The sequence below is a fragment of the Colossoma macropomum genome, unplaced genomic scaffold, assembly GCF_904425465.1.
Source record: "Colossoma macropomum unplaced genomic scaffold, Colossoma_macropomum, whole genome shotgun sequence".
In the NCBI taxonomy this organism is placed as follows: domain Eukaryota; kingdom Metazoa; phylum Chordata; class Actinopteri; order Characiformes; family Serrasalmidae; genus Colossoma; species Colossoma macropomum.
In genome coordinates, this window is record NW_023494792.1 from 2,857,177 (window position 1) to 2,916,607 (window position 59,431).

The 59,431-nt window shown below is 40.0% G+C and overlaps 2 protein-coding genes across 2 annotated transcripts in view; both read left to right on the plus strand.

Annotated features, from left to right (window-relative positions):
- Nucleotides 1–500, plus strand: part of trappc11 (trafficking protein particle complex 11) — a 27,814-nt gene extending 27,314 nt beyond the window's left edge. Inside the window, exon 30 of the mRNA XM_036575578.1 lies at nucleotides 1–500. This exon is cut by the window's left edge and continues 356 nt beyond it. The gene's annotated coding sequence lies outside the window, so the exon portion shown is untranslated.
- Nucleotides 501–9,618: 9,118 nt separating this feature from the next.
- On the plus strand, nucleotides 9,619–25,631 carry LOC118811406 (solute carrier family 22 member 4-like). Its single transcript, XM_036575579.1, has 10 exons — nucleotides 9,619–10,079; nucleotides 12,014–12,117; nucleotides 12,366–12,520; nucleotides 13,385–13,556; nucleotides 14,853–14,994; nucleotides 15,091–15,188; nucleotides 17,133–17,347; nucleotides 17,721–17,903; nucleotides 21,918–22,053; nucleotides 24,967–25,631. Exons 1-10 carry the CDS (start codon nucleotides 9,753–9,755, stop codon nucleotides 25,046–25,048), a joined length of 1,614 nt encoding a protein of 537 aa, XP_036431472.1. The 5' UTR covers nucleotides 9,619–9,752; the 3' UTR covers nucleotides 25,049–25,631.
- The last annotated feature ends 33,800 nt before the right edge of the window (nucleotides 25,632–59,431 follow it).

A 59,431-nucleotide genomic window follows, 5' to 3' on the forward strand; every position in this document is an offset into this window, starting at 1 on the left:
GGAAATTCAATATGTGAGTGTGAGGAAAAAAATCAGTTCATAGTGTAATGATTTAATTCATGATACATGTCCTTATCATGACTTAGTACATGGTGTAACATGGCATTACTGATGCTGTTGAACTGGACTGTCCTAGACTGATGTACATTGTTGCTGTGATTTAAAACATCATGCCTTTATTGTTTGTTTTTTTATTTAACACTTTGCTTTAATTGTTCTGCAACTGCTGCTGTTACTAATAAATCTCTATTAATTCTGTAACTAATGCAACACTTTATTAATGTGAAGATTCACTATTAATGAAATAAATGATTATCGCCAGTCAGCATAAACGTCTTGAATGTTCCTGATGCGCAGAAATCGTTGCTGAATTTGAAAGCCACGCTGAATTAGAAAAAAAATGCATGTAGTGTGCAAGATATCATCAGGTTTATTTGCATTAAAATAAATGTATAGTTGTCTGAAAAAATCGCATGAATAAATCATGCTTGTGAAGTCTTTGACAGCTGTGTTTTCCACTATGTACAGTTTTAGTTAGTAAACCGTATTCTAAATATTTCATATTTCTGCAGCACTTTTATGTGTGTAATGGTCTTAAAGGGGAATTTCACAGATTTTTCAAAATTCCTGTATAATTGAATGGTTAAGATGGTTGGCAGACTCATGTAGGTTTCTATAGAGTGTTTCTATGTAATGTTGATGGTAAAAGAGTAGCAAATAAATAATAAACTTAAAACAAAATACAAAAAAAAACAATAAAAATAAAACAATACATGTAAAATAAAGTTACTTGTTAGCAATTTAATTCATACATTACCAGTTGATACCAACAGGTTTCCCAGATACAGGTGAGTGTGCAAGTAATGGTGAAATCTCAAAAGATACCATTCCTATTCCCACACATGCTATAAGGGGGCGGAGTGATCAATGTTACAGTCTTCTTAATGCCACAGAGAAACTGTTAAAACCTATATAGCCACAGATCCAGTGTTACCTTTTAGAGCCTCGTCCTGAGCCCTGTGCTTGTTTTCCATACAAACTGTGCTTGTTTACAGTTACTTAACCAGCAGACCAGGCAGTGATTGGCTCCACTAGATCTGTCAGTGTCTGTCTGATGAGTTTTAGACTGTACTCTGAATTAAAGGTCAAAACATGTTGGAGTTTTGTGGAAATGAAACAGCACGAGTCTTTCTTCACATCCTGATAAGTGGTGGTGTTGTGTGTGTATTTGTAAGTGATTCAAGTCATGTTCCTTCTCACCTATGAGTTTTTAATAAGCTTTCTGGAACAAACCCAAATTTCACACACAGTGGAATGTTCATTAAGATTTGCTTTAGGGCTCCAGTGAGTCAAGTCAAGTCAAGTCAAAAGTCAAATTTATTTGTATAGCGCTTCTTACAACTGATGCTGTCACAAAGCAGCTTCACAGAAATCCATTAAGGACAAAGTTTTAACATGAAATGTACATCCTCCAAGTGAGCAAGCCAGGGGCGACAGTGGTAAGGAAGAGCTCCCTCAGAGCTGAGGAAGAAACCTTGGGAGGAACCAAGGCTCACATGGGGGGACCCATCCTCCTCTGGTCAAACTACCTACAAAATTATTATACTACTAATATTAATAGTAGTAGTAGTAGTAATAGTAGTAGTAGTTAGGAGTCCATGAAAACTTCAGTGTAGAGTGGGAGTGGGCAGCTAGTCCAAGTCAAGTGGCGGTAGCTGGGCAAGTGGCGGCGACTGGGGCATGGGCAACTGGTCTGAAGCGGATAGCAGGAGAGCTCCGCAGACAATCATCCATCAGTGTCCGTCCAGCAGGTGGGCAGTCGTTTACTCGGAAAAAGGTAGGGAGATGGAAATAGTTTTATTTTGTTTGAGTGTATGTAAAACAGAGAATGTGAACATTTCCAGAGTGTGGCTAATGACTCCGGCAAATCTGACTATAACAGCTTAGTGAGGACTTGTATAAGTTCTAACTAGTCCTGTATTAGGTTCTCAATGAACCTAATAAACTAATGGCGCATAGGTAGCGCTTTTGCCTCGCGGTAAGGGTTCGATTTTCCCGGCCAGGTGAACAGAGTCCTTTCTGTGTGGAGTTTGCCTGTTCTCCCTGCGTCTGCGTGGGTTTCCTTCCACAGTCCAAAGACATGCAGTCAGGCCACTTGAACATACTAAATTGCCCCTAGGTGTGAGTGACTGTGTATGTCTGTGTGTGTGCCCAGTGATTGATGACCTGTCCAGAGTGTTTCCTGCCTTCCGCCCAATGAACGCTGGGATGGGCTCCAGCCCTCCGCCCCCACCCCCCCGACTCAGAAGATTGAGTGGTTTAGATGATGATGAATGAATGTCTTCTTTACATTGTTCTTGTCTGATTAATCTCTGTCCATCTATTTCCTACCTCTGTCTTTCTCTCTCCCCTACCTGTCTATTTTTTTTTATTTTTTTTCTGTCTACCTCTCTTACCCTCTCTAACTATCTATCTCCTACCTCTCTCCCTCTCTCTCCCTCTCCCTCTCTCTCTCTCTCTCTCTCTCTCTCCCCTACTTGGCGCTCTATCTTTTTCTTTCTCTGTCCTATCTCTCTCTCTCTCTCATGTACTCTTTTGCCCCTACCTGACACTCTCTTTTTCTTTATTCTCCACCCCCCCCCACACACACATACTCCTATTCACATTTCTAAACGTATAATTGGTAATTCTAGACTATAGACTCAAATGACAGACTCCAGTGTCCTGTAAAAATAGGTCACTTGTAGGTTAGAGGAAAAATACCTGAGGTATTTGGCATGAGGTCATCATGCTTATATTAGGTTTTGTCACCTCTACACAGTCACGGTCTGTGAAATCAAACTGACTGACCACCTCTGATGATGTTCTTTGAAAACAAGAACGGAGAGATAAAACACGTACAGTATTGCATTAAGTTTGGACAGTCACAGTCTATATACATCGTTGTTGTCGGAACAAAACCTCTTATCTCCATTTTCGTTTTTCAGTTTTTGACATAATTTGAAAATGCCTGTTACTCTTCACATTGTGTATAAATTGCATGAAAAAACTGACCAAAGGAAATGGCCAGAAATTACTTGGAAAAAAGTCTGGTTCCACTGACTTACATTAAAAGTAAAGTATGTATTTTTTTCTTGTCCTGTAAAATTACCATTTTGGAGATATGAGGTTTTGTTCCAACAACCAACAACAGCAATGTGTATATATATATATATATATATATATATATATATATATATATATATACACCGCGACCCAGAAGGATAAGCGGTTTAGCTGATGGATGATGTTTCAGTTTTCTGTAATTCAGGCCCTTTAAGAGACTTTACATTGTCCTAGTCTTCCAGTAATGACCTGTGTGTGAACGTCACTGTTTGCATGTGTGCTGTGTATATATTTATTGTAATGCAATTCAAATTGACTCCACAAACATGTGTAGTCATTTTGCTCTGGAATAAAACTCGTCAGTTCCTTTGAGGAACACAATAAAGTTGGTCTTATCGGGTTGAGTTTTGGGCTCAGGTGTTTTTTTTCACCAGGCAACAACCACCACCTTATCAAGTCATTTACCCTCAAAAAGTATTTCCTTGTTGCGATTTACATGTTGACCTACACAAGAGTGGGTTATCAGTTACATACTGGCAGTCAACCTGCAGAAGAAATACTGGAAGAGAGTGGATCATCACAATGATGAATGACTCATTGTTAGTGTCATTATGCCTTTGATTATTTTATAACATTTTTATTTCCTTCCTTATTCCATGTTTTACTTCTTTGTTTTCTGTGTTTTTCTTATAATTGCATTGTAATGTATAAAGGGTTCTATATAAATATATATTTTTGCCATTAGTATTATTAGAATCTTCATATAATCACTGAGGGCAGTCTGAAGGCAGACAGTTGGTACAAACAATAAAATACAATGGCAGTCAGTGCATATAAGATTTGTCCTTGGTGAGTAAAGGGGTGATTATTAAAAGAACAAGAGAATTGTTTTCTATTTTCTCAATGATAAAGAATGTTCTTAGAGAGTCTCCAATCAAGCCTTCTTGAGTTCTCAGTTTTACTGTAGAACTGACCACAGCCAGTCTGTCTGCCTCTGGATGCTTAAAAAAGACTTGAATAGACGTCGTAAGGAAACTATGCTTGTAAATCTAAAATCTTCTCTCTATAATGGCAAGTTCAGTGCTGGAGTACAGAGGCAAAAGTTTGGGCGCCCTGGTCAAATTACATGTTTGTTGATTTTTTGTGAAAATAAGTTGACACAGTTTAACATATTGAAAAAACGAATAACTGTGACTGTGGCCTGTGCACAGGTTACGGAACCTTTTACTACAAATAAATGGAAATTTGTTGTCTTATTTTCATAATTTTTTCATGTTTCGAGCAGAGGAGCCCAAACTTTTGCATACAACCATATAATATATAAGTTTTATAGTAGAGATGCCCAAACAAATGGCTAGCCAGCATTTTAGGCTGTACATGAGAAAATATGTGGAGCTTTCATGTTGCTGAAAGTTGTATTCCTTGAATACTAGTTGCTGTTACATCTCTACATCACTGTTATGGTTAATGATAACTGTGCCGTGTTACTGGTCATATATATATAGACTGTGGGCCATTTTCCCATATTCAGATTAAGCCTAAGCCTAGACTGGAAATTATTTCCAATGGTAGTCCTCCCTTGACAATGAAATGTAGTACTGTCCTCAATCCATGTCCAGAAAGTCAGCACTTTATGATTTGTTATGAAAAAGAAACAAGTCATGAAGTGCCTCACTGGGTGAAGGGGTGGGGAAGTTTGAGCAACCTTCAGGATGGCCCAATCAAATGTTCTTGTGGGCCAACTTTAGCCTGCAGGCCTAAAGGCAGCCCTGGTATGTTAAATGTATACTGTTAAAGGTATACCAGAAGGTAACCAGGATTTTCAGTGCTTTATTGGAGTCTACTGTTTTCATTAAAAGTGATCACCCATTTTCTTGCTAAGAAGTCTGCAAATATTTTTTTCACAACAAAGCTAACCTTTACTATTAACAACATCAATAATCATAATCATAATAATAATTGTTATTATTATTACTTTTATTATGACAACAGTAACTTTATAGATTACTTTTTATACACATGGCAGCTCAAAGTGCTTTACAACAAAATAGCAACTTTAAAAAACAAAAGCAAACATACAAAATAAAAATACTCAAATTCAACTAAGTAAAATAACATAGAAGCTAAATGAAATAACCTTAAAAAAAAGCTCAAAATGTTAATAACTAAATTATAACTGATATTGTACTATGCAAAAGTTTGGGTGCCCTGGACAAATGACATCTTTTAGCAAATTTTAGTAAACATAAAATATAAAATGTGCCATGACGTTTTTAACAGGCTGAATTTCATGTTTTATTTTTTTCCTGATAGGTTAAATTCAGCAGATAAACAGTTATTATCTGTTACACTACGTAGAAGCATGCTCTCTGTAGAGAATGTTTGGTAACACTTTATTTGGATGGTCCACTGTAGATGCTTTGTAGTTACACAGTCTGTCTTTAACCTACATTCAACTGAACATCAATGAAATGCAACTGAACTTGAAGTTGATTGTGAAGGATTATATTAAATCTAACCCTAAACCTAACCCTAACCCTAACCTTAATGTTGTTGATACTCAAGTGAGTATCACCAGAAAGTTTGGTAACAGTTTAAATGTCTGTAGACCATCTGTAGAGGACCATCCAAATAAAGTGTGACCGAATGTTTGATCTCATTTTTGTTTAGAAAATCAACAAAACATGTCATTTGACCGGGGTGCCCAAACTTTTTCACACAACTGTATGTTGTATGTTTCTTAGTGTGTGGCCAACTTGACTGCCTAACTGGTATTGCTAATGTGTGCCTGAGATCATTCTCAGGAGGTTGTTTCACAAAGCAGAGTTGTTCAGTAAGTGTGATACCTCAAACCCAAACCGAGAACTGTCCAACAGCGTTACCTCCTACTATCCTGTCTGGGGAAAATCCTGCTTTGTGAAACACTTCCACTTAACATTGACTCAGTGATCACAAAGCAACATTGCATCACACTGGGAAAAAGTGATGCATTGAATTATAATAGAAGTAAATGGCCAGTTTCTTCACCACCTGCCCATTGCTTTTTATATATTTCCACAGGAATAACAATATCACATTTCTTAAAACTTCTTAAATTTCTTTTCTACCAAATGGAAGATAGTTTACTCTCATTTGGTAGAAAATACATTTTAAGAGACGTGATATTGTTTATTCATGTGGAAATTATATAGACGTTTGAATCAAGTAAATTTAAGGGCAGTAAGTTAGAATGGTGCTTTCAATGGTGTTACAGATTGTTGTTTAATGTGCACAGAAAATCTCTCTCTCTCTTTCTCTCTCTCTCTCTCTAGAACAGCAAAGCTAAGGGGCTCTCACACCTTTACACCTTGTTAACAAACTTTTTTTTAAAAGTGGAACTAAAAGGTACTGAGGACGCACCCTTGAGGGTACTACCCCTAGTGTCAACAAGGCTACCACCTCAGTGACAACAGAGCTACCACCTCAGTGACAACAGAGCTACCACCTCAGTGACAACAGGACTACCACCTCAATGACAACAGGACTACCACCTCAGTGACAACAGGTCTACCACCTCATTGACAACAGGACTACCACCTCAGTGACAACAGGGCTACCACCCCAGCGACAACAGGACTACCACCTCAGTGACAACAGGACTACCACCCCCGTTGGTCAACAGGGCTACCACTTTATTGTCAACAGGTCTACCACCTCAGTGACAACAGGGCTACCACCTCAGTGTCAACAGGGCTACCACTTTATTGTCAACAGGGCTACCACCCCAGTGTCAACAGGGCTACCACCTCAGTGACAACAGGACTACCACCCTAGTGTAAACAGGGCTACCACTTTATTGTCAACAGGTCTACCACCTCAGTGACAACAGGACTACCACCTCAGTGACAACAGGACTACCACCTCAGTGTCAACAGGGCTACCACCTCAGTGACAACAGGACTACCACCTCAGTGTCAACAGGGCTACCACTTTATTGTCAACAGGTCTACCACCTCAGTGACAACAGGACTACCACCTCAGTGTCAACAGGGCTACCACTTTATTGTCAACAGGGCTACCACCCCAGTGTCAACAGGGCTACCAGCTCAGTGACAACAGGGCTACCATGTCAGAGACAACAAGACTACCACCCCAGCGTCAATAGAGCTACCACCTCAGAGACAACAGGACTACCACCCCAGCGTCAACAGGGCTACCACCTCAGTGACAACAAGGCTACCACCTTAGTGACAACAGGACTACCACCTCAGTGACAACAGGGCTACCACCCCAGTGACAACAGGACTACCACCCCTGTGTCAACAGGGCTACCACTTTATTGTCAACAGGTCTACCACCCCAGTGTCAACAGGGCTACCACTTTATTGTCAACAGGACTACCACCCCAGTGTCAACAGGGCTACCACTTTATTGTCAACAGGGCTACCACCCCAGTGTCAACAGTGCTACCACCTCAGTGACAACAGGACTACCACCCCAGCGTCAACAGGACTACCACCCCAGCGTCAACAGGGCTACCATGTCAGAGACAACAGGACTACCACCCCAGTGTCAACAGGGCTACGACCCCAGAGACAACAGGACTACCACCCCAGTGTCAACAGGGCTACCACCTCAGAGACAACAGGAGTACCACCCCTGCGTCAACAGGGCTACCACCTCAGAGACAACAGGACTACCACCCCTGTGTCAACAGGGCTACCACTTGAGAGACAACAGGGCTACCACCCCAGTTTCAACAGGGCTACCACCCCAGTGTCAACAGGGCTACCACCTCATTGACAACAAGGCTACCACCCCATGGTAAACAGGGCTTCCACCCCAGGGTCAACAGGGCTACCACCCTAGTGTCAACAGAACTACCACCTCAGTGACAACAGGACTACCACCCCAGTTTCAGGGCTACCACCCCAGGGTCAACAAGGCTACCACCACAGTGACAACAGGACTACCACCCCAGTGTCAACAGAACTACCACCTAAGTGACAACAGGACTACCACCCCAGTGTCAACAGAACTACCACCTCAGTGACAACAGGGCTACCACCCCAGTGTCAACAGGACTACCACCCCAGTGTCAACAGAACTACCACCTCAGTGACAACAGGACTACCACCCCAGTGTCAACAGGACTATCACCCAAGTGTCAACAGAACTACCACCTCAGTGACAACAGGACTACCACCCCAGTGTCAACAGGACTACCACCCCAGTGTCAACAGGACTATCACCCAAGTGTCAACAGGACTACCACCCCAGTGTCAACAAGGCTCCCACCCCAGTGTTAACAGGACTACCACCTCAGTGACAACAGGGCTACCACCCCAGTGTCAACAAGGCTCCCACCACAGTGTTAACAGGACTACCACCTCAGTGACAACAGGGCTACCACCTCAGTGACATTCCAAAATATATTCCACATGCTCAAGTATATTAACCCCCAAAAAAGCAATACATGTCGAAGCGTTTGATTTTGTCACATGGGGAACGTGATGTATCGTTCGCGAATGACTCGGTTCTTTGAGCCGACTCGCTTTGAAGAGCCTAATATTTATTTAATTAATTATTTAATTGATTGGCTTTTGTTGATTAGAAGGCGAACTAAGGCATACAAATGAAATATACAGATAATATCTCATCTGCTTAAAAAGACCTTTAGAACCAGTAGGATTAAAGCCTGATGGTTTTACTTTCCAAAGGGAATTGGCTTAAGTTACCGTTAGAGACCACTGGTTTCCTGTAGGACATCTTCAGATCCCGTTAGGAAACCATCAGGTGTGTCGGGAATCAGCTCCAGAACACCTTTACACTGTGATATCAACCCATCAGGAAAACACAAAATACCACAAGAAATCACCAGGAACCAGCAAAACACTTCAATGTTTTTTCAGCAGGGCTAAGTTGGCTAATTTTGGGAAGTAAAAATGGCAGTGCTAGTTGAACGAAGACTCGTTTGGAAGCTGAAAGAGTCGACTCTTCATGGCGAACTGAGCTGATTCATCTGACTCACCGAGCAGAGCCGGAACGCTCAGCAATCGGCGACCTGGTTGGGTAAATTCGAACCGATGGGTGATTAAACCAATCAGTGGTGGAGGCAGAGATCGAGGTGTATTTCTACCACTCAGCTTGCGATGCACGTCAACACGGAGCGTCTCTACGTGCAAACAGGGAGGATTATACATTTTATCATCAATGTATTTGAGGGATAGATGTGGATCTTACACTATGAAAGTGAAAGCAAAAATAAAAACAGCTCTTTAAAGAAACAGAGGCTTGCCTTGCGTCATCATCAAATTCCTGACCAATCAAAGACCATCCGCGTGCGTAATGGATCACTTCAGCCGTTGCAGCGTGAAACCAAGCAAACCAAATGAAAATGTCCAAAACCCCCAAACTCCCTCTCTCTCTCTTTCACTATCTCTCTCTCCCAGCGGATAGAGCAGTAGCCACGCCCTCCGCCCCTCCTCCCCTCCTCCATTGCTCAGCATGTTCATAAGCCAGGGGACAGAGCAGGGACCTGTTTTGTTTGGCCCATCTCAGGATGGGTGTCATCACACCACAGCAACCGTCCAGACTCAACACCACCCTCCTCAGCTCTCTGTCCACTCTGACCTACCTGCTTGCTTGCTGACCACCCTCTCTGCAGGATGACCTCTCTGGACTATGACGAGGTGACCTCATTCCTGGGCGAAAGAGGCCCGTTCCAGATCACTATATTCATCCTCCTCAGCCTCAGCACCGTGCCCAATGGCTACACTGGTATGGCCATGGTGTTCCTTGCAGACACGCCCAGCTACCGCTGCAGGACATCCCACAGAAACGGGACCAGTGCCAACCTGAGCCTGGCAGAAGATGGCAGAGGAGGCGGCTGCCTCAAGTACCAGCTTCTGAACGGGAGCAGCAATGCCACAGAGCCGTGTGTGGACGGCTGGGAGTACAGCAACGAGCGCTACGACTCAACTATAGTCACTGAGGTAAGACACACTCAGAGTCCCACGTCAAAAAAGATTAGCTGTCAGTCTAAAGCAGCTGTTCACACCTGGCTAGAATTGGCTCAATGTGCCACATCAGCTGGGTGATTTATTAATGATATTAGGCATGAATATTTACCCTTGAAAGAATACCTTTCAGCCTGTTCTCTGTCTGCTATTTGTATCCTGCCATCAACTATCATGGACAATAATGTTGACATATTTACTCCTTCTTAACCTTAAAATACAATAGAAATCAATGAACAGTTGTTTGACTGAAGTCTAATTTTAGTCCAGTGTCAGTTTAATTCTAGTCCAACATCTGTGTAATTCTAACTCAATATCAGTTTAATTCAACATCAGTTTAATTCTAGTACATCTGTTTAATTCTAACTCAATATCAGTTTAATTCTAGTCCAACATCTGTTTAATTCTAACTTAATATCAGTTTAATTCTAGTCCAACATCTGTTTAATTCTAACTCAATATCAGTTTAATTCTAGCCCAACATCTGTTTAATGCTACCTCAATGTATGTTTAATTCTAGCCCAATTTCTGTTTAATTCTAGTCTAGCATCCATTTAATTTTAGCCCAATGTCTGTTTAATTCCAGTCCAATTTCTAATTGTAGCCCAAAGTCAGTTTAATTCTAGCCCAATGTCTGTTTAATTCTAGCTCAACATCTCTTTAATTCTAGCCACATGTCTGATTCTAGTCCAATGTATTTTTAATTTCAGCCCAGTGTCTGTTTAATGTTAGCTCAATGTCATTTTGACTGTAGCTCAGTGTCTGATTCTTGACTTTTGCCGGCTTGATTCTAGTCCAGTGTCCCCATTTAAACCCTGTTATCAGCAGTATGCAGTGCAGTGACACTCTTCTGGCATGCACAGGGCTTGGCTACATTTGCCTGTCTGTGGTTCTTTCCTGTCAGCTCATGTGGTGGGGTAACAGTACAAACCTGTTTCTGGGGAGGTTTTATAAACCTCTACCCCAGGTTACGAGAGTCTGTAATTGCTGCTTATTCTCACTGAGACGACTGTGCTGAAACCTCTGTACAGAGCAGTAGCTGAAATGCTGTTTCTCATACAACAGATATGCATCGGCAGACTCTGTTGTGAATGTTTGGGTGATGTCGTCATGATAAAAAGCATAGCGATGGTGTGGTACAGTAAAGGGCATGCACTGGAAAAACATACCTGTTTCAAATGTGTACATCATTTCCACATTATGTTACCACAATTATTGCCAAAAGTAAGTACATTGAAAGACAAAGCTGTAACACTTCACTGAAATCCTGCTACATAACATTGACAAAACCACAAAACAACATTACTGGATGTAATCTGCCATGACAACCTATGACAGCATATCACATCTGCCATGACATGTTTATGGCATGGTTTTGTCACTGTTATGTAGCAGGGCTCAAGTAAAGTGTTACCGACAGTATTGTGCTGGTGTAATATATTTTACAGCTTAGGTTTAACATGTGTAGCTTTAGCATGCCCATTATCTGATTTTCAAATGTGATCTCACATATTTCACATTTCGCAAGTGCTGCATTTGTCCTCTTGCGCACTTGAAGCACATTCTGAACATTTTTTTTCACTCTGCAAAGCTAATCTCATGCTAGAACCCAGTCATCAGCGCATGAGATCATGCAGCTTTTTTTGAGTTTTCTTCACAGCATCCTCAATGGCACATTCTCCATGATAACACTGCCTGTCCTTGTTCAGATCCAAGGATATAATGAGTTGTGATCAACATCAAAGTCTACACTTCTTAACATAAGGCCTCACGCGCACCGCCGCCTCTCATTCTCACTGGGTTGGTGAAGCGGACAAGTGCACAGTGTCCTGTTAGTCTGATTAGACTCAGTTTTGAGCTGGCTGTAAACCGATCCTGATTGGCTGAGAGTGTCTGTGTGTTCCTCACAGTGGGACTTGGTCTGTGAGGATGCCTGGAAGGTGCCCTTCAGTCTGACCATCTTCTTCCTGGGTGTGCTGAGTGGATCGTTCTTGTCTGGAGAACTGTCCGACAGGTACTGACTGTGGGATGGAGGTGGAGAGAGAAAGGGGGATGTTGAGAAAGAGATAGGAGGCCCTTGCAGTGGTGTTTAAATAAGCCAGTTCAGTCAGTCACATTGATAAACATATAAGGGTTTGTATGCATCGCTTTGTTTTGGCTGCAATAACACAGTACTGGTTTCATTCTTGAGCGCATGGTGCATTAGTAGGGGTTGCTTTGTGAATGTAGAGTGTGACTTCATCATTCCTCATTTCCATGCAGGTTCGGACGTAAGGTGGTTCTGTTCGCCACTATGGCCATCCAGACTCTGTCCAGTCTGGTCCAGGTGGCCTCCGTTAGCTGGGAGATGTTCTGTGTGTTTTTCTTCCTCGCCGGCATTGGGCAGATCTCCAACTACATGGCAGCCTTTGTCCTAGGTAAGCAGAGTAAACAGACACATAATCATGCACTGCTGGACTTTAGAAGAGCGTTGCAGTGCATTAGCTGCACTTAAAAAAAAAAGTTTTGTTTTTTTTTTTTGGTTTGAATGTGTGGTTTTAGGCAAAAATGTTTTATTATTATAAAGCTTTACATTATGTTTAAAACGTTTAAAAAAGGTTCCTGACACTCGCATATCTCATTTACAAAATGGTACTTTAAAGCTTCACTATGTAAGTTTTGAGGATTTGGAGACCTCTCTGGTGGAAATGTGTAATTGCACACATAGTACAGAAGAACATTTTGTAATGTGGGTTGTGCTTCGGACCCCTTCCCTGTGTGGATGAATCTGATGATTGCACACTGAAAGAGTATTTAAAGAGCATACAAACTCTCATACGGTGAAGGACGTGTCTTTGAGGCCTAAACATCGAGCCAGACCTTCTTTTTGAGTCTGTTTATGTAACGTTAATATCTAAAGATGCATGATAGGGTTTGAAAAACACCTGCTAAATCAAATGTGACACCTCTGACTAGTATTTCCACCTTTACAGGATGACTCAGAGAAGCGCACGCACACCAGACTTCAGCTTTCATTTCGTTCTCACGCTGTTTGCTCTTTATGCTCAGTCAGATGACTCTTACGCAGCTAGAACTCCTGGACATTAAGTAACACTGAGCTGGTTTGACTGTGGACCAGGCTGGCTTAGTATGATAAGTGATGTTTTAATGAGTAGTTCGGTGGATGTTGGGGGCTGTTTTAAATGCCGAAAAGTAGGGCTTTGGGTCCAACATGCCAGTCAGGGAGTTCACCTGGCTGGCATGTCACACTGTGCTGAATGTTATCTGTCTTTGTCTCTCAGGCTGTGAGCTGCTGGGGAGAAATTTGCGTGTGGTGTACTCAGTGCTGGGCACGTGTGTGTTTTATGCACTGGGATATGCTTTCCTGCCCCTCTGTGCCTATTTGGTGAGGAGCTGGAGGCTTCTTCTGGCTGTCCTCTCTCTACCTGGACTGCTCTACATCCCCCTCTGGTGGTAAGACCAAGTACTACTGCAGTGCTGTCATGAACCCTCATGGGTGAATCCTTGTCTTACTTTACATTACACTGACAGTGGGGATTCTTAGTTGAAATTTGTATTTGCTTTAGTCTTAATCTGGGTCCAGAAGGCTGTCTTTTCTGCATTTTTTCCAGTTTCTATTACACGGAGCATGTTTATAGTTTAACAGACTTACAGATCTGACATTAAATCAGGGGTTTGGCCAAAAGTCAAATTACACAGCTTTCTCCCAAAAAAAGGATGCCTCGTACACATCCTAATGACGCCAGCAAGAGTCACTCTCAGTCATGCCCAAGGCCTTGAATGGTCACCTTTCACTCAGTTATGTGATTATGGAAAAAAAACAGTTTTAACTCCTGTACTACAGGCCGCCATGTCTGTTAGCATAGATCTGAGATGGGCATAACAAGTCCTTATCTCATATCACAGCATGCTTCTCAAAGAACATACCACAGAACTATGGGCCTCATTCTTCAGTCGTTCTTAAGAAGAAATTTCTTCTTAAAACACATTTATGCAGTTTTTATGAAGAATCTGATGTCAATGTTTTCCTATTTGGGATGTGTTCTTAGGTAAGGACAGAATCTACACACACTCAAGAGCACAGAGGTGTGTGGTTTAAGAACACGTCATGAATCTGATGCAGACTTGAAAAATATATTCCTAAGTAAAATATTCTTAAAAACGATGCTAATTTGATTAATGGAGATAATCTATATCCCCTCAACAGACAGTGATAGGCTTATTAACACAAAACAAAACTGCTATATGTTTGCAGGAATATCAAGTGTTTTTTCTTAATTACTTTTGCTTGTGGTTATTCTCTTGCAGAGCTTCATTGTAGTTCGAATCAAATCCAACTGTTTCTGATGGTTTGTTAAGACCAAAAGAAATAAAATGTGTTAAAGCGGAAGTTTGTAAAGTACTGAAAACTGCTTGATGTAATTACTTTCGTTGGTTTTCACCAGACATGAAGCTTCAAATGTTGTTGTTACCTATAATAGTTTGAGATGAATTAAAACTAAAAGAAGAATGTGCTGGGTCCCACATCATACCTCATGCCTACTAAGATAAGACACCATTGTTAACATGACTGACCACTGCCCACTGCAAAGGGACCGTTATCAACAAAGACTGTGAAGGCTTCCATACTTTTGCCCTTAAGTTTAACATGGTTACCTTAATCCAATTCTAAGCTAGCATTCCCTGGATGCAGAACAATGCAAAGTAACCCATCTTCGTCTGTGTTTTTTCTCATTCTCCCACTGTCAGGTTTATTCCAGAGTCTCCGCGCTGGCTGCTGGCTAAGGGCCGGGTCCAAGAAGCAGAGGACATCATTAGAGCAGCGGCCAGGAAAAATGGCATCACTCCACCTGAGGTCATTTTCAAGGATTCAGAGCTACTCATCTCTGAGGTAAAGACAGGCTTATGTGCTAATCCTGAAAATGTGCAGTTTGTTGATGTGCTTGCATGTGTTAATGTGTTTTCACATTTTTTGTTCTAATTTTAGAAGAGCGAACCCAAAAGCACTGATGTCTCGTACACGTACATGGACCTAATCAGGACCCCTAAGATGAGGAACATAACTGTGCTCAACAGTGTCGTATGGTAAACACAGCACCAGCCCTAGTAGCATCTGATGCTTTGTGGTTCAATTTTGACCCAGTTCCCCTTGGCAAATCGTTTTCAATTCCCAGAGGTTATGAGGGTCCATCCGATAGACTCACAATTTCAAAACCATGGGTTTCCAGTCAGGAGACTGACTAGGCCATGTAAGCTCCAGAAACCAGTCCTGAGTTATTTTGGCAGTATGTTTGGGGTCATTGTCTTCTCCTCATAAATGTCCCAGCTCAATTCACGATTCCTGAATGGAATTATGAATGATTATGTGTAATGCCCCCAGTACTGTTTACAAAGAAGCAGCCCATTTCACAATACTCCCACCACTGTACTTCACTGTGAGTGCAGTGTTCTTGAGATCATATGCACAACCCTTTCTTTCTCCAAACACGATGGGCTGAATTATTGTTCCAAAACAGTTCTGATTTGTCTAAATGCTTGTGAGCAAATTTTAGACCCGCATCTCTGTGCTTCTTTTGTAGCCGAGGGGTTTTGTGTGGGGTGTAGGAACTGTGATGGCTGCAGTACAGTTCATTGCTTTTTGCTCTCTGTGCAACTGTTGTTGCTGCGTCTTTCAGGTCATCCTGCAACTCTTTTCAAGTGACTGCTGGCTTCTCGTTTACCTTCTTTATCATAGTCTGAGAGTCTTGTGAAATCTTTTGTATTGCACCTGTCTGGGGACGATTAGTTGTGGGTGATCCAGGTCCAGAAACTAAAAATCTCCCCAGGATTTTGTTTAAATAACACCTTTGCTGCTGGTTTGAGCAACTGGAGAAGCCATGCAGTTGGAACAAAATCCTGGGAAGGATTTTTTAATTTTTGGACCTGGATTATGAACTTCTGGTTGTGGTTCCAAAAGCTTTCCATTAACTTATTATTTAACCATTTGTGCTGACAGGGATGATTAAGGCTTTTACTGTGGTTCTGTAGCTGTTTCCATTCAGCTGTTCTGTTTAATAAAGTTGTCCCTGAGAACGTTAGGAAGCTCCTTCACCCTCACCAAGATGACACACGCTAAAAAAAAGACGGTAAAAAAATTAGATTAGTAAAAAAAATGGTTCTATGTTGAACCATTAATACTCAAAGAACCCATGCATGATTAAAGGGTTCTTTGCATCATCGAAGCGTTCTTCAGATTGATGGAGAATGTGCTGTAGATGGTTCTATATAGCACCTTTTTGAGAAGGGTTCTATATAGCACCAAAAACGGTTCTACTATGGTTACGATGTCAAGCTTGTAACAACAGAAGAACCCTTTTTGGTGCTGTATAGAAGCCTTTTCAAAAAGGTTCCATGTAAGACCATCTACAGCACATTCTCCATCAATCTGAAGAACGCTTCGATGATGCAAAGAACCCTTTAATCATGCAAAGCGTTTTTTGAGCGTTAATGCTTTAACATAAAACCATTTTCTTTACTAAAGAACCTTTGAAGAAATGTCTTTTGCACCTTCTGAACCAGTGGCAGTGTCTTTTATAATGACACCAGGCGCAGTTTGAAAGAGAACCTTTTTTCCAGCATTAATATCTAGAACTTACTTTTGTGTAAACTTCTGTTTGCATTCATTTTGTCAAGTTATCTGCTTGAGATTTCATCTCCACTTTAGAAATAGGAATTCTGGATATTCATTGTATTATACACATTATTATGCAAATTTATTATGCATTTTATTGTGCACAGGACTCTCATATAAGAATCATTTCATATACTTATCTGCAATAAAGCTGGTTTAATATTATCAAAAACATTGATTACAAACTTTTGAATACTGTTGTTTAATTTAATAAACAATAATATAGCAGTAGTAATAAATATTGTTTTAATACTGCTACAGGCTTTATAATAATCATACTACTAATAATAATAATAACAATAACAACAACAATAACATCAGCGACAACAATAATATTAACGAAAAGCTGTTGTTTTCAGGTTCATCACCACCATCACTTACTTTGGCCTGTCTCTGAGCACTCCTAACATGAATGGAGACCCGTATCTGAACTGCCTGCTCTCCGCTCTCATGGAGGTGGCAGCCTATGTGCTGGCTTGGCTCCTGCTGAAGCTGCTGCCCAGGAAAGCGCTCATTACATTCCCACTGCTAACCGCTGGCCTGGTCCTGCTGCTCACCCATGCTGTCCCTCCAGGTAACAACTACAAGGAGCCCTCAGGCTTCTATAGTTGCCACAATGAGCACACTACAGCTGAAAGATCATTCTTTTAGATTTTCCAAAAATCCCCCCAAAATTTTCATGCCGTTTATAGGGATCTTCTGGTCACAGACCTCCTGAACCTCAGACTGGCATGTCATGGTTCCAATTCTGCTTCCAGTCCTGTTAACCGATGGCAAAGTCATTGAACTTACTTACATATTACCACTTGACGTGGCTTTTGCACTCATTATACATAAGAAGCTGTCAGATGTCTAGAGATGAAACTGATGAAATGACACTTAATCGTGGTGTTTGTATCGCTCCACACTGTTCTGAAGCAGTGCTGTTTGTGCTCTTTGTCCTGTAGAGTACAGTGGACTGAGTGTGGCTCTGGCTATGGGGGCTAAGCTGGGGGTCACTGCAGCATTCTCTGTGCTCTATATCTCAGCGGTGGAGCAGTTCCCCACGGTGGTGCGGGGCATGGGCATGGGCGTCTGCTCCATGTGCTCAAAAACTGGCAGCACCATCGCTCCTTTCTTCCCCTACCTCAGTGAGTAGCCTACCTCTGCTCCACACCTCACCGACTGTCTTTTTACTAACATGTGGGAGAATGATTTGCTCATAATCAATACAAACCCATTTAAAAAATCAATTGGCTGATGATGTCTGACACTGTGTTGCACAATAAGTGTTTTATTAGTTGATATTAGATCTATACTTACAGTCATTTTACTGAATGAAATACAAAACATCCTGAATCTCATGAGCTTTTGCTGTAACGTTGCTTCACATATTCAGTCCAGCTTCAACACTGAAAAGATTGTTGCATAAAAATAATTAAAAAACAACACAAATTATTATAATTATTATTATTATTATTATTAGTATTAGTAGTAGTAGTGGTAGTAGTAGTAGTATTCATTGTTCTGTTATGCATTAATAATAATAATAATAATAATAATAACAATTAATATTATTAATGTTATCACTATTATTATAATTGGTAGTAGTAGTGTTATTTTTAATAATAAATGGTAATTATTAATAGTAGTAATTCTATTTTTATTTGTACAACAACAGTTACAATAAAAATAATAATATGTATTATTAGTAGCAGTAGTAGTAGTAGTGGTAGCATTATAATTATTAATACTAAAAAGTAATTATTAATAATGCTATTTTATTCTATCATTATAGTTGTTACTACTACTACTAATAATAATAATACAGCAACAATATTGTTATATGAATATTATAACTATTATCATTATTATTATTATTAGTAGTAGTAGTAGTAGTATGTTCCAATAATAATAATAATAATAATAATAATAGTTTATCATTGATATTTTTATTATTACTATTAGTAATAGTAGTAGTAGTTGTATTTGTTATGTTATTATTATTATTATTGTTAGAATTGAAGATCAGACCTAAGTAAATAAAAGTAAATAAAAGATTAAAAATAGAAGATACACATTAAAATCCACTCAGGATATGTTCACATTGTACGGCCAGCTGATCCATGAGCAGAGGCTAAAGCACAACCAGTCTCCTTTAAGTAGGACGTTCTGGTTTCATATAGATCTTGTTATGACATTAAAACACCTGCACAACAAACGAAAATCTAAAACCCTCCAATTATCAGATTAAACTGCCTCCAGACTGAAAGAGCTTTTCACGGGGCATTCAACACTGACTGTGCAGCTGAATGAGTGACGTTAATGTGTGCAGGGCTTAGTGGTTATATGAGACATCTTGGCTTTAAGAGAAAGAAGCATAGTTTCCATTCTGCTGACTGAGGCTCAGTGATCATGAGCTGATGCTTTATATATACAGTTGTTTGCGAACACCCTTGGTCAAAGTGAAAATAAGTTAACAGAGAACCCATTTCTGCATATTTTAATATGCAATTACTGTTTATTTGTTTAGAATATTGAAAAAAACATAGTGTGGCCTACGCAGAAGTTATAGTACTATATTTTATATTTTTCCAATATGTTAAACTGAGCTTATACATTGAAATTGTGCACTAAAATTGGCAGACATAATTGCATATTTAAGTTTGTTCTCTGTAGAAAATATGTACTTTCACTTATAAGATCAACCAAACTTGGATTGGACATTGGTTATTCAAACTTTTGCATATGACTGTAAGTGTGCTTGTTTTTTTGGCCGAAACAAATAATATGGAATTAATTATGTGCCAGAAGTTTCAAATAAATTAATAAAATCCACAAGCAAAGTATTAAGGATCAAAATGTCCAAATTATGTTGCAAATGCAAACAATGAGAGTTAAATCAAGCTTAACCTTTTTTTCAGAAAGATTATTACTCATTTTCTCTCATTCTGACATAAATTCTTTATTCATTTTGTCAGTTTTTGGTTTAACTTTTAGACTCAGAAGAGGGCATATACCTGCACTCTCTAATGGTCAAATGAACACAGTTTTTCATCTTACTCCAAATAGTCACCAGCTACGATATCTATGTTTAAAGTTTTACACTGAATCTACAAGACCAGTGTAGCTAACAAGTAATGGAGGCTTACACTTTCCTCAATATGCCTCAAACTGTTAAGTAATCTCACACAGAAATAGGACACAGTGTTTTATGCAAAAATGAACGAAAGTATGAAAAAAATTCAGGCCTTGATATGACTGCATATACTGTTTTTAGCTGTGCTAAAATATATAAAATGATAATCCACATGAGCAAATATTCAGCTTGTTTTAATTCATTCATTACCTTCATTCAGACATGAAAATCAAAGGAGAATTCCACCAATTTTTCAAAAAGTCATTCGGTATGAAATGAAATGCTTTGATGTAGAGAGACTTACAAAGTCAGGATTGACTTTGAAAATCCGGGTCCGAGCCCCCATGAGCGTCGCCAGTGGCGAAAGTGGCAAGGAAAAACTCCCAAGACAAGGAGGGAGAAACCTTGAGAGGAACCAAGACTCAGAAGGGGAACCCATCCTCCTCTGGTCGACACTGGATAGCAAACATTTTTAGTAGAGGTATTATAGTACAAAGCGGGGTTAATAATGGTTAATTAGATTAGTTTATGATTATGCAGCAGCAGCATCTGAGGGTAAGGATTGCACAGCGTTGTACAGCATGAAGCTCAATGGTGGTCAAGCCGGTCCAGAGGGCTGGCGAGCAGTGGCACCCGATCAAGGCAGAAGAGGCAACAGCTTCAGACCCACAGGATGGGCAGCTGTTCAACTCGGCAAAGAAAGAAAACACACAGAGAATTAATTCTGTAATGTGTGACTGATCACAGATTACAGTGTTAGCAGAGCAGCGGAGACTCTGGCAGGTATAGATCTGACAGGGAAAACTAATTGCCATAGGCTTGACTAAACAAGTAAGTTTTTAGCTTAGACTTAAACACTGAGGCTGTGTCTGAGTCCCGAACATTAACAGGAAGACTATTCCAAAGCTGGGGGGCTTTGTATGAGAAGGCTCTCCCCCCTGACGTAACTTTATTAATTCTAGGTACTAATAGTAAACCAGCACCTTGTGATCTAAGTAGGCGTGATGGTTCACAATGGGAGAGAAGTTCACTCAGGTACTGAGGGGCGAGTCCGTTTAGAGCTTAATAAGTCAGTAAGAGAATTTTATAATCAATGCGAAATTTAACTGGTAACCAGTGTAAGGTTGATAAAACTGGGCTGATATGGTCAAACTTTCTGGTTCTTGTGAGGACTCTGGCTGCAGCATTCTGGACTAACTGAAGCTTGTTAAGGCTTTTGCTGGAACATCCAGCCAGCAGGGCGTTACAGTAATCTAGCCTTGGAGTAATAAATGCATGAACTAACTTTTCTGCATCCTGTAGAGATAATTCATTTCTTAATTTAGCAATATTGCGGAGATGCAGGAAGGCTGTTCTAGTGATATTAGTTATATGTGTGTTGAAGGACAGATCAGGGTCTATAATGACACCAAGGTTTTTTACAGATGAGCTTGGTGCAACTGAGAAATTGTTAAGTTTAAGTGTTAAAGTCGACAGTTTGTTTCTAGCTGCTTTAGGGCCAAGAAGCAAGACCTCTGTTTCATCCGAGTTTAGAAGGAGAAAGTTACTCGACATCCAGTCCTTTATGTCTTTTATACATGAGATATCAATGTTTTTGAGTGTACATGTACATGTAGAGTGTTGTGAGGCAAAATAGTCCCCAAAGGAAATTTATTCTTACAGCTTTACCACTGATTTACCATCAGCATTACACAGAAACTCAGAAGACAGATTTAGGTTCACCGCTTGTTTTGGACAGTACATAAAATGTTTATATTTGTTTTGTAGACATTGTGACCCCTGGTTCCCATCACCACCACTGTAAAGAAATTAGAGGCAATAAGTTTCTCTACAATTAACCATTTCAAACCACTCTGAATGGCTTTGTTTACATCTCAACCCTTCAATTATACAGGGATTTTGAAAAATCTGTGGAATTCCCCTTTAATGAGGAACACATTTTACCGCTTTTAAAAGTATGAAGTCTGCATGTATCTTATCTGCCAGACACTGTGCAGCTGCTACAGTCACACTGCTGCCTCTGCAGGTCACTATGATCGGATTCTGCCCTACATTCTGATGGGGGCGCTGACCGTGCTAGCTGGGCTGCTGAGTATTCTGATGCCGGAAACACGAGGCGTGCCCTTGCCTGAGGACCTCTCTCAGGTGCAGACTCTGAACTGGTATGTCTATGCTTTACATGAACATACACTCACTTCATGATTAAAGTCACCCTCAGGTGCTGCTCATAGCTCCTTCAGCCAAAATGGTTACTTTCTTACTAAGAGGAAAATACCTGGTCTCCACCACATCTACAAGGATCCTCCTACCAAGTTAGCTCAGAGTTAAAAACACATTTCAGACTTTTAACTGGCCTGAAGTTTAGAATAAAATCTTTTTTATTCTTTGAGTGTTTTCATTATGTTTAATTATAATTATGTTTTCATTACACATTTATGTGTAATTAATGTATTATCAATGTATTATTTCTGTATTGTTTAATTAGTTAATTTTAATTCATTTTAATTTAGTTATTTTATCAAAATGAATGATTAAACATTGCATTTTGTCACCACCAAAACAAACATAACACTACTGAAACTTTACCAAATCTTTAAGTAATGATTGTTTCGGTAGTGACAGTTTTAGCTAATTTTGAGCATAAATCCGGGGTCACGTTTCCCAACAGAGAGTACCCTAAAATTTATGATTTTGTATGATTTAGCTTATTCCTAATGCCTTAGGTTTAAATAGATCATAACATAATCTTTTAATAGTTTTTTTTTCTGTAAGACTAGTAGAATAGGCCATTTACATACCCAACTTCCACTTTGAATTACTCTTAAAGGAACACTTCTGTCAAAAATGTTAACGTTGCTGACTCTGTAAAGTGTAAAGGGCTGTATGTAGATCTACACTTCAGTTTCAGTGAACAGATGTGTCAGCTGAAGGAGGACTGTAATCCAACAGCTAACATATTCAATTTGAAGTAGTTATGTAATAATTTATAGTAGTTTATAGTAGGAAGTCTTAAAGTGCTCATATACTACATTTTTCTTGTATTTAAAGTCCATTTATAGCAACTGTGTAGCATTTTTATATGCCCATTTTACAACCTCCTTTATTCCTTAGAATTAAAGGGCCCATATCGTGGAAAACCAAATTTCCCATTGCTTATGTTTCAAAAATCCTGTTCACTCCCCGGTCCATACAGTCCATATATGGAAATTATGCCTGCAGAAACAGTCCATTTTGAATTGTTTCTGTGATGTCACAAGAATGCACTTACTTACACCTGCCTATTCAGCCTACAGCACTACTGTCCATTCATATGGAAATCTAAGCTTTTTGACCAATGCAGAATACAGGACAGCCAATCAGAACAGAGCTCATTTATCCTATGTTAGTCTAAGGCACAGTAACAAAAACAGCCTGTTTAATACTAAAAGGTATGTTTTAAAACTTTAACAATATTTACATACTACATAAAACAGTTTATTATTTATAAAAAAGATATTAAGATAAAGATATTAAAGATATTAAAGATATTAAGTCCCTTTAAAATAATAATAAGCCTGCAGTTTAAGAGGCTAATAAAGAAGGAAATGGCAGTAGGGGCCCATTTGATTATGCAAATGAGATCATGCTAACCAGTATGTAATAGACTTTTTTAGCATTTTATGCTAAAACCCAAATGTGGCCACCTCTAAAGAACACACACACACAATCTAAACCACTTATCCTTCTGGGTCACAGTGGGGTGCTGGGGCAGGATACACCCTGGACAGGTCACCAGTCCATCACAGGGCAGAGAGACAGACAGACATTCACACACACCTAGGGGCAATTTAACATGTCTTTGGATTGTGGGAGGAAACCCACACAGACATGGGGAGAACATGCAAACTCCACACAGAAAGGACCCTGGTCACCCGGCCGGGAATCAAACCCAGGCCCTTCTTGCTGTGAGGCGACAGTGCTACCGACAGTGCTGTTGTTAAGCAGCATTCTGTACCGCATCATTATGTCCTTCAGCCTCCTTAATTTTTACAGAATACACAATTTTATATTGTTTTCATGTTTCCATTCATCAGTGTTCACTACAGCACACATTATCTAAAGACATCAGACAACAGTTAAGCAGTCCTGCTTGCTAGCCTAGCCACCAATCTACATTCTAATAAATACAACCAAGCTAGCATTAGTGTAGCTCTTACCTCAGTTGTTCAACAAAATCAAAAAGAAAACAGCAATTCTGTCTTTATTCACCACAGAATAGATTTTACTTTTCTGCCAGAGAAAAGAAGCCAAACTCAAGTAAAATATCTGCATTGCCAAGTAGCTACTGTGCTAACTTTAGCTTTTAGCTTGTTGTCATCTGGAGAGTTGTTTCTGTTGACTTTATTCTGCATCCACCAGGTAATGGGGAAAAAAGTAGTGACAATGACAGCTATAATCAGATCATTGACAAGTAATATGAAAGAAATGAACAGCCTAATTATCCAGCTCCACAAAAGATCAGAGTCCAGTTAGGGTCCATAATTTTTTCTTGTATTTTATTTTCCCTGTGAGGTCCATTTATAATGTTTTGAATTTATGTAGTAAAACAGTCATTGTTCATTTTGTTACTGTGCCCCTTTAAGACTGATATATCTAAATTACATCTATCTATTCAAGGCAATCTGGACTGAAACACTCTTTATCACCTCAGCATGAGTGGGCGGAGCTAAAAAGTGCTGCAGGATGAATAGGCAGATATATGTAAATGTGTTTACACATTGGCTTTCATGACATCTCAGATGCATTCATTTAAAACAGACACTCTTAATACATATATATGTGTGTGTGTGTGTGTGTGTGTGTGTGTGTGTATAGACTTGGGAGTGAACTTTAGCGATGTTTATATGCTTAATGCTATGGGTTACAGTCCTCCTCCAGCTGTTTTGAAAGAGGAGACATGGGGAAGAACCGAGACATACATCTGTCTCCTCGTCTGCGGTAGAACAAAGCCCAGCACATCCCCTAAAGCCCACTCATGCCCTTGCTGTAATGTAATACTGCATGTTTGTCACATAAAGCTGTACATTCTTCTCCAGGTGCTGCTGCTGTTGTAGACCAGCATGTTCAAGAAAGAGCCGGAAAACGGAGAGAGTGCAAAAGCTGCAGCCAACTGTGTGATCTGAGACACGCTACCTCAAGGACAGTCGAGTACTTGACTTCAGTGTACAGAAAAGTGAGAATTAACTTAGCTGTGTGAAGCATTTCCTCAGGAATGAAGTGTTTACATGATCACTTTTCAGTTTACATTACTTTAAACAATAATAATGTTGATGTAATGTATTTTATTCCTGTGGAAATTATTTGCGAACACCTTCATTTGAACCCTGCCCCATAAGATTGACATATCCATACCAGAAACATGTCATGGCAGATGTCATGCTTTCATAAGCTGTCATGACAGATTTTATTATGTCGTAGAACCAGAGCTGGTTTAAGGGGAGCCTGGCCTCTTCCTGTTTCTCCTGTTGTATCAAAAACATGACTGCAAAACTCCAGAGGGCGCCTGCAAGCAAGTCCTAAATGAATGGGAGTGAATAGAGCTAAAAATGAAAAGTGTAAATTAAATAAAGATAAACAGTTTCTAAGCATTTGTCGAGGAGCTACTTTAATTTTGGAAATTTTGAAAAAATTTGACTACATATTTCTTCTGCAGCAAACAGGTTTTGGGAGGTGGGATGCAAGCATTACTGCTACTGGGTGCTGATTGGTTAGCATTACTGCTACTGAGTGCTGATTGGTTGTCATCACTGCTACTGACTGCTGACTGGTTGGCATTACTGCTACTGAGTGCTGATTGGTTAGCATTAGTGCTACTGAGTGCCGATTGGTTGGCATTACTGCTACTGAGTTCTGACTGGTTGGCATCACTGCTACTGAGTGCTGACTGGTTGGCATTACTGCTACTGAGTGCTGATTGGTTAGCATTAGTGCTACTGAGTGCCGATTGGTTGGCATCACTGCTACTGAGTGCTGACTGGTTAGCATTACTGCTACTGAGTGCTGATTGGTTGGCATCACTGCTACTGAGTGCTGACTGGTTGGCATTACTGCTACTGAGTGCTGATTGGTTAGCGTTAGTGCTACTGAGTGCCGATTGGTTGGCATTACTGCTACTGAGTGCTGACTGGTTAGCATTACTGCTACTGAGCGCTGATTGGTTGTCTGACAAAACCAGAAGACATTACTAAGGGGCAGTTTTCCTCACTACACATTCTCTGGTGTATACTGAATGTCCTGAAAGCTTCGCGATGTGATACTACATTTAGACGCTCATTTGCTGTTAGGCCCAAAATTTGGTTCTGCACCACTGGATAAGTTGATGCTGCAGCTAGAACACTTCTCAGTCAGATTATGCTGTCAGAACCAACTGATGCATGGTCAGTAATGTAACAGTGTAATGTTACCATTACTGCTAAATGTCATAACAGCTTTATGTCACATGCTAATCGTCGCTGTGTACTGTGACATCAAACGTTATGACATCTGTCATGAAAATAAACAGTAATGGCAACATAACACTGTTATTTTAAGGGACAGAATCTGTTACCACAGCTCATGACAGCATATGACATCTGCCATGACAAGTCTACGGCATGGTTATATCAATGTTATGTAACAGGGTTCAAGTAAAATGTTAGCGCACATTCAATGCACTGCTTTTTCCAGTGTATACAACAACGGTTTTCCAAAGGAGTAAGTAGCTATACAACAAATCTTTAGTCATACGAATGTTTGGGGTGAGCGACCAGTAGTCCATACTGGTGTGCACAAACTACACAGGCTAAAGATGACCATACTCTAGTATAACCTGTTGTCTTTTTTTAGAGTTTATTATATTTGTGGTGCAATTCGAGGGGTAACACTGTTAACATTGTATGAATGTAAAATGTTGAACATGTGAGTATTTTATACAGTGCTATTAGTTGCCAATACAGGTCTAAAATCTGATCTAAAAAAGCACTGATTTTTTGTAAAGATGGGAAATAAACTTGTAACGTTACTTTATCCACCTTTTTGAGTTTTTTAATCCATGCTGTTGAAAGATATGCAGAAGGCTGCTGGACACCTGAACCTCCTGCTGCCCTTAGGCACATCCACTCAACTGGAGTGCTGTTTGGGAAAGTCACGGCAACCAAGCCATTTCAGTGCATGTGTTGCGTTATATATAAATCTGTATCAGCGTGATGGTCATGCAGGCGTGCTCATCATTCAGAATGGCTGTTGTGTTGGCTAAAACTAATGCAAACTCTAAAATGTTCTGCAAAAAGCAGTGACTTTGGTTTAATCAAATGATTTCATGTGTCTGATTGTCTTGAGGAACTGAGTAGATCTTGCTGCATTAATGTCTTTAATGAGACAGCACAATTTACAGTGCTGTGAAAATGTATTCTTGACTTGAAATCAGACTGAAAAGCATTTGGAAGTTTCAAGGACATCACTGAACCACAGTGAGAGCCATTATCTACATACCAAAGACACTGAGAACATTGGCAAAGCATTGGAGGGGCTGGCCTGCCAGAATTTCCCCAAGGACAGCAGCAACTCATGCAATAAGTCACCAAAGGTTTCTGGAGAACATCCAAAAAAACTGCAGGCCTCTATTGCCTCTGCTAAGGGTAGTGCTCTTGATTCCACAGTAAGAAAGGAACTGGGCAGAAGTGGATTTCCAGATCCAGAAAATCCAGATGGATTTTCAGAATTTTTGGACAACAGAGGTCTTTTCATATCTGGCATAAAGCAAATCATCATACCAACATTTAAGTATAGTGGTGCCAAAAAGGTATTGGGATGTTTTTCTGCTTTGGGATCTGGAAAACATGCTATTGTTGTGGTGTTGCAGAATTCTAAAGGGGTCTATTCATCTGTCCTTGAGCAGAAGCTAAAACATAATTGAGTTATGCAGCAAGACAGTGATCCAAAACAGAAAAGCTTAGCCACATCTGAATGGCTAGGAAAAAGCAAAACTGTGGCCTTGTCATAGTCCTGACTTGAACCCAGTAGAGATGCTGTGGGCCCTCAAACAAGCAGTTCATGCCTGAAAACCTACCCATATGTCTGAATAATGGCAGATCTGCAAACAGAGTGGGCTTAAATCACAACACTGTGAAAGGCTGACATCAAATTCTAGGAAACGTTACCTTTCAAACAGCACACACTTGTCTCACATTAGAAGAAAATTTGTCAGAAATTTGTACAGATAACAGTATGTCATGGAGTGTCTGAAACCACATGTCAATTCTAAGACACTTAACAACTCGGCGTGCAATTTGCTTGATGCTAATTGTTGGCGTATATCCTTCCATTACTTGTTAGCTACATTAGCTCCAAAACTAAAACTAATAAGCCAAACTTCAGACACTTAATATGTCTTGGCTCATCCATTACAGTCCATCACAGGGTACATTTTATTCACTAAAACAAAATTCCAAATACCATTAAAAAATGTCTGTTTAAAAATAGAAGCCTTGAATTGCAAAATGATAAACAATATGAAGAGCAGTACTTTCTTCAAATATCTGGAGCTTTGCAACATATTTGGAATATACTACGACATCAGAACATGCCTGTGTTCTGTTTGGTTTAAAATTAATTGGGTAGTCTGTTAAGAAAATGTTGGACGGCCTGGCTCCATATCTGGAGGAATGGGGGGGGGGGCTAGTCACGAACGAAGTCACCTAGGACTCAACCAACGCTCCCCAGCTGCACAGAGAACCCCTCCACGCTCCCCAGCATTTGTCTGGTGGGACTGCTAAGCGGCGGGGTTGCTGCTCTTGGACACTGTTTTCTGAGGTTGGTCAAGTAAAGCAGAGCAGTAAAGTGTGAACCTCGGTGTCACACTAATATTATGACTATGGACCAGAACCTCGACTTGTGTAAGTTTCTTGTGAGACCCCCTCATCACAACACTACAGTGACTACTAAAATCATTATTTAACCATTTTTATTTTGTTCTCTTTGTCTGTTCATTTCTTTCAAGTTTATTTTGCTGCTGTTTGTTAATTACTTTGCCCAGTTACTCACAGTAGGGATGTATTTTGAATAATTGCGATAAAAAAAAAAACAGAAAAGAAAAAAAAAAACTTGTGTCCTTGTGGGTGTTACAGTAAGCGTGGTCAGCCAGCAGGGGGCGCCAGGGCCAGAGCTTAGCAGGGCGCAAGCGTGAAGGTAATAAAGTGAGTCACGGTGATCCGGGCAGGCAGCAGCACACACCGACCTGAGGGGCTACTGCATCTGGACGAAAAGGAGAAAAAAAACCCACAACCCTCCCACTGACAATCCTGTATTTACCTTGCTCATTCGGATATCACTGTTTTACCCTCAGATCCAGCCTGAGCTGTCTGGAAATTCCCTGCGTGGTCTGGAGGAGAAGGAGGAGGAATAATAATGTGTTCATGCTGGTGATGCCAGTCAAGGTGAGCGATGGATGGATGAGAGGAAAAAATGCCGTCGACTGACACGAGGCGAGCGTCGATATCGACACTGATCGGCACCTTTTCTTCATTCTGAGGACTGAGGGGCTTTTTCTGTTCTCGCTTCAACGAGCTAAACGATGCTCCTCCTGTCCGTAGTAACGAAACGTCTCGCCAGCCAGTGAACTAGACGTCCATCCTCTCTCTCTCCCTCCCTCTCTCTCTCTCTGTGTCTCTCTCTCTCTGTGTCTCTCTCTCTCTCTCTCTCTCCCTCTCTCTCTCCAACGGTGGTGGGCTTGCTCGCTTTCCCCCAGGCGCGCTGAGTGAGAGACCCCCCCGGATGGATGGTCGGTGACCCGTCAGCCCGGGATGGAGCCGTTCCTGCAGCTCGCTCCTCACTCCCTGGCCATCGTGCTCTCCAGGCTGCCCGAGGTCTCTGCGGGCGTCAGCGAGAGCAGCGAGCCGCCGCGCCACCACACCGGCTACGAGATCTTCGCCGACTTCAAGGCGCTCAACGCCAGCTACTTCTGGAACAAGATGGTGGCCGACGCCATCGCCGAGACCTTCTTCTTGGGCTGGATAGACGAGCACGTGCTGCTCATCCAGGGCGAGGAGGAGCACCTGGAGGCCCTGAGGGAGGCGTGGATGCGGAGGTCCCTCAAACCGCCGCACGGCTTCGACATCAAGTACCTCGGTAATCATCGCCTCCCTCATCGCGCGCATCCGCCGTCTGACGGCACAGCGCACGGCTGCGTCCCGAACGCCATACCTCTCCATCCGCTGAACGCACCAGAGGCACTGTGCTCTAAATAGTACACTAAAATAGCGCTACGTTTAGTAGTACTCTTAAAGGGGAAATCCAGCGATTTTTAAAATTTCTGTCTAATTCAGTCTTTGAGATGTAAAGTCATTCAGAGGGCTTACTCCTCAAAACCACCAGAGAACCTACGTGCGTGTTCTTATCGTTTAATATGTAATGTTGATAATGGTAACGTAGTGGTAAGTGCATGTACCCCTCTGCCATGAATGGCTTTTAAAAATATATGTTTCGGGCCAAAACTTTGCTGCAAAACTTTCATACACCTATGTCTCAGACATCAGGCAGCATATTCCTAAACTTGTAATAACTTTCTGTGAGGGAGCTTTTAGAAGTGTTAAACCCTTCAGATGTCTGGTTACTATCACTGTCACTGAACAATTCTGACTTGGTAAGTTTCTCACGAACAGAGCATTTTAAATTTATTTACATCGTAACAGTTTAATTATGCAGATATTTTGAAAAAAAAAAAAAAAAACAAACAAACATGGAATTCCCCTTTAATATTCCTCCAGAATATCCAGAGTGGCACTCTAGATGGACTAAATGCTGTATGAATGTACTGCTCTGGAAAACCCATTGTAAATAGGAAGCCACAATAATACTCCAGAAAGATCATATTCCTAATACCAAGCCAAAAGACTCCTCCCCTGGAAAGATCCTATTCCAAATAGGAAGCCAGATTATACTACAGAGAGATCCTGTTCCAATACAAAGCTGAAGCACTACTCCGGAAATATCTTTTCTTAACAGTACATTTTACATTTTACATTTACATTATTTAGCAGACGCTCTTATCCAGAGCGACTTACAAAAAGTGCTTTGTCTATCCAGAGAAAGAATCTTAGAACAGTAGGCCAGATTACTACTCTTGAAAGATTCAGTAACAGATAGTAATCCAAAATGCTGCTCCAGAAACATCATATTTAAAATAGTAAGCCTTTATATAGACACGACCAAATAAAATATTAAAGATAGTCTTTCAGAGCAACTGTAGTCCACATATTTCTCCAAAATCGTGCTCTAGAAAGGTTGTCATCTAAATATTACTATAAAATAGTAATTGAGAAAGGTTGTACTGTGTATAGAAATCCAGAATAAAACTCCAGAATATAGAACATCAAAACAACAGTTTAAAGATTTTACTCTAAATACTGGTATTAAAGAATATTACCCTGGAAAACAGTACGGCAAGACGAAACTACAGAGAAGTTCTGCTCTAGATAATACCCCAGTGTAGTACCCCAGAGGCAGTTGTACATGATAATAGCACTCGAGGAAGATTGTGCTCAAGGCTAGTCCACCAAAATAGCACCCCAGAAAGATAAGCGTGTCCAAAACAACCAAACAACAGACAAAATATACTCAGAAACCAAACCACTTTCAGTCAAAAGCAAGCTCTATCCCATAATTCTAGAGCCATGGAGAGGTGTGGTTTTAGAGGGTGCTATTCAAATTTGAGATGGTAGATATTCTTAATAACAGAGCATATTTTATAACAGAACAGATTTTTATGGATTTCATTTGTCATAAACTCATCTCAATTATGGATACTGCTCATATGTGTCATATAGTTCATAATTTCATTGCACTGCAGTTCCACTCGTTTGACTTCCACCCCTCATGCTTTTCACGTTTTATGCTGCACTGTCTGCGGTTGGCAACAGTCGTGTGTCTAAGCTGGATATTTTTAAATGGGGTATTTATTGTTCCCTGTAAGACTCGCTATCAAGGCCCTGTGATTGACGTCACTGTGTAGGGATATTTCTGGAAAATTGCATCCCGGTTGCACAGGTTAGATGTAGATAATAGCCTGTGCTCGGCGTGTTCGGGAACTGGGTAAAGGAGTAGCTTACCAAGCGTACTAACTTGGCTAACAACAAACCAAAGCTTGTAGCCACTAATTAGCATGACCTCTTTGGCGTAATGCTAACTGGTGGCCATTCACTTTCATTCACTGTTTGCAACATTACCTTTTTGGGGCTGTTCACTGGAGCTGTTTGCACCTGTAAACCTGATGACCTGTAGGTTCAGTCAGTCTGAGAGTAAATGGGATCGCCGCAGACAGCTTTCAAAGCCATGCTCTGTAATTTTCAAAGCTGTTTGGTTGGCATCGGCTTTGTTGCGTGCCTCTGTTTATTCCTGGAGGCAATTCCTTGGATTTCTCGGGGGCTTTCTTGTCATGAGCCAATAAAAGGGATTTTAATTTCTCTATTGTTTACAAACAATGGTCAGGTAGAGCTTTAGAAATGTTGTTTTGTGCTTTGGCGGGCAGAACGCTCAGAGTACAATAGCAGAGCGAGTATCATACTGGACGTTTTAACAGTGTGGTGCTTTTGGTAACGGCCTTCAGAGCGATTATTGTTGGGTCTTCTGTAGATGTTTTTATAATTGACTTTCAGACATTCTGGGCGGTTTTGGTGTTTGGCACATCCGTAGAATTAGTCTGAACAAGTTTGGTATGTTCTTATTAACCATGCTTGTACCCTGAGAGGATAATGAGCTACGATTAAAGCAGGTGAAACATTTGATCACACAGTGAAACCTAAGCAAAGCTTTTCGTAATGCTATTTCAGCAATGCAGGCCTAAAGGTGTAGCTTGACCTAACATGCTAACATGGCTAACTGTAATTATAATTATACACTGGTAAATAACGGCTGTTTACTCTCGCTGATTCTTAGCAACAGTAGTATAATTTACTGATGTGATCCTTTAAAGGGGAATTCCATCAAATTCTCAAAATGTCTGCGTAATTAAATCATTACAATGTAAACAAAGTCATTTAGAGTGGTTTGGTGTGAAATGCTCCGTTCTAGAGAAATTTATCGAGTTAGAATTGTTCGTAGTGATGGTGATAGGAACCAGACGTCTGAAAGGTTTAATTCCTCTGAAAGCTCCCTCACAGAAAGCTATTATATAAAATAGGAATGAATACTGTGTCTGATTCCTGAAACATTTGTAATGATAATTTTATAATAGTACTGTAGTTTTGAGAAGATTTTGGTCTAAAATTTATGGCAGAGAAGTACATGCTGGGTGCTATAAGGCAAAAAAAAACAGCAAAGGAAAATGATTTTTTTTCAGATTTACCGTTATTTTCCTATCAACATTACATAGACAAACTCAGAAGGCTGCTTTGGATAGTTAATAAAAAGGCTGCATTTGTGCTGCAACCCCTGACTCCTATCACCACCACTGTAAAGAAATCTGAGTCAGTAGGTTTCTCTGCAGTGAGCCATTTCACATCAAACCACTTTGAATGACTTTGTTTACATCTAAGTGGTTATAAATTTATAATTTTAGAATGCAATCAAATGCAGTCACTCTAAAACTCAATGTCTTATGTACGTACTTAAATAGATGGTTCTTTAAGGCTTCTTTAGTAAAGAAAGTGGTTCTATATAGAGCCATGAACACTCACAGAACCATTTGCATGAATAAAGGGTTCTTTGCATCATGAAAGCGTTCTTCAAACTGATGAAGAATGTGCGGTAGATGGTTCTATATAGAACCTTTTTGAAAATGGATCTATATAGCACCAAAAAGGGTCCTGCTGTTGTTACAAGCTTGACATCGTACCAATAGAAGAACCCTTTTTGGTGCTATATAGAACCATTTTCAAAAAGTGCTATATAGAACTTTCTTTACTAAAGAGCCCTTGAAGAACCATCTTTTCTAAGAGTGTACAATTTGTTGTATTATGTGCAGTCAAACATTATTATAATAATTATTATTTTTTATGTATGTATGTATTATTACTGCATTTCTGATGGTGGAGAAGACCATGTGTGCTCTCGTTCATCCAGAGTTTTCTTATGCTGCCCTCCTTTATTCTCACTAATCAGAGCAGAAACGCACATGTAGCTGGTTGTACTATTTGTGGCCTGCTGGTCTTGAGCTCAGGCTGGCACCATTCACCCTCTCAGTGCAGCCATTAACAGAGGCTGCTCCAGGCTGCTGCTGGGCCTATTGTTGGGCTCTTAGGGGGAGGCGGCGTGTACAAGCAGAGCGATTGAGCACCAGCACCTTCAGTAAAAACACTTCAAGTTCTAATAGACTGAGTTTGGTTGATTCAGATGTGTTCATATTTCACAGTTACTGTATTTCAGTTTAGCTGTGTTTATGTTATGTACAGCATTTCATTCATGTGAAAATGTTGGACACACTTGTATCAAGTAAGTTCTGTGTTCTTGTTCAGTGTCACTTTCTAGGCAGCGGTCCAGCTATTTCTCTTCTTCTTTCTCTTTTCATTTCCTGTCATGTCTTTCCTTTTCTTTTGTGCTCTTCTCTTTTTTTCATTCCCTCTCTCTACTCCCCCATCTTTCCTTCCTTTTCTTGAACTCAAGTTTGTCTCTGCCTATCTTTTTCCTTTCTTCCTTTCTCTCTCATTTTCCTTTTTTTCATTTCATTTTGCTCTCTCCCTCTCTTTTTCACTCTCTTTTTTGACTGTCTCTGTCCATTTCTTTCCTCATCTCATTATTCTCTGTCTCTCTCTCTCTCTCTCACCCTCTCTCTCTGTATTTACTCTCTTCCTCTGTTTACTTCCTATCCATTTCTTTCTTCATCTCATCTCTCTTTTTATCTCTCTCTCTCTTTGTCTCTTTTTCTTTCTTCTCTCTCTCTTTACTCTCACTTTGTTCATTTCTTTTTTGATCTAATCTCTTTCTTTTTACTTTCTGTTTATTTTTTCCTTCATCTCATCCTTTTCTCTCTGTCTCTCTCTCTCTCTCTCTCTCTCTCTCTCTCTCTCTCTCTCTGAAGGTCATATCTCTTTGTGTTTGTCTTGTCTTGCGGAACAGCAGTGGCCCCTTTGCAGAGTGGACGCCTCCCTCCGTTGATGGACAGGCACATTCTCTGCATATTTAGCTTTCCTTAGTGTAAAACTGCCTGTCTATTAATAGCTGCACATAACCAAAAAAGATTCACTGTTTATCTGCGAGGATACGTGCATACTGTCTAGCTCAGGGGTCAGCAACATGCGGCTCTTTTGCAGCCCTGTTGCGACTCCACAGCTGAATTAGATTTTAGTAAAAATAAAATAATAAAATTGTAAAATAAAGCTTTGCCGATTGTTCCAACACAGTTTTAACAATAAACATTCTTAAACTCTGGAGTTAATGTATAACTACTAATTCACCCTTTAACCCTGAAGGTTGGCGCGCAGATTGCTGGTCACCATAGCAACACAGACAGTCTCGCCTAGCTAGTAGCTAATGAAAAGGCAAAGAGAAAGATTTAAGATGAGCATTGATAATTTGGAGACGAACAGACTTTGCGTTTATAAGCACTCCAGCTGGTTTCCTGATACAATTAATCTGCAAGGAGAAACTGTCAAACACTAAGCCGCAAAGCTGAAGTTAGCTCCTCGTTTGCCAGCTTCTCATTCTAATTGTCCCGTTCCACCTTAGATGGTGCCGCAGTTACATTCTGGTGCCTCAGGCACCATTTAAAGTGGAACGGGAAAATTTGAGCAAAAAGCGGGCGAATAAGAAGTTGACTTCAGCTTCGTAAACAATCGAATGTCAAGAGACGTTTAACAAGAAACTGGGAAAAGTTTCCTGCTGGAGATGCGAGAAAAGCAGCTATAACTGAGCTACAACTTACTTGTTGTACTAGGACATCAGCCCATACTGAGACATATTTACAGCCAAGATGGTAAAATGGACATGAAATGTTGTGGCTCCAAAGTTGGTTAGATTTTTGTTTAAAGGACAAAATGGCTGTTCTTAATGTTTGGGTTGCCGACCCCTAATAAATAAACAAAAACAAACCTTCTCCTAAATGTGGTAAAGCACCCAGTTGCAAGCTGGAGTTGTAAAACTCATAACTTGTGTCAGTGAATCTGTTTCCTTCTTTCTTTTATTTCATCCTTATTACCACATCCTTTCGCACTGCTATATGATTATGATTGTGAAAATACTGTATGATGAACGACTGTGAGAAGTGATTGTGGTCAACTTAAATAATTCTGATTATCTCAAATAATTGAGATCAGGCGATTATGTAAGAACAGGCCTACATCTGCTAATATATGTGTAAATAATGTACACAGTACTCTAAAGGGAATTACTAAGTGTGCATTTGTGAAAAAGGACCCATTGACATCCAAACACTGAGCTGGAAGACTGTAGAAGGTATTTCTCGCAGGAGGGAGGATTAGACTAGCATGAATGTGCCATTATTCGCCGTGTGCTCTCCTGCAACATGAGCTCTGCTAAATGTGACTTTGCATGTTTGAGTGTGAGGGTGAGCGAGCTTGTCTGGTTGCGCCCCGACTGTGTGTGTGGTTGTTGTGTGGTCTGTCGTGCATTTCTACAGGCGGTGCTGTGTTTCAGCGGTGTGTGTCTGTACAGGTCGAGAGGGAGAGAAATGCCCCCAGCTCTCTTTCTCTGAACATAAATCTCCCTTTGCTTTTACATGTAACTCCTCTTATTTCCCTCTGATCTTAGATCACGTTCCACACACACCTCAGCGTTATATTTTGCCTGTAACCCCTTAAATGCACGACTCTTTCTCCAACTGTTCCTACATCCTAGGGATGTGCATTGCGATGAATTTTAATATTCCCATGTTTGTAAGAGTTTAGGGATGGATATCCAGTTAAATACGGGAAAAAAATGCCCAAAAAAGAAAAAAAATGATTTTAGCTGAAATTATTGTAGAACTTACCTTTTTCAAACATACCAAGACCTGTTTTATTGTTAAAAATGGCCAAGGGGGATTGGCAGGTTTTCTGCTTAACAGCCATTGTGGCACCGCTGCAGGGCAGTTATTTCTAGTCGTGCAAGACCAGACTCCTATCTCTTTAAATGCGGAGAGACCTATAAACCCAAAACTGAAAGCCACGTTAATGTTTCATGTTTGAAATCACAGGTGAAAGTAGTGATGCACGACTCCTTGAAGGTTTAACTGAGACTTTTGTACATCCCTCATACTTCAGGTTGTTAGCGACACAGCACTTATAGCTAACAAATTCATCTACAGACAGCCATGCCAGGGTAAAACTGTCAAAACGTTTTATGAACAGGAACAAAATTAAGCAACAGAACACAAGACATAATACGTTATCACATATATGTTACAGCTGTGATTTAGTTAAAGGCATAAGATGAAAGAAACAGTTCTGTATTGCTTTTATACAACGGTTTTGCTAAGTAAAATTGTGGTGAATATGGTTTATGTTCTATCTTTAACCTCTTAAATGCATATGTGACCTCATTAACCCTTTACTACCACATCCCTTTATTAGATACGTGACAAAATATCCAAATAAAACAAAATATATTGTAATACACAATCTGATGAAAATCCAGTTGAAAAATGTTCTGCCTCTGTTTGTTTTCACTGTACCTGGATCATCCAGTCGACTGCTAGTTGCTAAACAATGGATGCTTCACTCTAAGCTTCTTGAATTGCTTTTTAGGGCAGAAGAAACTGACAGTATTAAAAAATATCTGAAAAAGTGAAGCAAAATATCTCCAATCATTGTTTTACATGTTTAATATTGGCAGTATTAATATTCTGAGCTGTCAAAACAGAATTGGCAGCTTGTTGTGTGCTTCACTTGCATGAAGCTGTCCAATGACAACACATTATCACCGGTTAAAAAAGAAAAAAATGAAGATACATTGGCAGTTATGTCCACCAGAAGAGTAGTTCCAGTAGGTTAGAGTGAAGCGACTACTGTTGTAGCAGCTGATGGTGAGCAGAACGATACAGCTGTGGTGGAAAAAAGTGCTGTTATCACTTATGACCCATGTGTCAAACACAAGGGCCGCAGGCCAAGTCAGGCCTGTGACACAGTCCTATTCAGCCTGCAAACTCATTTTAATTTTCTATTCTTATTTGTCTGTTTCACCCTAAGATGCACTACAGTTCCCAGCATGCACTGCAACATAGTGTGACCCAACAACAGTCTCGGGCCAGCGGTTACACATAAAGAAAAGCTGGTGTCTAGTTCAAGCAAATAGGCTGTTAAAAAAAACTACCTAAAACAATTTATTTTTATTTAGAATTATTCTTGAATAAGTATTTAATGCCTATTTTGTTGCAGTTTTGGCATATTTTAAATAAACAATCCGTTCGGGTCATGGAAAAATGTTAGGTAAAAATACAATAAAAGCACAGCTGGCCCACAGATTTGCTGAGACTTTTTAATGTGGCCCTTTTAGTGGTTGAGTTTGACACCCCTGACTTATGACCACACAGGTAGAAACCATTTCAACCAATCAGATTGTGCGGTTGAAAATATCTAAAATAATAGCATAAAAGGAATGTTGGTGTACTTTGGTACTTTGTCACTTATCTAAAAAGAAAGGATGAGGTGGAGGGTGGGAAATGAGGTCAGAGCTCACTACTCACCTGAGGTACGCATTGAAAGGGTTAAAGAAACACCACAAACAGCTTTCATCAGTGCAGGAGTGCTAGATTTTATCACAACCGTAAATCTGAGAGGAGGCGGGCCGTGTCCCCTGGCCATTTGGCCTGTGCTCTGAGTCAACTCTGACTTGACACCTACACTTAAGGGCATGTTGCCTCCTGACTTTAACCACTTCCTCCCCTTTGTCCTGTCCCTCGTCTCCATGCAGGCATCTGAAATGGGATTTAATTGTAGGAATTTAGTTTTTCCATTTTGAGCTACTGTTGCTCTGTGTTGTTCTTGTCGTTAAGGAAACCGAGAGATTGAGGCTTTGTGATTTCGTGCTTTTTGATGCGGGTTAAATGCAGGTGCTGTTATCTGTGTCAGGCAGATGAATCCTTGCGCTGCATTCACGAGTGACTCATAGTAAGAAACACTCGCATGAGCGAGGCAAAATTCAGGCATTTCTGTGACAATCTTTTCCCGACAGACTGATCCATGAAGCGTGATATATGTTACAGAAGACGTTTCCATAAGGCCCTCTCTTTTTGGCCATACCGGTACTTTATTCAAACCTTTAGAGGGAGTTTTATATGAATTATTTTTCACTCATAGCTCAGTGAAATAAGCAGAGTCGAAAGCACACATAAATAAAAGAGTTGATGCCACGTTTTAAATGGTCGAGGAGATATTTTGTTATGATTTGAATGAGATAAAAATGTTATTCAGAATGTGGTCAGTTTTTTATTTATTTGCAGTAACTCCTTACATTTATGTCATATTTTTGTCGTTGCTCAGTCCGTACAGAATGTGAATGCAGTATTAATTGAATATTAAACTTGGTTTATTTAACCACGTTATTATATGTCCTGAAATTCACCTGCCCTCCGGAACACCTGGCCGAAAACCGAAACTGTAGATGTACTAAACATAAAAATTAATAACGAAAATACGTCTTGATTATTGATGAAATCTATTTTCAGTAGGACAAAACTGAGCAATAAAAGTTTACATAAAAATCAATGTTAAATTTATTACAGTATGTTCTATGAAATCCAGTGTCCTCAACAACAGAGAATGTTTTATCTGTGGCAACAAATTTCATTATTTGCTCAAATTATTTGAACGAATCTGTGCTGACCGACACAGGAGAGTGCAGGGAAACAAACAGCATCGCTATTTCCTGTTTACCTTATCATTTAAATGAATTATTAAGTATTAGATTTTCACACTTTGTTGTAATCTTATGTAATCTTTTGTTTTTTTTTTCAGCCAACATTTTTTTTTGTGGTCAACTTTTCATTGCATTTTTCATCATGTTTTACAACAAGGGGGGCGGAGAGGAAGGCAGGACGGTGACATACATTTTAGGAATACACACAAATCAAAAATAAAGCAAAGGCAATATATAAACATCTACACAATTAAACAGCATCACATAATTTAATTGAAAACTGAAGTTCTTGAATAGAGTCATATAAATTCTCCCAGTTTCTTATTGTTTGCTGTTTTGCCTTGTTAAGCTTAGCTGTAAGATTTTCCATCCTAATTATATTTTGAAAACTAGATATCCAGAATTTCGTAGCTAAAAGTTGTGGCGCAATCCAAAGTTGCAAGGCTGTAAAACCTGCCATCAACAACCTTCGTTGAATCGTTCAGCCAACATTTTCTCTTTTGGATGAAAACCAAATGTGCCATCTTTGACATTTTCAGCAGAAGTGTTTCTGTGGCTAAAATTTCGAAGCATATCTATATTTAAATAATATATTCATATTTGTTGACAGTCATGGTAGCCACCAACTGAGGGCCATGTGTGGCAGTGAGTAATGCTGACCTAACCACTCAAAATCAGCTCAAAATCACCACCAGCTTCAGAAATACTCTTTGGGGTTGGCTGCGTTGGTACTGCATGACTAAGCCGTGGACAGATGGTCTTGAGCTACCTCATCATCCTCCTCCTCCTCCTCCTCCTCAGCATCCCTCGTGCAGCTCCTGTCTGCTGTGAGTCATGAGGAGGCAGCGGGGTGGGGCTCGGAGCTGGGGATTCCTGCAGCAGTGCACTGATCTTCATGGTATTTCCAGTGGTGAGGTCGCCCCTGATCTCATCCACTTAAGAGGGATCATCCCTATAAACTCCGGCTCAGCTGAGTACGCAGCATCAGGTGGCATTGTAAAGAGCTCCCTCTGCTGGGGCAGTAGCGCTATGATTTAACCATCATGATCCGGATCTCTTTAGTTATAATCTAATGCATGTTGTCATCACATACATGTTAATCCAGCAGGCACACTTGCACAAAGATTGCATACATTATTAGATTAGAGATATTTTCATTTTGGATCTTTCTGTGTATCTCTGTGCGACAGGGCCACACCGTATATTGTTTGTTATTATTATTGCTATATTGACTTTTGCAAGACTAATATGGCTGAAGACCGCAGTAAGTATGCAAATGAGCCCTCTAACCAATCACAGTGTTTTTTACTATGTGCTGTGAGAACCTGATTATTAAATTCAAAAACATTTTTAAATAATAATATGTGCAGGGGTCCTTTTGGCATACGTTGCCTTGAGGCAACATTGTGCAACGATGGGAAGAAATGATATAGATTCATATTCCCTGAAGTGGTGAGATGTGGACTGTGACTGGCTAAATCCATTCTACTGTTGCGCAGTGTTGCTTCTAGGCAACAAACATATTTCTGCAAATTCTCATGACAAAAAAATTATACTGAATGTTAAAAAAGAGACGTAAAATTGTGCTTTTTATTGACTTACTCAAACTGTTCCATTTATTGTTAACCCTGTCATTGTCGTTAAATATGTTTGTTAACGTATGTTAAATATGTTATATAATGTTATTGTGAAGTGAGGAAAATGGGTATGTTGCCCTGAGGCAACATTGTGCCATAGAGGGTTACCATTGTTTTTAACAGAATTTCTTGTTTTTTTGTCATGAGGACCCGCACACTAGATGATGAGGCAAAAACAACATACAGCACACAAAATGAGTTTTGGCTATGAAAAGCTCTCAAAGTCCCTGGTCTTCTCCGTTATCATGTGATACAGATGAAGTTAAACCGGACCGTACCTGCTTGTTCTTTTATGCACACACAAGAAGTTAGAGCTGGGCGATACGGCCAAAAATGTTATCACGATAAACAAAATTCATATCGTTCGATATCGATACATACCGCGATAAATGTCAAATCATTATTTCTTTCAAGTTTGAAGGCTGATTTTTGCTCCTGGGTGTTTGACTGCTGTTTTAAACTATCCTTTATGGTCGGAACACGACAAACACTCGGCAAACAGTGGAACGTTTCACAAATCTGTCATGGGAGAGTGGGAGAGAGTGTCTGGTGAGCTGTTTCTACCAGCTGGAAAAGCATGGCTATTTTGTAATAGTCATAATTTAAGAAAGAAAACAGATTATTTTTAGGTGGTGACGAGCGCTCGGCTACCCCGCTACACATGACATCACAGTATTCAGACACCAGCTAGACGACTGGATTTCTCTATACTATTGTAGTAGTTTAAGGGGTGAACCGCAAAATATCAACACCAGACAAACAGAGTCCTCTTTTTAGGTACGTTTAAACTGAAAGCGGTGCTTTTGTGTCGTGTTTGATCCAAAGTATCATCAGTTCTCCGTGCTGTGTGAGTGATGACAGCGCGCTGCTTCAAGTTAGCCAGCTGCTAAAAACAGCTAGCCTGGAAAGCTAGCGCTCTCCTGCTCTTCAATGCCTCACAGCTTCCTCAGTTTACTTTCGTTTAAATCAGGGCTGTAATTTACATGAACCCACTTCTTTCTTTCACTTTCATTGCTTGGGAATGCACTAATACTTAAATATGACTGTCTGAGCGCTGTAACAGCTCTGTAGTTGTGAGGATTGTGATTGTGATTTAACGCTGCTAAAGCTGGTTAGGATGTACGGAAAGAGGTGAGTTCGCTGTAGGACAGTACAGTTACACCACTGACCTCGTCACTCAGACTCGGTCACAGGAGAGCAGATCGCCTGTCGCTCCGCTCAAACAGGGACTGTATAACTCCGCGTTTCAGCCGTTGCTAAAGACTCATCTTCCTCGTGGCCCCCTCCCTCTCTAATCATGTAGAAAAACTCAGAAGTGCGCCCTCTCCTGGCGACAGCAGAGTAGTGTCGCTTTCCTTGCAGTAGAAAACGCCAAGGCTTTCGCTGAATGTGGAAGTGTGAGAATGGTGTATTATATCGAACATTTATCGAACCTGTCTTATCGCTCTATCGAGGAAAAGTTATTTCGCGATAATTATCGTTATCGTTTTATCGCCCAGCCCTACAAGAAGTGTAGCGAAAACACGGACTCGGGATGAACATGAGGTTTAAAAGCAGTGTGCGCTGGAGAAATATTTTACTGCAAACTTTCTGCTGACTTGAATTTGTCAAGAGAGTGAATATTTGCCTGAACTCAACAAGCAGCTCTTCTGTTTCCGCAGTCTGCTGTCTGTCTTCACCTTTTTTCTGCCTCCTAGCTCTCTCATTGGTTGTTTCCTGAATCACTTGTTCAGTTACATCACTGACCATCTCACACTACATGACTCATGAACCTTTTTAATGGATAAAATCACACGTTTGAAAATACCAGAGGGCCTTCGATCATGTCAGAACTCAATCGGAGGGCCTTGTTTCTCCTCTCACACCATCAGATCGTCTGCACTGTCAGTCGCTTCCGATTGAGCTCCTGACCTGGAAAATCGCTTCAGATTGGGAAAATTTGTCAGAAAGGGCAAATTGGGGTTTAGGGGCAGATAATATGATGTTATGTTTTATCATTATAATGATAAATTATGTCACAAAAGGCTTTTCTGAGCATATTGTGAATAGTACACCTGCAGTTTTTACAAAGTGAGCATAATTAGGCCTGTTTATTTAGATTTATTGCAGTGCAGTTTGTAAAATATTGCATACAAATCAGTGTAGATGTAGATTTATTATTATTGTATCTATTATTATTATTTTTTTTATTGTTATTATCATAATAATATTTTTATATGTGATGCTACAGGTTCTATTTTGTCTGTTCCAACCTTCAAAAGGCCTGGCTAAGGAGCTGCCTGGCTTGATTAGCATCGCAGTCTCCCAGCCTTGTATGCGTAACAAGCCATGTACCAGCCGGTTCTGCTTTAATGACTGATATTTCTCAAATTCCAGCGGCGTGACGGAGACAGAATGAAAATGTTGCTTTGTTTAACATGGAAAGAGAAACGTGGACCAAAAACTGGCATTTTAGAAGCTTCCGCCTCGGAATAAGACTTGAAACAATATTTAGCAACAATTCTAACAAATCCTAGTAATTTGTCTGCTAAATTCAGTTTGTATATGCTTTGCTCTGTTTTAGTTGTGTAGTGAAGTTGGTCCCTAAGCACTTGTTGGTCTCAATGGCCAGTACGTCGTTGGAGAAGGATGCTGTAGTGAACACCAGGACATCCCTGGAATACCATAAAATCAGAATTTAGCTGCAGATCTCTTTTTCTCCATTAGAGGGCAGAGCTGGACAGCACTGCGGCTTTTTCTCTGGTACATTCAGAGCACAAATGGAACATTCTTCATTTAGACTTGCAGTCGAGGCTAAATCATGTCATCAAACCTCAAAAAAGAAAATCAGACTTGATCTGTTGGTGAAAATGCAGCATCAGCTGTTACAGAAAACCTTTCACTGCGAAGTGTGGAAGCACTGAACCTATTTTCACATGACTCTCCTGAACAGTCACTGGCCACTTTATCAGAAACTCCCTCCCCTTGTAGCACCACCTTGTTGGTGTAGAGTTAGAGACAGTAGCTCATGTGTGGATGTGTTAGTCCTTGATCAGTGGTCAGTTTTTGACCACAGAGAAGCTCTTGGTTGGATACACTTGAGGGTGGTGGACCAGCTGCTCTGCCTGATACACTCATACCAGCACCGCACACAGTACCACGTTAGTGTCCCTGTTGAGAATGATCCATTGCACAAATCATATCTGGTCAGCAGCGGTTATATGGTCAGAAAGAGACCTGTACCTAATATAACAGCAAAGTGGACAGCACTCCAGTTCCCCTCAAAACAAGATATAACACAGCAGTTTGAGAGCGAGAGGCTACAGTCGTGGAGGAGTTGGAACCATTAACTGTATAGGCCACATATGTGATATACACTCGTTGTTTGGAGCAGGTAGCCAGGTTGCTCTCCCTGAATGTTGGTGATGAAAACTGGAAATCCTGTTTCCTTGTTTCCTCTGCGTTCACATGATTTTACAGTTGTATGCAAAAGTTTGGGCACCCCTCGTCAAATGACATATTCTGTTGATCTTCGAAATGAAAATAAGTGACACATCCTGTACAGTGAACACACTTCTGCACGTTTTAATGCACACACTGCAAAAAAAATGGTATCTTGTCAAGTAAAATTATTTTGTATATAGTCAATAAATCTAATATTTCTCTTGTTGAGGTTGTTGTAAGCTTAATATAAGATTATCACTTATTATAGCTTATTTCTAGACATGTTTACTTGTTTTAGGTAGTTTTATTAAGTGAAATTATCTCACTGTACTGGCAGATCATTTTGCTTGTTTTAAGAAATGTGCTACAAGCAAAACCAGCAAAATTATCTGCCAGTATAATGAGATAATTTCACTTAATAAAACTACCTAAAACAAGTAAACAATGCCAAGAGATCAGTGCACAACCATCTCTAAATGGAAAGTATTAGATATATCGACTAGATTTAAGGTCATTTCACTTCACAAGGTCCCATTTTTTTGCAGTGCAGTTACTCTTTATTTGCTGAATTTAACATATTAGTAAAACATAAAACATAAAATGTGGTCTTTGCAAAAGTTATGGCACACGTTTATACTGTATGTTTTATTTATTTTTTTCCAATATGTTAACCCCTTAAAATCCCAGGCTTACTACATACTAAGGATTATTATTCAGTTAATACAGGGAGTAAAACTTTGGGCTCTGGCCATGTAAGGGGTTAAACTCAGAAAATCAAACAATTTTAGAAAAATGGCATATATAAGTTTGTTCCCTGTAGAGAATGTGTAAACTTAGTTTTAACAATACATATAATTTGAGCAGCTTTGTTCAAACATTGTGTATGGCTGTATGTTCAGGTTCAAGTTGAATTACTGGTACTAATAAATACGTTCTCATGCACTGATTTATAAATGAAAAAAATCTTTAGGGTCAAGCATGAGCAAATAACACAAATGCAGTTGATTGTGATTATCTACATGACCAATATGATTAATCAAGATTCATTATTTCGATAGTCCTAGTGTACATCTCAACAGCTATGTAGTTATTAAATGTATTGACACTACAGTATCTGCAGTAATGAAGGAGTGGTACTGTAGAATTGAACAGGCAAACTTAGTGTGCCCGAATTACTGTGCCGTCAGCTCCCTTTGGACCTCAGTGAAGGATCTATGGTGGAATAATTGGCACAGAGGCACTGGGCATGTAGAGGCAGAACCTTTTTCATTGTGGTGTCAATGTGTTATACAGGTGTGAAAGAACAGTCTCTTTGAAACGTAAACCTGATGATAGCATAAATGTTTTTGCCTTGTTTCCGGCCTAAAAACCTGAGATGGCAGTTACTTCATGAGGAGTGTGTGTGTGTGTGTGTGTGTGTGTGTGTGTGTGTGCATGTGTTGGTGTGTGTCCATTTCATGACAGCTAAAGTTTCATCTACCACTCTTTCCCACCCTTTATAATAGGTGGTTCCTTTATTTATTGTAAAATGAAACCATGATGTTTTAATGTGATCTTAGATATTAAGGCTAAACCATTGAACACGGACAAAGATTAAATCATCTGACCTTGGAACATGAATTTAGTAAGGAATAATGACAGCAGATTATGGGAATGCACTTTGAAAGAGCAATGCGAAACATGATAAATGGGTATTTTGATCTGGCTACAAAGTCTGTGCCGTGTGTGTAGCAAGCACTGCTTTGGGTTTCCCTAGATGTTTAGAAGCAATAGTTATACTATTATAGTGTACAAAATTCACACAATCTTCCCAAAATGTAGTCGATCGTTATGGTCAAAAGTACAGACACAGTTCTTTTTTCAAATCTTTTAGATGGATTTTTCCATTTTAATAGATAACAGTGTGTCATGCATTGTCAGAAACCACATAAGCAAGTTTATTGGAGATTTCTTGACACCTCAACACAGTTTGCCCGGTGGTGATTGGTGGAGTATACACATTCATTACTTGTTAGCTATATTAGACTTGCAGCTCCAGTGCAAAACATAGAGGCAAGCTTCAGTCACCAAACATGTCTTGGCTGATCGACTACCGAATGAACCGAATACCATTTGCCAAACAAAGTGGGCTGTAAGATGCTTTACAGACTGGCTGGAACAAAACAATATTAATATTTATCTGGCAAAAATTGACAAAACTGAGCTAAACTTGAAATTGCGGCAGTTTTATGGCTCAGTCCGTACTTCAAAAGCCAAGGCCTACAGCAGACTGTGCAGCGAGTGAGCAGAGTTCGTTACTCTACCCTTCAGTACGTTTACATCCTATGCCACAGTCCTCCCACCTTCCTGCTTACATCATTGTATTTATGCATTTTGCAGATGCCCCTATCCAGAGCGACTTACAAACTACTGATTTTATAGAGGTGGGTGAATGTAGTGGTAGGAGTCTTGCCTAAGGGCTCTTATTGTCATAGCATTGAGTGCTCGCTCAGGCAGAGAATCGAATCCCAGTCTGCCTCATGGAGGTCAGCAGTATTACCTACTAGGCTATACCAGCTACTCTGATCACATTAGTATGCTGTGCAATAGCATAAATACAGTCAGTGTTTTGCTTAATACAAAGTTTGCTTAAAATGTCTTGGGCATATTGCGTCCTGTTGTTTTTCCTGCTGCGTGCTCTACAAACTTGTAATATAGAGCAAGCTAGCTTGTAAATAGCTATATGTTGGCAGTAGTGTAGGACTGATGTAATGAAATAATGGTGATGACAGTAACACCAGCAGCCACCGACACCAACACTTCAGTCCAGCAAATCAGTTTTAAGATCCGTTATATGTTTTTATTCTCTCATTCTTTAATTTTGTAATGAGATTGCAATTTTCACACTTATAAAAGTATATAGGTGTGTAATTCTTTGGTAGAACAACTTGTGTTCTTAGGGTTGTTGTCTTGTTTCATGACCCATGTTCTCTTGAGTTTAGAATTTGCTGGTATAGTTCAGAGTTCATTGTTCCACCAGTGTTGGCAAGCTGTCCTGGCCCAGATGCAGCAAAAACAGGCTCAAAGCGTGATACTGCCACCACTATGTTTCACAGATGGGATAAAGTTTTTTTTCAGTTTTTTTTCTTGTTTTGCAAGCATACATGCTAAAGTTAGCAATAGCTATACTAGCTATCAAATGAACAAATAAACACCGCCCCCCAAATGTGTTATAGCACACAGTTAAAAGTTGTGAACAATGAGCTTAGAACTAGAAAAGAAGCAAATTCTTTTATTTACACTTACTTGGCTTAAGCAATGCAATACAGCATGACTGTGGCTTGCATTATTTTTATTGCAATACAACATGACTGAAATGTATTGATAGTGAAAAATAATTTCGATTAGATTACATGATTCTGATTATCAAAATAATTGAGGTCAGGTGCGAAATAATTGCAACAGGCCAATAAGGTTTTCCCTACGTTCGTTCTTTCTTGCTTATTTTTATTTTATTTACTTATTAATTTATTTTTACCAAGCTGTCTCTTTAAAACACAGATGCTGTGCGATTGATTGTTTTTGTGCTTGGTCCTCTGTGCTTCATGGACAGAACCAAAACTCATCTTATTCTTGGCCACACAGTCCAGACCCTTTCTCCATTTCTGTGATGCTGACTTATAGCTAAACACTCTAAAAAAACATTAGCAGGAAGCTTGTGCTCTCTTCCCAGAAAGATTCACTAGTGTAATCCTCTCAGCTCCAGTGAATAATCTCTCTTGTTTGATAAATGCCATAGATAATCTATAACAGCCGAATGTGACCCACTTTCAGCTGATGGTAAAACGGTGGCGCTCCCTCTCGCTGGGTGACCCACCTCTGCCTTATGTCCACCCTGATTTTGTGCCAGAAACTTTGTTTGCGGCGTCACATTTAAATGCCTGAGCACGGTTTCGCTCCTTTTTTTTTCCACGGGATTACGGCTCCAGTGTTGGGCGCATGTGATCTGGAAGGCATTCCGAGTGATCCGAAGGGCAGCAGCAGCGCTTCCGGGGTTTTCTCTAGCAGAGAGCCCTTTTCACAGAGAAGTCCGATTAAAAAAAGCCTCTGGTTTCTTTGTTTGGATATTGCTATGTGACCCGCGCTTATGAATGGCCTTCTTAGCCGACCCCTGGCAGTGGCCGCATGGAATGACACTCGGGAGAATACGAGAAGGAGACGCACTCTCTTTCCCTCTCTCACTCTCTTTCAGGCCTGCTCTCTCGGTCTCTGAGGCTGGGAAGCAGGGTGGTCGCAAATTAGCTTATACTTACTGAGATTAAAATGATGCCTGTAGCACAGAGACCCAACAGAAAAGCTGAATGATGAAAATGAAGTAAGCCAAGCAAAAGCTCGTCACTCTAGCTTACAGGAACTTAAGCAGAGCCATAGCTAGAGGAGGAAAAACTGAACTGCTTTGGGAAAAAAGGTAGAAACACTAGAGCTTCAGCAAATATTTAATAATGGGGTTATGGCTCACAGAAGACCCATTTTATTAGGGATGCATCAGAATATCATCAGATTATGAGTTTGATCCCCAATGATGTAACAGAATGAGCAGTCAGTGTTCTGATGTGTGTTGATGTTGCATTAATGGCAGTTTGAAAGGATGCAGTAGTGCTTCTCATTTAGGTGGAAGCTGCGTCAGCCTTTACCCTCCCAGCTTGGTGGCATCATGTGATATAATGGAACCTAGCTTACAGGTGGAATTGGACATGACTAAATTGGAGGAGAAAATTGGGTTTAAGAAATAAATAAAAAGCTTTGTTTTGAAATACTAGTCAGATTTGAACAGCTGTTCAGTGCCATTTCCTTTTTTTTACTTTTGATTCCGATATCGTGCATCCCTGCTTTCTATATGATTTGTACTCTAATGCCGATTTTCCTTTATTAAATGATTAAAGAACTCATAACCTACATTTTAGTGTATTTTTATGTATTTTTCCCATATTTTTTCCAACCTCTGTTTTTCATTTGGAATTATACAGATCTTTGCTACTGTGCCTTTAAGATTGGTATATGTAAATGCTCTGTTCTGATTGGCTGCGCTGCACCGTGCCTTGTTCAAAAACCAGTCCGGGCTGAAACACTCCTTGAAAATTCCATGTGAAATGCTGTAGGCTGAATAGGTGGCTGTATGCAAATGTGTTGGTTTTCGTGACGTCAGAAAAACAGTAAGTTTACAACAGCCGGTCTTTGCAGCTTACTTTGCTTATACGAACTGTATGGACTGGGGAGTGAACGGTATGTTCTGAAATGTTAACAGTGTTTACATACTATGTCAAACTTATAATTTACAAAAGAAAAGTCATCCATATGGAATATTCAAATATTAATGTTTATATTCATTTTTAGAATGTTGATTGGAAGAACAACGGTAGCCACGTTTACATGCGGCCTGATAATCCGTTAATAATCTAATAGCTACTAATAGCTTAATCAGAACAGAATACGTCCATGTATACATCTCAATAGGAATGGACTAGTCCGATTGAGGCCATTCGGAATACAGTTTGTAACTGATTGAACAAGGTGGGCAATCCTGTAAATAATCTGTTAAATAGAAAAATAATAGCCATGTAAACGCCTGTATCTGATTACATTCCCAATCTGAGAGTTTAAGTGTGTTCTGCGTATGTTCGTCACGTCATAGTGAGAGTTTATAGCGGTCAACATGGCGAAGCAGAAACTGGTCTGCAGAGGAGACAAAGTTTATGCTCTGATCTTTAAAAGACGGCGGTGGGACGGGCGTCCAGCTTATGTGTCTCAGAACACGACGTCTTCCTCTCGGCCTTCTTTAGTAAGTACCTGTGAAGGACGTTTTCCTGAGTCTGACATCATTTTAAAGCAATTAAAAACACAAGCACTGCTCACTGCTGCTCGTCTCACTCTGACTGGACTCACGTGATGCTCGTTGTCATGGTGACGTCTACACTAAGTGGTGCTGTACGCATGCACGTGATTTTGGATCAGATTACTTGTAGTGTGCATGTAATCAGAGATTTTCTATTAGTTTATTGAGTAGAGTGAGCAGATAAACACCTCAGTCTTAATCTGTAATCAGAATGTATTCAATCAGATTGGCAAAAATCTTTGCATGTAAACACAGCCAGCGTTGTCTCCTGCAGAAGGTTTATTTGCTGCTAAACAAGGCAAGAATTATTGAATTTCCTTCAGATGAAGATATGTGAACGGTCAACTTGCAGAAGAGCTTGATTGAACCTAAAGTCCCAGTAAGGAACTGGCAGAACTTTTGGTACAGCCTCCACAGGACCAGCTCCAGGTTTACTGACTTGTCATATAAAATGCGTACATTGTGTACTTTAGTGGTTGAAATTGTTTGGTTCCTTCTTTGTCCGCAAGCATCTGTTGTTGAAGTAAAGGCCGGCTTACGGCTACAGTGTTCCTGATTGGAGCTTTAGACATGCAGCATAAGCCAGAGATTTAAATCAGCATTCAAACTGTCTTAACATAAAGCATTTCGTAGTCAACATTGTGCTATTTCATCTTGGCACGCAACAAAAAGGCAAGCCCCCCGTGATAGTAGGAAAAATCCATATGTTGACCTATTTTCCTTATTGATCTCTGTCGTCCAGTCAGTGAGTGACACTTACGTCCAGACTGTTGACAACAATGTGCATCTGATGTGAAGCTGTTTTTTTTTGGGGGGGGGGAAATGTGCAGTTTGAACCATGAAACATTTGGCACAATGTGGTCCAGACCAGTGCATTTGACAATGCTTAACCAGGGATCTGTCACACTGGATTCGTTTACAGTGAGAACAAATGAGTTCATGAGGTTTTCATTAAAGCAGTGTTTCTCTGGGGAAGCACAGCCTAGCACAACATCCATAGTGACTTCTCACGCCACCATTCTAGGTTTATCTTACAATCTGGCGAGCTTAGAGTCTTAGTCAGCGACAGGATTGCCTCTTGTGGGTGGGCTTTCGTTTTATGAGCAGTTGTTTTATGAGTGTATTAGTACGAATTCACAGTATTTCCTCCTCAAAATAAAAAGTCTGAGCCTCAATCAGGACTAATATAAAATTTATAACTGTTGTTACACAAGCCAGCAGCCTATCTGTTGTGATGTGTTTGTGACCTCACCTTGTTGGTCAGTTGGTTAGTTGTTTTTGTTGTTTTGAAACAGTTTACTTTGAGAAACAGTGAGTAACAGACCTCAGCCTTCACTTGGGCCCCGTTGCCTGATTAGGACTGATTCATAGTTTGTACCTAAACTCCTAAAACGCCTGAAACCAACCGTGAAGCACTGATTTAATGCTGCTGTTTGTGAGGGCTGAAGTGCTGCTCCCTTGCACTTTTTCTTTTATGTTGCAGTGCCAGGAACATGGAGACTTTTTGCATCCTGGCCTTGGAATGTAACAGGAGTCTCTGATGATTTCAGGATGTAGAAAGGTTGAAGCTGCAGGGATATGGCACACTGTTCTAAAGTATATGATTAAATAGCAGTGCTTATATATTGAAACGTTAGATCATGCAGTTAGTGTAATAGTGTTCATTCAGACTATATTATGAGTGTCACAGCTTTGGTTTGGACCAGCACAGGAATGTACACAGTTACCTTGTTAACTGTTCCAGGTTTGATTATTTGAATCTTGAAATCAATATTTGGGTATTTGTTACATTTAATTAGGAGAAAACAGAAACAACACACCCTGACGATTCAGTATAAGGCCTGTTTTCAATTTTGTTTATAGTGTATTTACTTGTATTTGTGAATAAGTGTGTATAATATATATTATTTTTTGTTGATCTATCACACGAGTGCATTAACGTGATCGTGTTGCCAAGGATATGTTGTGGCTGAGGAGTCAGAGATCGTGCAGCTGGTGCATCTTTATCGTTAACTATGCTGACTACTCTGGCTGATGTTAGCTAGATCCAGAAACAATATCTGTGTATTTCCCTGAAAAATGAACTGAATGAAATGTTGGCACATCATCCAACCTCATGTAGAAGATAAGACCTCAATCTAGCGATTTCCCTTTGGCTATTTTTAAATAATAAAACATGTTTTTATTGTGTTGGGCTGTGAGCTGTTAAATTTTACTGGTTTAGAATTCTTTAGCCTCCTAACACCAGTGCTGTCACCTAAAAAGTAAGACAAAACATTTGTGGTTAACCAAATATACTTCCATTAACTTTCACGGATACTAAATATCAAATATCAATAAATAAATCAATATCAGAATTGGTCAGAATACACATCAGTTGCACAGCAACCGCTGATGATGCGATGTAGGTGAATATCAGTTTTCATTGGAACTTTTTTGGTCTGACAGGGGAAACTGCTGTTGACCCATCTTGTTGTTAAACAGGTCAGGAAGTCTCAGGCCTTTCTAAATCTAGACTTTGTAATGTTAATGGGCGACTTTGTTGGTTAGAGCAGAGGCCCTTGAATGTTAATGTATTTCCATGGTGTCTTTTTTGAGTGTGACCTCCATGCAGAGGTCTGTTCTCATTGCAACATATCAACTTTTCTGAGCAAATTTATTGTGGATATCATCAATACTTAAAGATCACAGTCCGGTAAAATTTGCCAGGTAGCTCAATCAACCTCTTAAAGCTTTCTTCACAAGGCCTTATAATTAAATGCATATCTGTTTGGGCTTTCCTATAGACCTGACAGTCCAAACAATATTTATTGTTGATAAAAACAAAGGTTGTACATCATTAAAAAAGTAAACAAGGGAATATTAACACTATTCTTACACATTTCTGCAGAAATATATGCAAATTATTCTTTGACCCATTATGACCTATAAAGCATTTAGTCATATGTAAATGAACTGAGTACAAATGAAGTCTTATAGACAATCTCAATTACGTTTCTTGTGAAGAAATGTGTAGAATATAACACAGTGTATTCATATCTATAGTGTGTTTTAATAATAATTCTGCATGATGATGCTACACCAGCTGTGAAGGATCTTCCACCCAGCTTAAAAAAAAACTAGGGGAAACTCTGCATTCAGTGCTGTTTAATTGGTATTGTTGGATGTGAAGTGCAATTTTTTGGGTAGTTTTTTTAAATGTGGTTCTTTTTCTTGGTTCTAACTTATCAGACCACAAAAAAATGTGATATGCATTGTGTATCCAGAAAACATTGTGATATATTTTGCCATATTGTCCAACCCGACTGCACAGCAGCTGCAAAAAAAACTTCAGACGCTGAAAGATTTGCTCAGAGATGTAAAGGATCTGACCACATAGCTCACTGATGATGATGATGATGATGATGATGATGATGGAGGCAGCAGTGATATTGATTTTGAACCTGAGCCATAGACATCCTCTTGTAGATTCTTCACTTTTCATACAGAGAGCGCTTCCATGCTTATTGGCACTCAACAATCCACCCACCCACACATCACAGTCATCAGTGAGTCTGAATCCACTGAGCAGTGTTATTGTAGCTGATTAAAGGAGTGATTGCAGTGAGTTCCGGACATTTGTGCTGCCAATTTGCTGCCGGGGATTTCGCCCTTTCACATGTGTGCAGTAGACGAGTCCAATCATGGAAATACACACTCTCTCTCTCTTTCTCTGTCTCTCTTTCTCTCTCTCACCTCTACTGGGAAAACAGATGCTCTCACTTAGCATATTTTGTCATGTCAATTTCCTAATGAAGACATGCATTTCTCTTTATGTGTTATTGCCCAAAGCTGGTCACTTAAAAAAACGAAAAACAAGACAAATTCCTCAATTTTAACCGTTTGCACATGTATAAACCACGTTCTCGTGAAAAAAACAGGAATCTGTTATTTTAAATTCGTACTGGCCGAGCTTAAACAAAACAAAAGTTTGTTTTCTTTCAGAGTCACTCCGTTTGGCCGCGGTTAATGTGTTTCCAGACTACACGCAGCTGAGCGGAGAGTGCCCACTTCCAGGCTGTCTGCGCCTGACTTACAGCAGAGCAGGGACCCTTAAATCTGCCGGAGATGGGAGCCTAGCCTCAGAGGCTGGGAATAAATTACTCAAATATTATATTGCTCAAATCACGATGATGTTTCCTCGCCAGGCAGACGGCCAGTACCCACATACAGTGCGCCGCTTGGGGAAGGCCGCAATGAAAGTGGTGCAGATATTGAGCTATCAGTAACCCCAACTGAAGTCTTATTTAGGTTTCATTGGATGGTGCTGCAGAGGACGGCTTTAGGATTACTAGACCGGCCGCAGTTCAAGGCGGTTAAGTATTAGAGGCCTTTTTTTTGGACAGACCACTATATTGTCTCTCCAAGTGCATGGCGCTCTGGTTAGGACCCCAGGCTACTATAATATTACACATAATGCTTTCGGCACTGCGCTGATTAGCCCTGGCTAGTCCTGTGATCAACCCCTTAAGGAGACATGACACACTTTTCCCACCAGCCGGGCACTGAGCTTATGATACAGTAGTCATGATACCAGAAATTTGACTACTGATACAAAGTGTAGTATCAAAGGGCTCAATATGGCTAAATATTAAGAACAGTTGTTATTCAGGAATCCTGATCGTAATTAGCATATTTTTTTGCTACAAACACACAATCACCGTTTGGCAAATGTATTATTTTTATTTTGGCTGACAAATGCTATAGGCAGCATGGTAGTGCAATGGGTGGCGCTGTCGCATCACAGCAAGAAGGGCCTGGGTTTGATTCCTGGTCGGATGAGCAGGGTCCTTTCTGTGTGGAGTTTGAGTGTTTTGAGATGAAACCGGGTGCTCGGGTTTCCTCTCACAGTCCAAAGACATGCAGTCAGGCCAGTTAAACATGCTAAATTGCCCCAGAAGGATAAGCGGCTTATGTATGTGTGTTGTATGTTTACAAAGTAAATAATGTGTCAGGTAAGTGCCCTTGCACTGTATTTGAGTGCTTCGGCTACACCTGAACAAAGATGACCAGTCGCCTCTAACTGTGTACTTATTTTCACTTACCAAATCCACATGTGATTTGACCGAGGGTGCCAAAACTTTTGCACACAACAGTTTCAAAAACCATAAGGTCACGTATGTTAATTAATAAAGCCTTAATAAAAGTAGATGTGCTAATGGCCACATGTCTGCCCATCTGGATCAAATTACCATGCACAATTTGATTCACCTCTAGAGCTACTGTTGAGAATTGGCCAAGCTGGCTGGACCGGCACATTTACAGTAATGTTTAATTAATGTTTTGTCCTGTAAACTAGACTAAATAAAAGCAGAATACAAACAGAATCTAAATGAAGAACTGAAGGCACTGAAAGTCAGAGTATCGAATTGTTTGCCGCGCTGTAGTACTGAACCTGCGATGGTGTTTCATTACATTGTACTGGTGGACCGTAGCACTCCACAATCAGTCCTAGAAGGTCTGAAAGCATCTGTTTGAAGCCGTAGTGGTGACCGCGGGAGCCGAGCTTGACAAAGTCCTGGCCGCCGTTCTTGAGGCATGAGTAATAGAGATATCTCTTTATGCTCCTTCCCCAGCGTCTTTGAGGAACAGAGGGGTGTCCCTTTAATTGCTTGGATTTCAATCTCCCTGGCATGATGGATTCCGTTTGAAAAGCCTGCTTGGAGCTTCCTAATGAAGCGTCGGAGAGCGTGAGCAGCAGGCGGCTACGAGTGAAGCCCATCTCCCCGCACACACGACCTAGTTGCATAAATTCAGCTGTGCTGCGGAGCCAGAGTTCGAGGAGAGTTCAGCGAAACGCCATCCACTGATCTCCTAATGTGATCAGAAGCATGATCAGAACATCACTTTCTTTGAGCGTTTTGAGACGAATACATTATTCCCGGGGAAATATTTTATGCTCCTTGTGTCTGTGCAGTCAAAATGAGAAAAAAACAGACAAACGTCTGTGCAGATGCTCATTAAATATGAAGGTCATATAGATGAAAATGTTTAAGTGTCCGACAGTAGTAACTTCATGGGTAGGATGGCTACGTTACAACCTACACATTCTACACATCTTATATGTTTAATAGGGCTGTCAAACCATTAAAACAGTCATGGTTAGTATGATTATTTGGTAACACTTTATTTGAAGGCTACCTGCATAAAGACTTTATATCACATGAATAAGTATTGAATTATGGACTTATAAAGCAATAGTTGCGCATTAATGAACATTAATTGCAAGATGACAGGATGTTTTATGAAGTAAATCTGGTAAGCCTGGCATTTTAAGGTGTTGACATAAGGGTGATAGACATTAATTCCTAAACTGAACTTTTGTACTTATACAATACTTATACTTGTGTGTATATATATATATATATATACAGCTGATATAGTATTTTTATCTAGGCCTCTACATAGCCTTGTATGAGCTCCATCATTGGAGAAGAACATAGTTATAACAGTGTTATAAATGAAACAAACTGTGCCTCACTTCCGTTTAGTCAGTACAATGTTATTTACTTCATAAAACATCTTATGTCATCTTGCTAATAATATTGAATTATTCAATTCAATTATTGAACGTTATTCAACGCTTATTCACGTGTAATGAAGTCCTTATGTAGGTAGCCTTCAAATGAAGTGTTACTGTTTATTTTGTCTCAGAATTCCTAAAGAAGTGTTCTTTCCATGAAGTCGGTTTAGGATGAGCCCTGCTCTGGAAAACACTTTCTGATGACTCAGATGTAGCTGGCACATACAAATGGGCACTTGCTAGCAGTGGGTATTTTTTCTCATTCACTTTCCACCAATTCAGGGGTTCAGTGGGCACTGTCCTCACAGTAGTGGTAAAGTTTGGCTAAAATGTATGCAAAGTAATTTACTATTTGATATTTTAAAATGCTTTGTGACTGTTTGAAATATTGAATATTCTCATACCTAAATTCAGTAACATTTTCATCATTCGATCAACCATAGGTCTCCTGTTGGCACTGTGCACCGTGGACAGATGATTAGATTTGACCGATATTTCGAACTGATATTTGATGATGTGTTTATTGCACTCTGGAAGTGCAGAACATTGAGTTAATGCTGGGCTACTGTGCTAAAACATCTGCATTTTATTTGTTTTTTTTACATTTGTAATCTTACAGACATGAAGGTTACATGCTAATCCGTGTAAGTCTACATTGTATGAATGTGTAGGTATTGGCAGATATTTATATAAAAATATCAGTGCATATATATCGGTCCCACATCAGTGCATCCCTACTTTAAATGGCCATACAGTCCATGCAGTCCATATATAGAAAATATTCTGCAGAAACAACCCATAATGAGTTTCTGTGATGTCATGAGGACATTTACATATGTACACCTTCTCACCCTACAGCAGTGTAGCTCCACCCATTCATGCTGTTATAAGCATTATAAGCATGTTACAGTTTTACACTGTTGTAAGTTATAAGCAGTGTTTCAGCCATGAGTGCTTTCTGAATGAGGCACAATACAGAGCAGCCAGTCAGAACAGAGCTCATTTACATGTATCAGTCTTAAAGACACAGTGATAAAAACAGCCTGTTTAATTCTAAGAGATAAAGAGAGGTTGGAAAATGGTCATGTAAAAATGAATTATGGTATATAAAACCACATACATGTTATGAATGGAGCTTAAGGGAAAAATACAATACGAAAATGGGGGTTATTGGCCCTTTAAAAGCCATTTGAAAGCTATATTTGAATGTGAGGAATACAGCTGTGGATTCTATCATCACGTCATTAGTTTACAAATTTCTCGTGTTTGTCTTTTCAGTTGTTTATTATTTTCCCCCACAAATACATTGAAGTAAACTTGATGTAAACTTTTTTGTAGTGTTGAAACTTTTATGCTAAATGTCATGGCATTTGCCGAAGCAGCACAGGACTACACTATTAGAGCTAGTCTTGCAAAGCAGCTACTTTGCTCTGTGCGCACTTTGTCAAACAGATGAGTCTGATATTGGGCCATTTTGTTGAGTGATGCAGAGCAGAATTATGGATGGTGTGCGTGTGGTTTGGGGAGGAAGAAAGGCAATAGCAGTTGTTATCTCCCCCAAAAGACCGCATTCGGGGATAGCTAGAAAATGGCGCTCAGCCAAAGGCAGACCGTTCAGTCCATTGCTGCTGGACTTTTTTTGCACCTGGAGAATGAAAACAATGGTGTCATAATGTTTGAGGGGTAGGCCCACACCTTGACTTAATATAGCCAATGTATTACATGAGAGTTAGATTTAAGATAACGTAGTCGTGGTGTTTGGTTTGCCTGCATGTGTATGAGTGCTTGAACGTGTTCATAAGAGAGTCTTAAGGAGAGAGGCAAGAAAAAAGGATCATTCCAAGACCTGTGCTAAAATTTGCTGGACTTGCTAGCTCCTTCCCTCACCATAAATCTCTTTATAATGTATATTGCTGCCTCAGTAATGCATGTAGGATAACTAACTCTGCTTTACATGCCAAGTACAACAACGTGCAATTATTTTCTTTCCTAATCACTCATTACATTACGACTGTATTATACCACATGCATCATACGCGTTACATTTGTTATGTTAACCCATGAATGTTCGGATCCATCAGACACACCATTAATCTGCAGTCCCTGTGGACTTATGGAATGAGCTGTAATGGTTAAAACGAAGGGTTCACTCAGGTACCAGATGGAGTCATGCGTGTATGGTTTTGGGCTTTGGACCGAGGCCATGCAGTTGTGGTCTGGCAGAGTTTTTGGCTGCGCTGTGTATT

Excerpts from the sequence above, each read along its gene's own strand:
- LOC118811406 (XM_036575579.1), top strand. The coding sequence starts at position 9,753 with ATGACCTCTCTGGACTATGACGAGGTGACCTCATTCCTGGGCGAAAGA. Across the intron at positions 13,557-14,852 it reads CTCTACATCCCCCTCTGGTG|GTTTATTCCAGAGTCTCCGC; the intron begins GTAAGACCAAGT and ends TCCCACTGTCAG. Across the intron at positions 15,189-17,132 it reads GTGCTCAACAGTGTCGTATG|GTTCATCACCACCATCACTT; the intron begins GTAAACACAGCA and ends TGTTGTTTTCAG.